The following is a 69151-nucleotide window of genomic DNA, read 5'->3' as shown; positions in this document are numbered from 1 at the left end:
TTTCGTATGGGCCTGCATAAAGGCTCCCCTGGGGAGTTCACTTGTACCCAAAGCATTCCTTTGGGGGCACTTTTGGATGGTCGAAAGGGGCTTGTAGCACGTTTTCTGTGGCCCGAGTTTTCAGTCTTCTGCCATGCTGGCTAGGGTTATATTAAGGGTTGCTCTAAAGAGAGAACACGGAGGGTCCAGTTGCATGTGGGGCTGCGTAAAGGCTCCCCTGGGGAGTTCAGTTGTACCCAAAGCCTTCCTTTGGGGGCACTTCTGGATGGGTGAATGGGGCTTGAAACGCTTTTTCTGGAGCCCGAGTTTTCAGTTTTCTGCCATGATGGCTAGTGTTATATTTAGGGTTGCTTGTAAACAGCGAACACGGGGGGTCCAGTTTCGTATGGGCCTGCATAAAGGCTCCCCTGGGGAGTTCACTTGTACCCAAAGCCTTCCTTTGGGGGCACTTTTGGATGGGCGAATGGGGCTTGTAGCACGTTTTCTGCGGCCCGAGCTTTCAGTCGACTGCCAGGCGTGCTAGGGATATATTTAGGCTTGCGGTGAAAGAGTGAACCCGGAGGGTCCAGTTGCATGTGGGGCTGCATAAAGGCTCCCCTGGGGAGTTCACTTGTACCCAAAGCCTTCCTCTGGGGGCACTTTTGAATGGGCGAATTAGGCTTTTAATGCATTTTCTGGGGCCCGAGTTTTCAGTCGACTGCTAGGCGGGCCAGGGCTATATTTAGGGTTGCTGTGAAAGAGTGAACCCGGAGGGTCCAGTTGCATGTGGGGCTGCGTTAAGGCTCCCCTGGGGAGTTCAGTTGTACCCAAAGCCTTCCTCTGGGGGCACTTTTGGATGGGCAAATTAGGCTTTTAACGCATTTTCTGGGGCCCGAGTTTTCAGTCGACTGCCAGGCGGGCCAGGGATATATTTAGGGTTGCTGTGAAACAGTGAACCCGGAGGGTCCAATTGCATGTGGGGCTGCATAAAGGCTCCCCTGGGGAGTTCACTTGTACCCAAAGCCTTCCTTTGGGGGCACTTCTGGATGGGCAAAAGGGGCTTGAAACGCTTTTTCTGTGGCCCGAGTTTTCAGTCTTCTGCCATGGTGGCTAGGGTTATATTTAGGGTTGCTGTAAAGAGCGAACACGGAGGGTCCAGTTGCATGTGGGGCTGCGTAAAGGCTCCCCTGGGGAGTTCAGTTGTACCCAAAGCCTTCCTTTGGGGGCACTTTTGGATGGGCGAATTAGGCTTTTAACGCATTTTCTGGGGCCCGAGTTTTCAGTCGACTGCCAGGCGGGCCAGGGATATATTTAGGGTTGCTGTGAAAGAGCAAATACGGAGGGTCCAGTTGCATGTGGGGCTGCGTTAAGGCTCCCCTGGGGAGTTCAGTTGTACCCAAAGCCTTCCTTTGGGGGCACTTCTGGATGGGTGAATGGGGCTTGAAACGCATTTTCTGGAGCCCGAGTTTTCAGTCTTCTGCCATGGTGGCTAGGGGTATATTTAGGGTTGCTCGTAAACAGTGAACAAGGAGGGTCCAGTTGCATGTGGGGCTGCATAAAGGCTCCCCTGGGGAGTTCACTTGTACCCAAAGCCTTCCTCTGGGGGCACTTTTGGATGGGCGAATTAGGCTTTTAACGCATTTTCTGGGGCCCGAGTTTTCAGTCTACTGCCAGGCGGGCCAGGGCTATATTTAGGGTTGCTGTGAAAGAGTGAACCCGGAGGGTCCAGTTCCATGTGGGGCTGCATAAAGGCTCCCCTGGGGAGTTCAGTTGTACCCAAAGCCTTCCTCTGGGGGCACTTTTGGATGGGCGAATTAGGCTTTTAATGCATTTTCTGGGGCCCGAGTTTTCAGTCGACTTCCAGGCGGGCCAGGGCTATATTTAGGGTTGCTGTGAAAGAGCGAATACGGAGGGTCCAGTTGCATGTGGGGCTGCGTTAAGGCTCCCCTGGGGAGTTCAGTTGTACCCAAAGCCTTCCTCTGGGGGCACTTTTGGATGGGCGAATTAGGCTTTTAACGCATTTTCTGGGGCCCGAGTTTTCAGTCGACTGCCAGGCGGGCCAGGGCTATATTTAGGGTTGCTGTGAAAGAGCAAATACGGAGGGTCCAGTTGCATGTGGGGCTGCGTTAAGGCTCCCCTGGGGAGTTCAGTTGTACCCAAAGCCTTCCTCTGGGGGCACTTTTGGATGGGCGAATTAGGCTTTTAACGCATTTTCTGGGGCCCGAGTTTTCAGTCGACTGCCAGGCGGGCCAGGGCTATATTTAGGGTTGCTGTGAAAGAGTGAACCCGGAGGGTCCAGTTCCATGTGGGGCTGCATAAAGGCTCCCCTGGGGAGTTCACCTGTACCCAAAGCCTTCCTCTGGGGGCACTTTTGGATGGGCGAATTAGGCTTTTAATGCATTTTCTGGGGCCCGAGTTTTCAGTCGACTTCCAGGCGGGCCAGGGCTATATTTAGGGTTGCTGTGAAAGAGCGAATACGGAGGGTCCAGTTGCATGTGGGGCTGCGTTAAGGCTCCCCTGGGGAGTTCAGTTGTACCCAAAGCCTTCCTCTGGGGGCACTTTTGGATGGGCGAATTAGGCTTTTAACGCATTTTCTGGGGCCCGAGTTTTCAGTCGACTGCCAGGCGGGCCAGGGCTATATTTAGGGTTGCTGTGAAAGAGCAAATACGGAGGGTCCAGTTGCATGTGGGGCTGCGTTAAGGCTCCCCTGGGGAGTTCAGTTGTACCCAAAGCCTTCCTCTGGGGGCACTTTTGGATGGGCGAATTAGGCTTTTAACGCATTTTCTGGGGCCCGAGTTTTCAGTCGACTGCCAGGCGGGCCAGGGCTATATTTAGGGTTGCTGTGAAACAGTGAACCCGGAGGGTCCAATTGCATGTGGGGATGCATAAAGGCTCCCCTGGGGAGTTCAGTTGTACCCAAAGCCTTCCTTTGGGGGCACTTCTGGATGGGCGAAAGGGGCTTGAAACGCATTTTCTGGGGCCCGAGTTTTCAGTCTTCTGCCATGCTGGCTAGGGTTATATTTAGGGTTGCTGTAAAGAGCGAACACGGAGGGTCCAGTTGCATGTGGGGCTGCGTAAAGGCTCCCCTGGGGAGTTCACTTGTACCCAAAGCCTTCCTTTTGGGGCACTTTTCGATGGGCGAATGGGGCTCGTAACACATTTTCTGTGGCCCGAGCTTTCAGTCGACTGCCAGGCGTGCTAGGGCTATATTTAGGGTTGCTGTAAAGAGCGAAAAAGGAGGGTCCAGTTGCATGTGGGGCTGCATAAAGGCTCCCCTGGGGAGTTCACTTGTACCCAAAGCCTTCCTTTGGGGGCACTTCTGGATGGGTGAATGGGGTTTGAAACGCACTTTCTGGAGCCCAAGTTTTCAGTCTTCTGCCATGGTGGCTAGGGGTATATTTAGGGTTGCTCGTAAACAGTGAACAAGGAGGGTCCAGTTGCATGTGGGGCTGCGTTAAGGCTCCCCTGGGGAGTTCACTTGTACCCAAAGCCTTCCTCTGGGGGCACTTTTGGATGGGCGAATTAGGCTTTTAACAGTTTTTCTGGGGCCTGAGTTTTCAGTCGACTGCCAGGCTGGCCAGGGCTATATTTAGTGTTGCTGTGAAAGAGCGAATACTGAGGGTCCAGTTCCATGTGGGGCTGCATAAAGGCTCCCCTGGGGAGTTCACTTGTACCCAAAGCCTTCCTCTGGGGGCACATTTGGATGGGCGAATTAGGCTTTTAATGCATTTTCTGGGGCCCGAGTTTTCAGTCGACTGCCAGGCGGGCCAGGGATATATTTAGGGTTGCTGTGAAACAGTGAACCCGGAGGGTCCAATTGCATGTGGGGCTGCATAAAGGCTCCCCTGGGGAGTTCACTTGTACCCAAAGCCTTCCTTTGGGGGCACTTCTGGATGGGCAAAAGGGGCTTGAAACGCTTTTTCTGTGGCCCGAGTTTTCAGTCTTCTGCCATGCTGGCTAGGGTTATATTTAGGGTTGCTGTAAAGAGAGAACACGGAGGGTCCAGTTGCATGTGGCGCTGCGTAAAGGCTCCCCTGGGGAGTTCAGTTGTACCCAAAGCCTTCCTTTGGGGGCACTTTTGGATGGGCGAATTAGGCTTTTAACGCATTTTCTGGGGCCCGAGTTTTCAGTCGACTGCCAGGCGGGCCAGGGATATATTTAGGGTTGCTGTGAAAGAGCAAATACGGAGGGTCCAGTTGCATGTGGGGCTGCGTTAAGGCTCCCCTGGGGAGTTCAGTTGTACCCAAAGCCTTCCTTTGGGGGCACTTCTGGATGGGTGAATGGGGCTTGAAACGCATTTTCTGGAGCCCGAGTTTTCAGTCTTCTGCCATGGTGGCTAGGGGTATATTTAGGGTTGCTCGTAAACAGTGAACAAGGAGGGTCCAGTTGCATGTGGGGCTGCATAAAGGCTCCCCTGGGGAGTTCACTTGTACCCAAAGCCTTCCTCTGGGGGCACTTTTGGATGGGCGAATTAGGCTTTTAACGCATTTTCTGGGGCCCGAGTTTTCAGTCTACTGCCAGGCGGGCCAGGGCTATATTTAGGGTTGCTGTGAAAGAGTGAACCCGGAGGGTCCAGTTCCATGTGGGGCTGTATAAAGGCTCCCCTGGGGAGTTCACCTGTACCCAAAGCCTTCCTCTGGGGGCACTTTTGGATGGGCGAATTAGGCTTTTAATGCATTTTCTGGGGCCCGAGTTTTCAGTCGACTTCCAGGCGGGCCAGGGCTATATTTAGGGTTGCTGTGAAAGAGCGAATACGGAGGGTCCAGTTGCATGTGGGGCTGCGTTAAGGCTCCCCTGGGGAGTTCAGTTGTACCCAAAGCCTTCCTCTGGGGGCACTTTTGGATGGGCGAATTAGGCTTTTAACGCATTTTCTGGGGCCCGAGTTTTCAGTCGACTGCCAGGCGGGCCAGGGCTATATTTAGGGTTGCTGTGAAAGAGCAAATACGGAGGGTCCAGTTGCATGTGGGGCTGCGTTAAGGCTCCCCTGGGGAGTTCAGTTGTACCCAAAGCCTTCCTCTGGGGGCACTTTTGGATGGGCGAATTAGGCTTTTAACGCATTTTCTGGGGCCCGAGTTTTCAGTCGACTGCCAGGCGGGCCAGGGCTATATTGAGGGTTGCTGTGAAACAGTGAACCCGGAGGGTCCAATTGCATGTGGGGATGCATAAAGGCTCCCCTGGGGAGTTCAGTTGTACCCAAAGCCTTCCTTTGGGGGCACTTCTGGATGGGTGAATGGGGCTTGAAACGCATTTTCTGGGCCCGAGTTTTCAAACGACTGCCAGGCGGGCCAGGGCTATATTTAGGCTTGCGGTGAAAGAGTGAACCCGGAGGGTCCAGTTGCATGTGGGGCTGCATAAAGGCTCCCCTGGGGAGTTCACTTGTACCCAAAGCCTTCCTTTGGGGGCACTTCTGGATGGGTGAATGGGGCTTGAAACGCATTTTCTGGAGCCCGAGTTTTCAGTCTTCTGCCATGGTGGCTAGGGGTATATTTAGGGTTGCTCGTAAACAGTGAACAAGGAGGGTCCAGTTGCATGTGGGGCTGCGTTAAGGCTCCCCTGGGGAGTTCACTTGTACCCAAAACCTTCCTCTGGGGGCATTTTTGGATGGGCGAATTAGGCTTTTAATGCATTTTCTGGGGCCCGAGTTTTCAATCGACTGCCAGGCGGGCCAGGGCTGTATTTAGGCTTGCGGTGAAAGACTGAACCCGGAGGGTCCAGTTGCATGTGGGGCTGCATAAAGGCTCCCCTGGGGAGTTCACTTGTACCCAAAGCCTTCCTTTGGGGGCACTTCTGGATGGGTGAATGGGGCTTGAAACGCTTTTTCTGTGGCCCGAGTTTTCAGTTTTCTGCCATGATGGCTAGGGTTATATTTAGGGTTGCTTGTAAACAGCGAACACCGGGGGTCCAGTTTCGTATGGGCCTGCATAAAGGCTCCCCTGGGGAGTTCAGTTGTACCCAAAGCCTTCCTTTGGGGGCACTTTTGGATGGTCGAAAGGGGCTTGTAACACATTTTCTGTGGCCCGAGTTTTCAGTCTTCTGCCATGCTGGCTAGGGTTATATTAAGGGTTGCTCTAAAGAGAGAACACGGAGGGTCCAGTTGCATGTGGGGCTGCGTAAAGGCTCCCCTGGGGAGTTCAGTTGTACCCAAAGCCTTCCTTTGGGGGCACTTCTGGATGGGCGAAAGGGGCTTGAAACGCTTTTTCTGTGGCCCGAGTTTTCAGTCTTCTGCCATGCTGGCTAGGGTTATATTTAGGGTTGCTGTAAAGAGCGAACACGGAGGGTCCAGTTGCATGTGGGGCTGCGTAAAGGCTCCCCTGGGGAGTTCAGTTGTACCCAAAGCCTTCCTTTTGGGGCACTTTTGGATGTGCGAATGGGGCTCGTAACACATTTTCTGTGGCCCGAGCTTTCAGTCGACTGCCAGGCGTGCTATGGCTATATTTAGGGTTGCTGTAAAGAGCGAACAAGGAGGGTCCAGTTGCATGTGGGGCTGCATAAAGGCTCCCCTGGGGAGTTCAGTTGTACCCAAAGCCTTCCTTTGGGGGCACTTCTGGATGGGTGAATGGGGTTTGAAACGCATTTTCTGGAGCCCGAGTTTTCAGTCTTCTGCCATGGTGGCTAGGGGTATATTTAGGGTTGCTCGTAAACAGTGAACAAGGAGGGTCCAGTTGCATGTGGGGCTGCGTTAAGGCTCCCCTGGGGAGTTCACTTGTACCCAAAGCCTTCCTCTGGGGGCACTTTTGGATGGGCGAATTAGGCTTTTAACGCATTTTCTGGGCCCGAGTTTTCAAACGACTGCCAGGCGGGCCAGGGCTGTATTTAGGCTTGCGGTGAAAGAGTGAACCCGGAGGGTCCAGTTGCATGTGGGGCTGCATAAAGGCTCCCCTGGGGAGTTCACTTGTACCCAAAGCCTTCCTTTGGGGGCACTTCTGGATGGGTGAATGGGGCTTGAAACGCTTTTTCTGTGGCCCGAGCTTTCAGTTTTCTGCCATGATGGCTAGTGTTATATTTAGGGTTGCTGTAAAGACCGAGCACGGAGGGTCGAGTTGCATGTGGGGCTGCGTAAAGGCTCCCCTGGGGAGTTCAGTTGTACCCAAAGCCTTCCTTTGGGGCCATTTCTGGATGGGTGAATTGGGCTTGAAACGCTTTTTCTGTGGCCCGAGTTTTCAGTCTTCTGCCATGCTGGCTAGGGTTATATTTAGGGTTGCTGTAAAGACCGAGCACGGAGGGTCCAGTTGCATGTGGGGCTGCGTAAAGGCTCCCCTGGAGAGTTCAGATGTACCCAAAGCCTTCCTTTGGAGGCACTTTTGGATGGGCGAATGGGGCTCGTAACACATTTTCTGTGGCCCGAGCTTTCAGTCGACTGGCAGTCGTGCTAGGGCTATATTTAGGCTTGCGGTGAAAGAGTGAACCCGGAGGGTCCAGTTGCATGTGGGGCTGCATAAAGGCTCCCCTGGGGAGTTCACTTGTACCCAAAGCCTTCCTTTGGGGGCACTTCTGGATGGGTGAATGGGGCTTGAAAGGCCTTTTCTGTGGCCCGAGTTTTCAGTTTTCTGCCATGATGGCTAGTGTTATATTTAGGGTTGCTTGTAAACAGCGAACACGGGGAGTCCAGTTGAGTATGGGCCTGCATAAAGGCTCCCCTGGGGAGTTCACTTGTACCCAAAGCCTTCCTTTGGGGGCACTTTTGGATGGTCGAATGGGGCTTGTAGCACGTATTCTGTGGCCCGAGTTTTCAGTATTCTGCCATGCTGGCTAGGGTTTTATTTAGGGTTGCTGTAAAGAGCGAACACGGAGGGTCCAGTTGAATGTGGGGCTGCGTAAAGGCTCCCCTGGGGAGTTCAGATGTACCCAAAGCCGTTCTTTGGGGGCACTTTTGGATGGGCGAATGGGGCTCGTAACGCATTTTCTGTGGCCCGAGCTTTCAGTCGACTGCCAGGCGGGCCAGGGCTATATTTAGGGTGGCTGTGAAAGAGCAAATACGGAGGGTCCAGTTGCATGTGGGGCTGCGTTAAGGCTCCCCTGGGGAGTTCACTTGTACCCAAAGCCTTCCTCTGGGGGCACTTTTGGATGGGCGAATTAGGCTTTTAACGCATTTTCTGGGGCCCGAGTTTTCAGTCGACTGCCAGGCGGGCCAGGGCTATATTTAGGGTTGCTGTGAAAGAGTGAACCCGGAGGGTCCAGTTGCATGTGGGGCTGCATAAAGGCTCCCCTGGGGAGTTCACTTGTACCCAAAGCCTTCCTTTGGGGGCACTTCTGGATGGGCGAAAGGGGCTTGAAACGCTTTTTCTGTGGCCCGAGTTTTCAGTCTTCTGCCATGCTGGCTAGGGTTATATTTAGGGTTGCTGTAAAGAGCGAACACGGAGGGTCCAGTTGCATGTGGGGCTGCGTAAAGGCTCCCCTGGGGAGTTCAGTTGTACCCAAAGCCTTCCTTTTGGGGCACTTTTGGATGGGCGAATGGGGCTCGTAACACATTTTCTGTGGCCCGAGCTTTCAGTCGACTTCCAGGTGTGCTATGGCTATATTTAGGGTTGCTGTAAAGAGCGAACAAGGAGGGTCCAGTTGCATGTGGGGCTGCATAAAGGCTCCCCTGGGGAGTTCACTTGTACCCAAAGCCTTCCATTGGGGGCACTTCTGGATGGGTGAATGGGGCTTGAAACGCTTTTTCTGTGGCCCGAGTTTTCAGTCTTCTGCCATGCTGGCTAGGGTTATATTTAGGGTTGCTCGTAAACAGTGAACAAGGAGGGTCCAGTTGCATGTGGGGCTGCGTTAAGGCTCCCCTGGGGAGTTCACTTGTACCCAAAGCCTTCCTCTGGGGGCACTTTTGGATGGGCGAATTAGGCTTTTAACAGTTTTTCTGGGGCCTGAGTTTTCAGTCGACTGCCAGGCGGGCCAGGGCTATATTTAGTGTTGCTGTGAAAGAGCGAATACTGAGGGTCCAGTTCCATGTGGGGCTGCATAAAGGCTCCCCTGGGGAGTTCACTTGTACCCAAAGCCTTCCTCTGGGGGCATTTTTGGAAGGACGAATTAGGCTTTTAACGCATTTTCTGGGCCCGAGTTTTCAAACGACTGCCAGGCGGGCCAGGGCTGTATTTAGGCTTGCGGTGAAAGAGTGAACCCGGAGGGTCCAGTTGCATGTGGGGCTGCATAAAGGCTCCCCTGGGGAGTTCACTTGTACCCAAAGCCTTCCTTTGGGGGCACTTCTGGATGGGTGAATGGGGCTTGAAACGCTTTTTCTGTGGCCAGAGTTTTCAGTTTTCTGCCATGATGGCTAGTGTTATATTTAGGGTTGCTGTAAAGACCGAGCACGGAGGGTCCAGTTGCATGTGGGGCTGCGTAAAGGCTCCCCTGGGGAGTTCAGATGTACCCAAAGCCTTCCTTTGGGGCCATTTCTGGATGGGTGAATGGGGCTTGAAACGCTTTTTCTGTGGCCCGAGTTTTCAGTCTTCTGCCATGCTGGCTAGGGTTATATTTAGGGTTGCTGTAAAGACCGAGCACGGAGGGTCCAGTTGCATGTGGGGCTGCGTAAAGGCTCCCCTGGGGAGTTCAGATGTACCCAAAGCCTTCCTTTGGAGGCACTTTTGGATGGGCGAATGGGGCTCATAACACATTTTCTGTGGCCCGAGCTTTCAGTCGACTGCCAGGCGTGCTAGGGATATATTTAGGCTTGCGGTGAAAGAGTGAACCCGGAGGGTCCAGTTGCATGTGGGGCTGCATAAAGGCTCCCCTGGGGAGTTCACTTGTACCCAAAGCCTTCCTTTGGGGGCACTTCTGGATGGGTGAATGGGGCTTGAAAGGCCTTTTCTGTGGCCCGAGTTTTCAGTTTTCTGCCATGATGGCTAGTGTTATATTTAGGGTTGCTTGTAAACAGCGAACACGGGGGGTCCAGTTGAGTATGGGCCTGCATAAAGGCTCCCCTGGGGAGTTCACTTGTACCCAAAGCCTTCCTTTGGGGGCACTTCTGGATGGGCGAAAGGGGCTTGAAACGCATTTTCTGTGGCCCGAGTTTTCAGTCTTCTGCCATGCTGGCTAGGGTTATATTTAGGGTTGCTGTAAAGAGCGAACACGGAGGGTCCAGTTGCATGTGGGGCTGCGTAAAGGCTCCCCTGGGGAGTTCACTTGTACCCAAAGCCTTCCTTTTGGAGCACTTTTGGATGGGCGAATGGGGCTCGTAACACATTTTCTGTGGCCCGAGCTTTCAGTCGACTTACAGGTGTGCTATGGCTATATTTAGGGTTGCTGTAAAGAGCGAACAAGGAGGGTCCAGTTGCATGTGGGGCTGCGTAAAGGCTCCCCTGGGGAGTTCACTTGTACCCAAAGCCTTCCTCTGGGGGCACTTTTGGATGGGCGAATTAGGCTTTTAACAGTTTTTCTGGGGCCTGAGTTTTCAGTCGACTGCCAGGCGGGCCAGGGTTATATTTAGGGTTGCTGTGAAAGAGCGAATACGGAGGGTCCAGTTGCATGTGGGGCTGCATAAAGGCTCCCCTGGGGAGTTCACTTGTACCCAAAGCCTTCCTTTGGGGGCACTTCTGGATGGGTGAATGGGGCTTGAAACGCTTTTTCTGTGGCCAGAGTTTTCAGTTTTCTGCCATGATGGCTAGTGTTATATTTAGGGTTGCTTGTAAACAGCGAACACGGGGGGTCCAGTTTCGTATGGGTCTGCCTAAAGGCTCCCCTGGGGAGTTCACTTGTACCCAAAGCCTTCCTTTGGGGGCACTTTTGGATGGGTGAATGGGGCTTGTAACACATTTTCTGTGGCCCGAGTTTTCAATCTTCTGCCATGCTGGCTAGGGTTATATTTAGGGTTGCTGTAAAGACCGAGCACGGAGAGTCCAGTTGCATGTGGGGCTGCGTAAAGGCTCCCCTGGGGAGTTCAGATGTACCCAAAGCCTTCCTTTGGGGCCATTTCTGGATGGGTGAATGGGGCTTGAAAGGCCTTTTCTGTGGCCCGAGTTTTCAGTCTTCTGCCATGCTGGCTAGGGTTATATTTAGGGTTGCTGTAAAGACCGAGCACAAAGGGTCCAGTTGCATGTGGGGCTGCATAAAGGCTCCCCTGGGGAGTTCACTTGTACCCAAAGCCTTCCTTTGGGGGCACTTTTGGATGGGCGAATGGGGCTCGTAACGCATTTTCTGTGGCCCGAGCTTTCAGTCGACTGCCAGGCGGGCCAGGGCTATATTTAGGGTGGCTGTGAAAGAGCAAATACGGAGGGTCCAGTTGCATGTGGGGCTGCGTTAAGGCTCCCCTGGGGAGTTCACTTGTACCCAAAGCCTTCCTCTGGGGGCACTTTTGGATGGGCGAATTAGGCTTTTAACGCATTTTCTGGGGCCCGAGTTTTCAGTCGACTGCCAGGCGGGCCAGGGCTATATTTAGGGTTGCTGTGAAACAGTGAACCCGGAGGGTCCAGTTGCATGTGGGGCTGCATAAAGGCTCCCCTGGGGAGTTCACTTGTACCCAAAGCCTTCCTTTGGGGGCACTTCTGGATGGGCGAAAGGGACTTGAAACGCTTTTTCTGTGGCCCGAGTTTTCAGTCTTCTGCCATGCTGGCTAGGGTTATATTTAGGGTTGCTGTAAAGAGCGAACACGGAGGGTCCAGTTGCATGTGGGGCTGCGTAAAGGCTCCCCTGGGGAGTTCAGTTGTACCCAAAGCCTTCCTTTTGGGGCACTTTTGGATGGGCGAATGGGGCTCGTAACACATTTTCTGTGGCCCGAGCTTTCAGTCGACTTCCAGGTGTGCTATGGCTATATTTAGGGTTGCTGTAAAGAGCGAACAAGGAGGGTCCAGTTGCATGTGGGGCTGCATAAAGGCTCCCCTGGGGAGTTCACTTGTACCCAAAGCCTTCCACTGGGGGCACTTCTGGATGGGTGAATGGGGCTTGAAACGCTTTTTCTGTGGCCCGAGTTTTCAGTCTTCTGCCATGCTGGCTAGGGTTATATTTAGGGTTGCTCGTAAACAGTGAACAAGGAGGGTCCAGTTGCATGTGGGGCTGCGTTAAGGCTCCCCTGGGGAGTTCACTTGTACCCAAAGCCTTCCTCTGGGGGCACTTTTGGATGGGCGAATTAGGCTTTTAACAGTTTTTCTGGGGCCTGAGTTTTCAGTCGACTGCCAGGCGGGCCAGGGCTATATTTAGTGTTGCTGTGAAAGAGCGAATACTGAGGGTCCAGTTCCATGTGGGGCTGCGTTAAGGCTCCCCTGGGGAGTTCACTTGTACCCAAAGCCTTCCTCTGGGGGCATTTTTGGAAGGACGAATTAGGCTTTTAACGCATTTTCTGGGCCCGAGTTTTCAAACGACTGCCAGGCGGGCCAGGGCTGTATTTAGGCTTGCGGTGAAAGAGTGAACCCGGAGGGTCCAGTTGCATGTGGGGCTGCATAAAGGCTCCCCTGGGGAGTTCACTTGTACCCAAAGCCTTCCTTTGGGGGCACTTCTGGATGGGTGAATGGGGCTTGAAACGCTTTTTCTGTGGCCAGAGTTTTCAGTTTTCTGCCATGATGGCTAGTGTTCTATTTAGGGTTGCTGTAAAGACCGAGCACAAAGGGTCCAGTTGCATGTGGGGCTGCGTAAAGGCTCCCCTGGGGAGTTCAGATGTACCCAAAGCCTTCCTTTGGGGCCATTTCTGGATGGGTGAATGGGGCTTGAAACGCTTTTTCTGTGGCCCGACTTTTCAGTCTTCTGCCATGCTGGCTAGGGTTATATTTAGGGTTGCTGTAAAGACCGAGCACGGAGGGTCCAGTTGCATGTGGGGCTGCGTAAAGGCTCCCCTGGGGAGTTCAGATGTACCCAAAGCCTTCCTTTGGAGGCACTTTTGGATGGGCGAATGGGGCTCGTAACACATTTTCTGTGGCCCGAGCTTTCAGTCGACTGCCAGGCGTGCTAGGGCTATATTTAGGCTTGCGGTGAAAGAGTGAACCCGGAGGGTCCACTTGCATGTGGGGCTGCATAAAGGCTCCCATGGGGAGTTCACTTGTACCCAAAGCCTTCCTTTGGGGGCACTTCTGGATGGGTGAATGGGGCTTGAAAGGCCTTTTCTGTGGCCCGAGTTTTCAGTCTTCTGCCATGCTGGCTAGGGTTATATTTAAGGTTGCTGTAAAGAGCGAACACGGAGGGTCCAGTTGCATGTGGGGCTGCGTAAAGGCTCCCCTGGGGAGTTCACTTGTACCCAAAGCCTTCCTTTGGGGGCACTTTTGGATGGGCGAATGGGGCTTGTAACACATTTTCTGTGGCCCGAGTTTTCAATCTTCTGCCATGCTGGCTAGGGTTATATTTAGGGTTGCTGTAAAGACCGAGCACGGAGAGTCCAGTTGCATGTGGGGCTGCGTAAAGGCTCCCCTGGGGAGTTCAGTTGTACCCAAAGCCTTCCTTTGGGGCCATTTCTGGATGGGTGAATGGGGCTTGAAACGCATTTTCTGTGGCCCGAGTTTTCAGTCTTCTGCCATGCTGGCTAGTGTTATATTTAGGGTTGCTGTAAAGACCGAGCACAAAGGGTCCAGTTGCATGTGGGGCTGCATAAAGGCTCCCCTGGGGAGTTCACTTGTACCCAAAGCCTTCCTTTGGGGCCATTTCTGGATGGGCGAATGGGGCTTGAAACGCTTTTTCTGTGGCCCGAGTTTTCAGTCTTCTGCCATGCTGGCTAGGGTTATATTTAGGGTTGCTGTAAAGACCGAGCACGGAGGGTCCAGTTGCATGTGGGGCTGCGTAAAGGCTCCCCTGGGGAGTTCAGATGTACCCAAAGCCTTCCTTTGGGGGCACTTTTGGATGGGCGAATGGGGCTCGTAACGCATTTTCTGTGGCCCGAGCTTTCAGTCGACTGCCAGGCGGGCCAGGGCTATATTTAGGGTGGCTGTGAAAGAGCAAATACGGAGGGTCCAGTTGCATGTGGGGCTGCGTTAAGGCTCCCCTGGGGAGTTCACTTGTACCCAAAGCCTTCCTCTGGGGGCACTTTTGGATGGGCGAATTAGGCTTTTAACGCATTTTCTGGGGCCCGAGTTTTCAGTCGACTGCCAGGCGGGCCAGGGCTATATTTAGGGTTGCTGTGAAACAGTGAACCCGGAGGGTCCAGTTGCATGTGGGGCTGCATAAAGGCTCCCCTGGGGACTTCACTTGTACCCAAAGCCTTCCTTTGGGGGCACTTCTGGATGGGCGAAAGGGGCTTGAAACGCTTTTTCTGTGGCCCGAGTTTTCAGTCTTCTGCCATGCTGGCTAGGGTTATATTTAGGGTTGCTGTAAAGAGCGAACACGGAGGGTCCAGTTGCATGTGGGGCTGCGTAAAGGCTCCCCTGGGGAGTTCAGTTGTACCCAAAGCCTTCCTTTTGGGGCACTTTTGGATGGGCGAATGGGGCTCGTAACACATTTTCTGTGGCCCGAGCTTTCAGTCGACTTCCAGGTGTGCTATGGCTATATTTAGGGTTGCTGTAAAGAGCGAACAAGGAGGGTCCAGTTGCATGTGGGGCTGCATAAAGGCTCCCCTGGGGAGTTCACTTGTACCCAAAGCCTTCCTTTGGGGGCACTTCTGGATGGGTGAATGGGGCTTGAAACGCTTTTTCTGTGGCCCGAGTTTTCAGTCTTCTGCCATGCTGGCTAGGGTTATATTTAGGGTTGCTCGTAAACAGTGAACAAGGAGGGTCCAGTTGCATGTGGGGCTGCGTTAAGGCTCCCCTGGGGAGTTCACTTGTACCCAAAGCCTTCCTCTGGGGGCACTTTTGGATGGGCGAATTAGGCTTTTAACAGTTTTTCTGGGGCCTGAGTTTTCAGTCGACTGCCAGGCGGGCCAGGGCTATATTTAGTGTTGCTGTGAAAGAGCGAATACTGAGGGTCCAGTTCCATGTGGGGCTGCATAAAGGCTCCCCTGGGGAGTTCACTTGTACCCAAAGCCTTCCTCTGGGGGCATTTTTGGAAGGACGAATTAGGCTTTTAACGCATTTTCTGGGCCCGAGTTTTCAAACGACTGCCAGGCGGGCCAGGGCTGTATTTAGGCTTGCGGTGAAAGAGTGAACCCGGAGGGTCCAGTTGCATGTGGGGCTGCATAAAGGCTCCCCTGGGGAGTTCACTTGTACCCAAAGCCTTCCTTTGGGGGCACTTCTGGATGGGTGAATGGGGCTTGAAACGCTTTTTCTGTGGCCAGAGTTTTCAGTTTTCTGCCATGATGGCTAGTGTTATATTTAGGGTTGCTGTAAAGACCGAGCACGGAGGGTCCAGTTGCATGTGGGGCTGCGTAAAGGCTCCCCTGGGGAGTTCAGATGTACCCAAAGCCTTCCTTTGGGGCCATTTCTGGATGGGTGAATGGGGCTTGAAACGCTTTTTCTGTGGCCCGAGTTTTCAGTCTTCTGCCATGCTGGCTAGGGTTATATTTAGGGTTGCTGTAAAGACCGAGCACGGAGGGTCCAGTTGCATGTGGGGCTGCGTAAAGGCTCCCCTGGGGAGTTCAGATGTACCCAAAGCCTTCCTTTGGAGGCACTTTTGGATGGGCGAATGGGGCTCGTAACACATTTTCTGTGGCCCGAGCTTTCAGTCGACTGGCAGGCGTGCTAGGGCTATATTTAGGCTTGCGGTGAAAGAGTGAACCCGGAGGGTCCAGTTGCATGTGGGGCTGCATAAAGGCTCCCCTGGGGAGTTCACTTGTACCCAAAGCCTTCCTTTGGGGGCACTTCTGGATGGGTGAATGGGGCTTGAAAGGCCTTTTCTGTGGCCCGAGTTTTCAGTTTTCTGCCATGATGGCTAGTGTTATATTTAGGGTTGCTTGTAAACAGCGAACACGGGGGGTCCAGTTGAGTATGGGCCTGCATAAAGGCTCCCCTGGGGAGTTCACTTGTACCCAAAGCCTTCCTTTGGGGGCACTTCTGGATGGGCGAAAGGGGCTTGAAACGCTTTTTCTGTGGCCCGAGTTTTCAGTCTTCTGCCATGCTGGCTAGGGTTATATTTAGGGTTGCTGTAAAGAGCGAACACGGAGGGTCCAGTTGCATGTGGGGCTGCGTAAAGGCTCCCCTGGGGAGTTCACTTGTACCCAAAGCCTTCCTTTTGGGGCACTTTTGAATGGGCGAATGGGGCTCGTAACACATTTTCTGTGACCCGAGCTTTCAGTCGACTTCCAGGTGTGCTATGGCTATATTTAGGGTTGCTGTAAAGAGCGAACAAGGAGGGTCCAGTTGCATGTGGGGCTGCGTAAAGGCTCCCCTGGGGAGTTCACTTGTACCCAAAGCCTTCCTCTGGGGGCACTTTTGGATGGGCGAATTAGGCTTTTAACAGTTTTTCTGGGGCCTGAGTTTTCAGTCGACTGCCAGGCGGGCCAGGGTTATATTTAGGTTTGCTGTGAAAGAGCGAATACGGAGGGTCCAGTTCCATGTGGGGCTGCATAAAGGCTCCCCTGGGGAGTTCACTTGTACCCAAAGCCTTCCTCTGGGGGCATTTTTGGAAGGGCGAATTAGGCTTTTAACGCATTTTCTGGGCCCGAGTTTTCAATCGACTGCCAGGCGGGCCAGGGCTATATTTAGGGTTGCTGTGAAAGAGTGAACCCGGAGGGTCCAGTTGCATGTGGGGCTGCATAAAGGCTCCCCTGGGGAGTTCACTTGTACCCAAAGCCTTCCTTTGGGGGCACTTCTGGATGGGTGAATGGGGCTTGAAACGCTTTTTCTGTGGCCAGAGTTTTCAGTTTTCTGCCATGATGGCTAGTGTTATATTTAGGGTTGCTTGTAAACAGCGAACACGGGGGGTCCAGTTTCGTATGGGCCTGCATAAAGGCTCCCCTGGGGAGTTCAGTTGTACCCAAAGCCTTCCTTTGGGGGCACTTTTGGATGGGCGAATGGGGCTTGAAACGCTTTTTCTGTGGCCCGAGTTTTCAATCTTCTGCCATGCTGGCTAGGGTTATATTTAGGGTTGCTGTAAAGACCGAGCACGGAGAGTCCAGTTGCATGTGGGGCTGCGTAAAGGCTCCCCTGGGGAGTTCAGATGTACCCAAAGCCTTCCTTTGGGGCCATTTCTGGATGGGCGAATGGGGCTCGTAACACATTTTCTGTGGCCCGAGCTTTCAGTCGACTGGCAGGCGTGCTAGGGCTATATTTAGGCTTGCGGTGAAAGAGTGAACCCGGAGGGTCCAGTTGCATGTGGTGCTGCATAAAGGCTCCCCTGGGGAGTTCAGTTGTACCCAAAGCCTTCCTTTGGGGGCACTTCTGGATGTGTGAATGGGGCTTGAAATGCCTTTTCTGTGGCCCGAGTTTTCAGTATTCTGCCATGATGGCTAGTGTTATATTTAGGGTTGCTTGTAAACAGCGAACACGGGGGGTCCAGTTGAGTATGGGCCTGCATAAAGGCTCCCCTGGGGAGTTCACTTGTACCCAAAGCCTTCCTTTGGGGGCACTTTTGGATGGGCGAATGGGGCTCGTAACGCATTTTCTGTGGCCCGAGCTTTAAGTCGACTGCCAGGCGGGCCAGGGCTATATTTAGGGTGGCTGTGAAAGAGCAAATACGGAGGGTCCAGTTGCATGTGGGGCTGCGTTAAGGCTCCCCTGGGGAGTTCAGTTGTACCCAAAGCCTTCCTCTGGGGGCACTTTTGGATGGGCGAATTAGGCTTTTAACGCATTTTCTGGGGCCCGAGTTTTCAGTCGACTGCCAGGCGGGCCAGGGCTATATTTAGGGTTGCTGTGAAACAGTGAACCCGGAGGGTCCAGTTGCATGTGGGGCTGCATAAAGGCTCCCCTGGGGAGTTCACTTGTACCCAAAGCCTTCCTTTGGGGGCAATTCTGGATGAGCGAAATGGGCTTGAAACGCTTTTTCTGTGGCCCGAGTTTTCAGTCTTCTGCCATGCTGGCTAGGGTTATATTTAGGGTTGCTGTAAGGAGCGAACACGGAGGGTCCAGTTGCATGTGGGGCTGCGTAAAGGCTCCCCTGGGGAGTTCACTTGTACCCAAAGCCTTCCTTTTGGGGCACTTTTGGATGGGCGAATGGGGCTCGTAACACATTTTCTGTGGCCCGAGCTTTCAGTCGACTTCCAGGCGTGCTATGGCTATATTTAGGGTTGCTGTAAAGAGCGAAAAAGGAGGGTCCAGTTGCATGTGGGGCTGCATAAAGGCTCCCCTGGGGAGTTCACTTGTACCCAAAGCCTTCCTTTGGGGGCACTTCTGGATGGGCGAATGGGGCTTGAAACTCTTTTTCTGTGGCCCGAGTTTTCAGTCTTCTGCCATGCTGGCTAGGGTTATATTTACGGTTGCTCGTAAACAGTGAACAAGGAGGGTCCAGTTGCATGTGGGGCTGCGTAAAGGCTCCCCTTGGGAGTTCAGTTGTACCCAAAGCCTTCTTCTGGGGGCACTTTTGGATGGGCGAATTAGGCTTTTAACAGTTTTTCTGGGGCCTGAGTTTTCAGTCGACTGCCAGGCGGGCCAGGGTTATATTTAGGGTTGCTGTGAAAGAGCGAATACGGAGGGTCCAGTTCCATGTGGGGCTGCATAAAGGCTCCCCTGGGGAGTTCAGTTGTACCCAAAGCCTTCCTCTGGGGGCATTTTTGGAAGGGCGAATTAGGCTTTTAACGCATTTTCTGGGCCCAAGTTTTCAATCGACTGCCAGGCGGGCCAGGGCTGTATTTAGGGTTGCGGTGAAAGAGTGAACCCGGAGGGTCCAGTTGCATGTGGGACGGCATAAAGGCTCCCCTGGGGAGTTCACTTATACCCAAAGCCTTCCTTTGGGGGCACTTCTGGATGGGTGAATGGGGCTTGAAACGCTTTTTCTGTGGCCAGAGTTTTCAGTTTTCTGCCATGATGGCTAGTGTTATATTTAGGGTTGCTTGTAAACAGCGAACACGGGAGGTCCAGTTTCGTATGGGCCTGCATAAAGGCTCCCCTGGGGAGTTCAGGTGTACCCAAAGCCTTCCTTTGGGGGCACTTTTGGATGGGCGAATGGGGCTTGTAGCACGTTTTCTGTGGCCCGAGTTTTCAGTCTTCTGCCATGCTGGCTAGGGTTATATTTAGGGTTGCTGTAAAGACCGAGCACGGAGGGTCCAGTTGCATGTGGGGTTGCGTAAAGGCTCCCCTGGGGAGTTCAGATGTACCCAAAGCCTTCCTTTGGGGGCACTTCTGGATGGGCGAAAGGGGCTTGAAACGCTTTTTCTGTGGCCCGAGTTTTCAGTCTTCTGCCATGCTGGCTAAGGTTATATTTATGGTTGCTGTAAAGACCGAGCACGGAGGGTCCAGTTGCATGTGGGGCTGCATAAAGGCTCCCCTGGGGAGTTCAGATGTACCCAAAGCCTTCCTTTGGGGGCACTTTTGGATGGGCGAATGGGGCTCGTAACGCATTTTCTGTGGCCCGAGCTTTCAGTCGACTGCCAGGCGGGCCAGGGCTATATTTAGGGTGGCTGTGAAAGAGCAAATACGGAGGGTCCAGTTGCATGTGGGGCTGCGTTAAAGCTCCCCTGGGGAGTTCAGTTGTACCCAAAGCCTTCCTCTGGGGGCACTTTTGGATGGACGAATTAGGCTTTAACGCATTTTCTGGGGCCCGAGTTTTCAGTCGACTGCCAGGCGGGCCAGCGCTATATTTAGGGTTGCTGTGAAACAGTGAACCCGGAGGGTCCAGTTGCATGTGGGGCTGCATAAAGGCTCCCCTGTAGAGTTCAGTTGTACCCAAAGCCTTCCTTTGGGGGCACTTCTGGATGGGCGAAAAGGGCTTGAAACGCTTTTTCTGTGGCCCGAGTTTTCAGTCTTCTGCCATGCTGGCTAGGGTTATATTTAGGGTTGCTGTAAGGAGCGAACACGGAGGGTCCAGTTGCATGTGGGGCTGCGTAAAGGCTCCCCTGGGGAGTTCACTTGTACCCAAAGCCTTCCTCTGGGGGCATTTTTGGAAGGGCGAATTAGGCTTTTAACGCATTTTCTGGGCCCGACTTTTCAATCGACTGCCAGGCGGGCCAGGGCTATATTTAGGGTTGCTGTGAAAGAGCGAATACGGAGGGTCCAGTTCCATGTGGGGCTGCATAAATGCTCCCCTGGGGAGTTCAGTTGTACCCAAAGCCTTCCTCTGGGGGCATTTTTGGATGGTCGAATGGGGCTTTTAACGCATTTTCTGTGGCCCGAGTTTTCAGTCGACAGCCAGGCGTGCTAGGGCTATATTTAGGCTTGCGGTGAAAGAGTGAACCCGGAGGGTCCAGTTGCATGTGGGGCTGCATAAAGGCTCCCCTGGGGAGTTCACTTGTACCCAAAGCCTTCCTTTGGGGGCACTTCTGGATGGGCGAAAGGGGCTTGAAACGCTTTTTCTGTGGCCCGAGTTTTCAGTCTTCTGCCATGCTGGCTAGGGGTATATTTAGGGTTGCTGTAAAGAGCGAACACGGAGAGTCCAGTTGCATGTGGGGCTGCGTAAAGGCTCCCCTGGGGAGTTCAGTTGTACCCAAAGCCTTCCTTTGGGGGCACATTTGGACGGGCGAATGGGGCTCGTAACATATTTTCTGTGGCCCAAGCTTTCAGTCGACTGCCAGGCGTGCTATGGCTATATTTAGGGTTGCTGTGAAAGAGTGAACCCGGAGGGTCCAGTTGCATGTGGGGCTGCATAAAGGCTCCCCTGGGGAGTTCAGTTGTACCCAAAACCTTCCTTTGGGAGCACTTTTGGATGGGCGAATGGGGCTCGTAACACATTTTCTGTGGCCCGAGATTTCAGTCGACTGCCAGGCGTGCTAGGGCTATATTTAGGCTTGCGGTGAAAGAGTGAACCCGGAGGGTCCAGTTGCATGTGGGGCTGCATAAAGGCTCCCCTGGGGAGTTCACTTGTACCCAAAGCCTTCCTTGGGGGCACTTCTGGATGGGTGAAATGGGCTTGAAAGGCCTTTTCTGTGGCCCGAGTTTTCAGTTTTCTGCCATGATGGCTAGTGTTATATTTAGGGTTGCTTGTAAACAGCGAACACGGGGGGTCCAGTTTCGTATGGGCCTGCATAAAGGCTCCCCTGGGGAGTTCACTTGTACCCAAAGCCTTCCTTTGGGGGCACTTTTGGATGGGCGAATGGGGCTTGTAGCACGTTTTCTGTGGCCCGAGTTTTCAGTCTTCTGCCATGCTGGCTAGGGTTATATTTAGGGTTGCTGTAAAGAGCGAACACGGAGGGTCCAGTTGAATGTGGGGCTGCGTAAAGGCTCCCCTGGGGAGTTCTCTTGTACCCAAAGCCTTCCTTTGGAGGCACTTTTGGATGGGCGAATGGGGCTCTTAACGCATTTTCTGTGGCCCGAGCTTTCAGTCGACTGCCAGGCGTGCCAGGGCTATATTTAGGCTTGCGGTGAAAGAGTGAACCCGGAGGGTCCAGTTGCATGTGGGGCTGCATAAAGGCTCCCCTGGGGAGGTCAGTTGTACCCAAAGCCTTCCTTTGGGGGCACTTCTGGATGGGTGAATGGGGCTTGAAACGCATTTTCTGGAGCCCGAGTTTTCAGTCTTCTGCCAAGGTGGCTAGGGGTATATTTAGGGTTGCTCGTAAACAGTGAACAAGGAGGGTCCAGTTGCATGTGGGGCTGCATAAAGGCTCCCCTGGGGAGTTCACTTGTACCCAAAGCCTTCCTTTGGGGGACCTTCTGGATGGGTGAATGGGGCTTGAAACGCTTTTTCTGTGGCCAGAGTTTTCAGTTTTCTGCCATGCTGGCTAGGGTTATATTTAGGGTTGCTTGTAAACAGCGAACACGGAGGGTCCAGTTGCGTATGGGCCTGCATAAAGGCTCCCCTGGGGAGTTCAGTTGTACCCAAAGCCTTCCTTTTGGGGCACTTCTGGATGGGCGAAAGGGGCTTGTAGCACGTTTTCTGGGGCCCGAGTTTTCAGTCGTCTGCCATTCGGGCCAGGGTTATATTTAGGGTTGCTGTGAAAGAGCGAATACGGATGGTCCAGTTGCATGTGGGGCTGCATAAAGGCTCCCCTGGGGAGTTCACTTGTACCCAAAGCCTTCCTTTGGGGGCACTTTTGGATGGGCGAATGGGGCTTGTAGCACGTTTTCTGCGGCCCGAGCTTTCAGTCGACTGCCAGGCGTGCTAGGGATATATTTAGGCTTGCGGTGAAAGAGTGAACCCGGAGGGTCCAGTTGCATGTGGGGCTGCATAAAGGCTCCCCTGGGGAGTTCAGTTGTACCCAAAGCCTTCCTTTGGGGGCACTTTTGGATGGTCGAGTGGGGCTTGTAACACGTTTTCTGTGGCCCGAGTTTTCAGTCTTCTGCCATGCTGGCTAGGGTTTTATTTAGGGTTGCTGTAAAGAGCGAACACGGAGGGTCCAGTTGAATGTGGGGCTGCGTAAAGGCTCCCCTGGGGAGTTCAGATGTACCCAAAGCCTTCCTTTGGGGGCACTTTTGGATGGGCGAATGGGGCTCGTAACGCATTTTCTGTGGCCCGAGCTTTCAGTCGACTGCCAGGCGGGCCAGGGCTATATTTAGGGTGGCTGTGAAAGAGCAAATACGGAGGGTCCAGTTGCATGTGGGGCTGCGTTAAAGCTCCCCTGGGGAGTTCAGTTGTACCCAAAGCCTTCCTCTGGGGGCACTTTTGGATGGACGAATTAGGCTTTAACGCATTTTCTGGGGCCCGAGTTTTCAGTCGACTGCCAGGCGGGCCAGCGCTATATTTAGGGTTGCTGTGAAACAGTGAACCCGGAGGGTCCAGTTGCATGTGGGGCTGCATAAAGGCTCCCCTGTAGAGTTCAGTTGTACCCAAAGCCTTCCTTTGGGGGCACTTCTGGATGGGCGAAAAGGGCTTGAAACGCTTTTTCTGTGGCCCGAGTTTTCAGTCTTCTGCCATGCTGGCTAGGGTTATATTTAGGGTTGCTGTAAGGAGCGAACACGGAGGGTCCAGTTGCATGTGGGGCTGCGTAAAGGCTCCCCTGGGGAGTTCACTTGTACCCAAAGCCTTCCTTTTGGGGCACTTTTGGATGGGCGAATGGGGCTCGTAACACATTTTCTGTGGCCCGAGCTTTCAGTCGACTTCCAGGCGTGCTATGGCTATATTTAGGGTTGCTGTAAAGAGCGAACAAGGAGGGTCCAGTTGCATGTGGGGCTGCATAAAGGCTCCCCTGGGGAGTTCAGTTGTACCCAAAGCCTTCCTCTGGGGGCATTTTTGGAAGGGCGAATTAGGCTTTTAACGCATTTTCTGGGCCCGAGTTTTCAATCGACTGCCAGGCGGGCCAGGGCTATATTTAGGGTTGCTGTGAAAGAGCGAATACGGAGGGTCCAGTTCCATGTGGGGCTGCATAAATGCTCCCCTGGGGAGTTCAGTTGTACCCAAAGCCTTCCTCTGGGGGCATTTTTGGATGGTCGAATGGGGCTTTTAACGCATTTTCTGTGGCCCGAGCTTTCAGTCGACAGCCAGGCGTGCTAGGGCTATATTTAGGCTTGCGGTGAAAGAGTGAACCCGGAGGGTCCAGTTGCATGTGGGGCTGCATAAAGGCTCCCCTGGGGAGTTCACTTGTACCCAAAGCCTTCCTTTGGGGGCACTTCTGGATGGGCGAAAGGGGCTTGAAACGCTTTTTCTGTGGCCCGAGTTTTCAGTCTTCTGCCATGCTGGCTAGGGGTATATTTAAGGTTGCTGTAAAGAGCGAACACGGAGAGTCCAGTTCCATGTGGGGCTGCGTAAAGGCTCCCCTGGGGAGTTCAGTTGTACCCAAAGCCTTCCTTTGGGGGCACATTTGGACGGGCGAATGGGGCTCGTAACATATTTTCTGTGGCCCGAGCTTTCAGTCGACTGCCAGGCGTGCTATGGCTATATTTAGGGTTGCTGTGAAAGAGTGAACCCGGAGGGTCCAGTTGCATGTGGGGCTGCATAAAGGCTCCCCTGGGGAGTTCAGTTGTACCCAAAACCTTCCTTTGGGAGCACTTTTGGATGGGCGAATGGGGCTCGTAACACATTTTCTGTGGCCCGAGCTTTCAGTCGACTGCCAGGCGTGCTAGGGCTATATTTAGGCTTGCGGTGAAAGAGTGAACCCGGAGGGTCCAGTTGCATGTGGGGCTGCATAAAGGCTCCCCTGGGGAGTTCACTTGTACCCAAAGCCTTCCTTGGGGGCACTTCTGGATGGGTGAAATGGGCTTGAAAGGCCTTTTCTGTGGCCCGAGTTTTCAGTTTTCTGCCATGATGGCTAGTGTTATATTTAGGGTTGCTTGTAAACAGCGAACACGGGGGGTCCAGTTTCGTATGGGCCTGCATAAAGGCTCCCCTGGGGAGTTCACTTGTACCCAAAGCCTTCCTTTGGGGGCACTTTTGGATGGGCGAATGGGGCTTGTAGCACGTTTTCTGTGGCCCGAGTTTTCAGTCTTCTGCCATGCTGGCTAGGGTTATATTTAGGGTTGCTGTAAAGAGCGAACACGGAGGGTCCAGTTGAATGTGGGGCTGCGTAAAGGCTCCCCTGGGGAGTTCTCTTGTACCCAAAGCCTTCCTTTGGAGGCACTTTTGGATGGGCGAATGGGGCTCGTAACGCATTTTCTGTGGCCCGAGCTTTCAGTCGACTGCCAGGCGTGCCAGGGCTATATTTAGGCTTGCGGTGAAAGAGTGAACCCGGAGGGTCCAGTTGCATGTGGGGCTGCATAAAGGCTCCCCTGGGGAGGTCAGTTGTACCCAAAGCCTTCCTTTGGGGGCACTTCTGGATGGGTGAATGGGGCTTGAAACGCATTTTCTGGAGCCCGAGTTTTCAGTCTTCTGCCAAGGTGGCTAGGGGTATATTTAGGGTTGCTCGTAAACAGTGAACAAGGAGGGTCCAGTTGCATGTGGGGCTGCATAAAGGCTCCCCTGGGGAGTTCACTTGTTCCCAAAGCCTTCCTTTGGGGGACCTTCTGGATGGGTGAATGGGGCTTGAAACGCTTTTTCTGTGGCCAGAGTTTTCAGTTTTCTGCCATGCTGGCTAGGGTTATATTTAGGGTTGCTTGTAAACAGCGAACACGGAGGGTCCAGTTGCGTATGGGCCTGCATAAAGGCTCCCCTGGGGAGTTCAGTTGTACCCAAAGCCTTCCTTTTGGGGCACTTCTGGATGGGCGAAAGGGGCTTGTAGCACGTTTTCTGGGGCCCGAGTTTTCAGTCGTCTGCCATTCGGGCCAGGGTTATATTTAGGGTTGCTGTGAAAGAGCGAATACGGATGGTCCAGTTGCATGTGGGGCTGCATAAAGGCTCCCCTGGGGAGTTCACTTGTACCCAAAGCCTTCCTTTGGGGGCACTTCTGGATGGGCGAAAGGGGCTTGAAACGCTTTTTCTATGGCCCGAATTTTCAGTCGACTGCCAGGTGTGCTAGGGCTATATTTAGGCTTGTGGTGAAAGAGTGAACCCGGAGGGTCCAGTTGCATGTGGGGCTGCATAAAGGCTCCCCTGGGGAGTTCACTTGTACCCAAAGCCTTCCTTTGGGGGCACTTCTGGATGGGCGAATGGGGCTTGAAACGCATTTTCTGGAGCCCGAGTTTTCAGTCTTCTGCCATGGTGGCTAGGGGTATATTTAGGGTTGCTCGTAAACAGTGAACAAAGAGGGTCCAGTTGCATGTAGGGCTGCGTAAAGGCTCCCCTGGGGAGTTCAGTTGTACCCAAAGCCTTCCTCTGGGGGCACTTTTGGATGGGCGAATTAGGCTTTTAACGCATTTTCTGGGGCCTGAGTTTTCAGTCGACTGCCATGCGGGCCAGGGATATATTTAGGGTTGCTGTGAAAGAGCGAATACGGAGGGTCCAGTTGCATGTGGGGCTGCGTAAAGGCTCCCCTGGGGAGTTCAGGTTATATTTAGGGTTGCTGTGAAAGAGCGAATACGTAGGGTCCAGTTGCATGTGGGGCTGCATAAAGGCTCCCCTGGGGAGTTCACTTGTACCCAAAGCCTTCCTTTGGGGGCACTTCTGGATGGGCGAAAGGGGCTTGAAACGCTTTTTCTGTGGCCCGAGTTTTCAGTCTTCTGCCATGCTGGCTAGGGTTATATTTAGGGTTGCTGTCAAGAGCGAACACGGAGGGTCCAGTTGCATGTGGGGCTGCATAAAGGCTCCCCTGGGGAGTTCACTTGTACCCAAAGCCTTCCTTTGGGGGCACTTTTGGATGGGCGAATGGGGCTCGTAACACATTTTCTGTGGCTCGAACTTTCAGTCGACTGCCAGGCGTTCTAGGGCTATATTTAGGCTTGCGGTGAAAGAGTGAACCCGGAGGGTCCAGTTGCATGTGGGGCTGCATAAAGGCTCCCCTGGGGAGTTCACTTGTACCCAAAGCCTTCCTTTGGGGGCACTTCTGGATGGGCGAAAGGGGCTTGAAACTCTTTTTCTGTGGCCCGAGTTTTCAGTTTTCTGCCATGATGGCTAGTGTTATATTTAGGGTTGCTTGTAAACAGCGAACAAGGGGGGTCCAGTTGCGTATGGGCCTGCATAAAGGCTCCCCTGGGGAGTTCAGTTGTACCCAAAGCCTTCCCTTGGGGGCACTTTTGGAAGGTCGAATGGGGCTTATAGCACGTTTTCTGGGGCCCGATTTTTCAGTCGTCTGTGTGGTGTAAATTCCTGAAGTAACTAGGAAAATAAAACTAACATTCACACTTTTAAGGAAAAGGTACAGCATTGAAGAGGCTTTCAGGGTAGGGCATAACTGCATTATCTGAGCGTTCCCTCGGCTCCCAACCTTAGATGCTATCGCGCTGGGGAAACTTGGTGTGCTAGCTCTAAGGAACACCACAGAGCGTGGAGTGGAGTGGAGACACCACGGCTAGGCTCTGTAATCAGGTGGGGCCTCGATTGTTCTTGTGCACAAAGCTGCACTTTTTGCCACCCTAAGCCAAAGACCTGTCATGTTTTGACAAATGCTGTACCCTAGTGTACTTTTTGCTCATTATAATATCATTATAATACCAAAACACACCTCCATCCCAAAAGCTACCCGCCTCCAAGGTGCGACCACCCCTCACTGAGCATGCGCTCTGAATTTCTCGGAGCCTATTACTTTAAACGGAGATGGGAAAACTTTACACCAATCATAACTAAGATATGCTTGACTAGAGCCACTCAAGCTCCACCTAAAAGATAGAAAATAATATAAATTGGCCCAAGAGAGAGGGGATGTTAGGGAAGATACCATCGTCAGGGGAGATACCATCCCGAGGACATACAACATCCTTAGGACCTCCTGACTCCTGGGATCAGTCGACGGGCTGAGCCTCTCTTCCCCCCCCATTGGGACGCCTTTGGGTGAGATCTGAATATTTGCTTATAAATCTCTATATAGAGTCTTTGATCCTTTCAACGCGTTTATTTCTAGGCTGTGCACCCATAACACCTATAACACCTGTAACACCTGTAACATCTATACCATCTATAACATCTATAACATCTGTAACACCTATAACACCTATAACATCTGCAACACCTATAACACCTGTCACATCTATAACACCTATAACGCCTGTGTATTTCATGCATATTAGCTTGCTTTTGCAGACAGTCACTATCGCCGGCAATCCAAAAGAACCTGATATTCTGTTGCTGTAATAAACCATACTTGATTGCATTGTGATAGCTTTCATTAATGCGACTTGGGTGAGGGTGATTATCCGTGATAATTCAGTGTTCTGAATCTAACCAGACCCCCAGACGGTTAATGCATTGTTGGTGAATGTCTGAACGGACCCCCAGGTGGTTAATACGTTTTTGGTGAATGTCTGAGTGGACCCCCAGGCGGTTATTACGTTTTTGGTGAATGTCCAAACGGACCCCCAGTTTTGGTGAATGTCCGACTGGTTCAGTACTCTGAATCCAAACGGGCCCGTGACGGTTAATCAGCTACACCCCTTTAACGCGACAGTCTGCCAGGCGGGCCAGGGCTATATTTAGGGTTGCTGTGAAAGAGTGAACCCGGAGGGTCCAGTTGCATGTGGGGCTGCATAAATACTCCCCTAGGGAGTTCAGATGTACCCTAAGCCTTCCTTTGGGGGCACTTTTGGATGGGAGAATGGGGCTTGAAACGCATTTTCTGGAGCCCGAGTTTTCAGTCTTCTGCCATGGTGGCTTGGGGTATATTTAGGGTTGTTCGTAAACAGTGAACAAGGAGGGTCCAGTTGTATGTGGGGCTGCATAAAGGCTCCCCTGGGGAGTGCAGATGTACCCGAAGCCTTCCTTTGGGGGCACTTCTGAATGGGCGAAAGGGGCTTGAAACGCTTTTTCTGTGGCTCGAACTTTCAGTCGACTGCCAGGCGTGCTAGGGCTATATTTAGGCTTGCGGTGAAAGAGTGAACCCGGAGGGTCCAGTTGCATGTGGGGCTGCATAAAGGCTCCCCTGGGGAGTTCACTTGTACCCAAAGCCTTCCTTTGGGGGCACTTCTGGATGGGTGAAAGGGGCTTGAAACGCTTATTCTGTGGCCCGAATTTTCAGTCTTCTGCCATGCTGGCTAGGGTTATATTTAGGGTTGCTGTAAAGAGCGAATACGGAGAGTCCAGTTGCATGTGGGGCTGCATAAAGGCTCCCCTGGGGAGTCCAGTTGTACCCAAAGCCTTCCTCTGGGGGCGCTTTTGGATGGGCGAATTAGGCTTTTAATGCATTTTCTGGGGCCCGAGTTTTCAGTCGACTGCCAGGCGGGCCAGGGCTATATTTAGGGTTGCTGTGAAAGAGCGAATACGGAGGGTCCAGTTGCATGTGGGGCTGCGTTAAGGCTCCCCTGGGGAGTCCAGTTGTACCCAAAGCCTTCCTTTGGGGGCACTTCTGGATGGGCGAAATGGGCTTGAAACGCTTTTTCTGTGGCCCGAGTTTTCAGTCTTCTGCCATGCTGGCTAGGCTTATATTTAGGGTTGCTGTAAAGAGCGAACACGGAGGGTCCAGTTGCATGTGGGGCTGCGTAAAGGCTCCCCTGGGGAGTTCAGATGTACCCAAAGCCTTCCTTTGGGGGCACTTTTGGATGGGCGAATGGGGCTCGTAACACATTTTCTGTGGCTCGAACTTTCAGTCGACTGCCAGGCGTGCTAGGGCTATATTTAGGCTTGTGGTGAAAGAGTGAACCCGGAGGATCCAATTGCATGTGGGGCTGCATAAAGGCTCCCCTGGGGAGTTCAGTTGTACCCAAAGCCTTCCTTTGGGGGACTTCTGGATGGGCGAAAGGGGCTTGAAACGCTTTTTTTTTTGCCCGAGTTTTCAGTCTTCTGCCATGCTGGCTAGGGGTATATTTAGGGTTGCTCGTAAGCAGCGAACAAGGAGGGTCCAGTTGCATGTGGGGCTGCGTAAAGACTCCCCGGGGGAGTCCAGTTGTACCCAAAGCCTTCCTTTGGGGGCACTTTTGGATGGTACAAGGGGAATCGCAATGCGTTTTCTGAGGCCCGCTTTTTCAGTCTTCTGCAATTGCGCCGAGGTCTATATTTACGCTTGCGGTGAAAGAGTGAACCCGGAGGGTCCAGTTGCATGTGGGGCTGCATAAAGGCTCCCCTGGGGAGTTCACTTGTACCCAAAGCCTTCCTTTGGGGGCACTTCTGGATGGGTGAATGGGGCTTGAAACGCTTTTTCTGTGGCCAGAGTTTTCAGTATTCTGCCATGCTGGCTAGTGTTATATTTAGGGTTGCTTGTAAACAGAGAACACGGGGGGTCCATTTGCGTATGGGCCTCCATAAAGGCTCCCCTGGGGAGTTCAGTTGTACCCAAAGCCTTCGTTTGGGGGCACTTTTGGAAGGTCGAATGGGGCTTGTAGCACGTTTTCTGGGGCCCGATTTTTCAGTCGTCTTCCATGCGGGCCAGGGCTATATTTAGGGTTGCTGTGAAAGAGCGAATACGGAGGGTCCAGTTGCATGTGGGGCTGCGTTAAGGCTCCCCTGGGGAGTCCAGTTGTACCCAAAGCCTTCCTCTGGGGGCACTTCTGGATGGGCGAAAGGGGCTTGAAACGCTTTTTCTGTGGCCCGAGTTTTCAGTCTTCTGCCATGCTGGCTAGGGTTATATTTAGGGTTGCTGTAAAGAGCGAACAAGGAGGGTCCAGTTGCATGTGGGGCTGCATAAAGGCTCCCCTGTGGAGTTCAGATGTACCCAAATCCTTCTTTTGGGGGCACTTTTGGATGGGCGAATGGGGCTCGTAACACATTTTCTGTGGCCCGAGCTTTTAGTCGAATGCCAGGCGTGCTAGGGTTATATTTAGGCTTGCGGTGAAAGAGTGAACCCGGAGGGTCCAGTTGCATGTGGGGCTGCATAAAGGCTCCCCTGGGGAGTTCACTTGTACCCAAAGCCTTCCTCTGGGGGCACTTCTGGATGGGTGAATGGGGCTTGAAATGCATTTTCTAGAGCCCGAGTTTTCAGTCGTCTGCAATGGTGGCTAGGGCTATATTTAGGGTTGCTCGTAAACAGTGAACAAGGAGGGTCCAGTTGCATGTGGGGCTGCATAAAGGCCTCCCTGGGGAGTTCACTTGTACCCAAAGCCTTCCTCTGGGGGCACATTTGGATGGGCGAATAGAGCTTTTAATGCATTTTCTGGGGCCCGAGTTTTCAGTCGACTGCCAGGCGGGCCAGGGCTATACTTAGGGTTGCTGTGAAAGAGCGAACACGGAGGGTCCAGTTGCATGTGGGGCTGCGTTAAGTCTCCCCTGGGGAGTCCAGTTGTACCCAAAGCCTTCCTTTGGGGGCACTTTGGGATGGTCCAAGGGGAATCGCAATGCGTTTTCTGAGGCCCGCTTTTTCAGTCTTCTCCCATTTTACCAAGGGTTATATTTAGGCTTGCAGTGAAAGAGTGAACCCGGAGGGTCCAGTTGCATGTGGGGCTGCATAAAGGCTCCCCTGGGGAGTTCACTTGTACCCAAAGCCTTCCTTTGGGGGCACTTCTGGATGGGTGAATGGGGCTTGAAATGCATTTTCTAGAGCCCGAGTTTTCAGTCTTCTGCCATGGTGGCTAGGGCTATATTTAGGGTTGCTCGTAAACAGTGAACAAGGAGGGTCCAGTTGCATGTGGGGCTGCGTAAAGGCTCGCCTGGGGAGTTCCGTTCTACCCAAAGCCTTCCTCTGGGGGCACTTTTGGATGGGCGAATTAGGCTTTTAATGCATTTTCTGGGGCCCGAGTTTTCAGTCGACTGCCAGGCGGGCCAGGGCTATATTTAGGGTTGCTGTGAAAGAGCGAATACGGAGGGTCCAGTTGCATGTGGGGCTGCGTTAAGGCTCCCCTGGGGAGTCCAGTTGTACCCAAAGCCTTCCTTTGGGGGCACTTTTGGATGGTCCAAGGGGAATCGCAATGCGTTTTCTGAGGCCCGCTTTTTCAGTCTTCTCCCTTTGCGCCGAGGGCTATATTTAGGCTTGCGGTGAAAGAGTGAACCCGGAGGGTCCAGTTGCATGTGGGGCTGCATAAATGCTCCCCTGGGGAGTTCAGATGTACCCAAAGCCTTCCTTTGGGGGCACTTCTGGATGGGTGAATGGGGCTTGAAACGCATTTTCTGGAGCCCGAGTTTTCAGTCTTCTGCCATGGTGGCAAGGGGTATATTTAGGGTTGCTCGTAAACAGTGAACAAGGCGTGTCCAGTTGTATGTGGGGCTGCATAAAGGCTCCCCTGGGGAGTTCACTTGTACCCAAAGCCTTCCTTTGGGGGCACTTCTGGATGGGTGAATGGGGCTTGAAACGCATTTTCTGGAGCCCGAGTTTTCAGTCTTCTGCCATGGTGGCTAGGGGTATATTTAGGGTTGCTCGTAAACAGTGAACAAGGCGTGTCCAGTTGTATGTGGGGCTGCATAAAGGCTCCCCTGGGGAGTTCACTTGTACCCAAAGCCTTCCTTTAGGGGCACTTTTGGATGGGCGAATGGGGCTCGTAACACATTTTCTGTGGCTCGAACTTTCAGTCGACTGCCAGGCGTGCTAGGGCTATATTTAGGCTTGTGGTGAAAGAGTGAACCCGGAGGGTCCAGTTGCATGTGGGGCTGCATAAAGGCTCCCCTGGGGAGTTCACTTGTACCCAAAGCCTTCCTTTGGGGGCACTTCTGGATGGGCGAAAGGGGCTTTTAACACTTTTTCTGTGGCCCGAGTTTTCAGTCTTCTGCCATGCTGGCTAGGGTTATATTTAGGGTTGCTGTAAAGAGCGAACACGGAGGGTCCAGTTGCATGTGGGGCTGCGTAAAGGCTCCCCTGGGGAGTTCAGATGTACCCAAAGCCTTCCTTTGGGGGCACTTTTGGATGGGCGAATGGGGCTCGTAACACATTTTCTGTGGCCCGAGCTTTCAGTCGACTGCCAGGCGTGCTAGGGTTATATTTAGGCTTCCGGGGAAAGACTGAACCCGGAGGGTCCAGTTGCATGTGGGGCTGCATGAAGGCTCCCCTGGGGAGTTCACTTGTACCCAAAGCCTTCCTTTGGGGGCACTTCTGGATGGGTGAATGGGGCTTGAAACGCATTTTCTGGAGCCCGAGTTTTCAGTCTTCTGCCACGGTGGCTAGGGGTATATTTAGGGTTTCTGTAAAGAGCGAACACGGAGGGTCCAGTTGCATGTGGGGCTGCATAAAGGCTCCCCTGGGGAGTTCAGTTGTACCCAAAGCCTTCCTCTAGGGGCACTTTTGGATGGTCGAATTAGGCTTTTAATGCATTTTCTGGGGCCCGAGTTTTCAGTCGACTGCCAGGCGGACCAGGATTATATTTAGGGTTGCTGTGAAAGAGCGAATATGGAGGGTCCAGTTGCATGTGGGGCTGCATAAAGGCCTCCCTGGGGAGTTCACTTGTACCCAAAGCCTTCATTAGGGGCACTTCTTGATGGGCGAAAGGGGCTTGAAACGCTTTTTCTGTGGCCCGAGTTTTCAGTCGACTGCCAGGTGTGCCAGGGCTATATTTAGGGTTGCTGTGAAAGAGCGAATACGGAGGGTCCAGTTGCATGTGGGGCTGCGTAAAGGCTCCCCTGGGGAGTTCACTTGTACCCAAAGCCTTCCTCTGGGGGCACTTTTGGAGGGGCGAATTAGGCTTTTAATGCATTTTCTGGGGCCCGAGTTTTCAGTCGACTGCCAGGCGGGCCAGGGCTATATTTAGGGTTTGCTGTGAAAGAGCGAATACGGAGGGTCCAGTTGCATGTGGGGCTGCGTTAAGGCTCCCCTGGGGAGTCCAGTTGTACCCAAAGCCTTCCTTTGGGGGCACTTTGGGGTGGTCCAAGGGGAATCGCAATGCGTTTTCTGAGGCCCGCTTTTTCAGTTTTCTCCCATTGTGCCGAGGGCTATATTTAGGCTTGTGGTGAAAGAGTGAACCCGGAGGGTCCAGTTGCATGTGGGGCTGCATAAAGGCTCCCCTGGGGAGTTCACTTGTACCCAAAGCCTTCCTTTGGGGGCACTTCTGGATGGGTGAATGGGGCTTGAAACGCTTTTTCTGTGGCCCGAGTTTTCAATCGACTGCCACGCGGGCCAGGGTTATATTTAGGGTTGCTGTGAAAGAGGGAATACGGAGGGTCCAGTTGCATGTGGGGCTGCGTTAAGGCTCCCCTGGGGAGTCCAGTTGTACCCAAAGCCTTCCTTTGGGGGCACGTTTGGATGGTCCAAGAGGAATCGCAATGCGTTTTCTTAGGCCCGCTATTTCAGTCTTCTCCCATTGCGCCGAGGGATATATTTAGGCTTGCGGTGAAAGAGTGAACCCGGAGGGTCCAGTTGCATGTGGGGCTGCATAAAGGCTCCCCTGGGGAGTTCACTTGTACCCAAAGCCTTCCTTTGGGGGCACTTCTGGATGGGTGAATGGGGCTTGAAACGCATTTTCTGGAGCCCGAGTTTTCAGTCTTCTGCCATGGTGGCTAGGGGTATATTCAGGGTTGCTCGTAAACAGTGAACAAGGAGGGTCCAGTTGCATGTGGGGCTGCGTTAAGGCTCCCCTGGGGAGTTCAGTTGTACCCAAAGCAAAAAGTGCTCTGGGGGTACTTTTGGATGGGCGAATTAGGCTTTTAATGCATTTTTTGGGGCCCGAGTTTTCAGTCGACTGCCAGGCGGGCCAGGGCTATATTTAGGATTGCGGTTTTAATATTTAGGGGCTGCATAAAGCCTCCCCTGGGGAGTTCACTTGTACCCAAAGCCTTCCTTTGGGGGCACCTCTGGATGGGTGAAAGGGGGTGAAACTCTTTTTCTGTGGCCCGAGTTTTCAGTTTTCTGCCATGCTGGCTAGTGTTATATTTAGGGTTGCTTGTAAACACCGAACACGGGGGGTCCAGTTTCGTATGGGCCTGCATAAAGGCTCCCCTGGGGAGTTCACTTGTACCCAAAGCCTTCCTCTGGGGGCCCTTTTGGATGGGCGAATTAGGCTTTAAATGCATTTTCTGGGGCCCGAGTTTTCAGTCGACTGCCAGGCGGGCCAGGGTTATATTTAGGGTTGCTGTGAAAGAGCGAATACGGAGGGTCCAGTTGCATGTGGGGCTGCAAAAAGGCTCCCCTGGGGAGTTCAGTTGTACCCAAAGCCTTTATGTGGGGGCACTTTTGGATGGGCGAATTAGGCTTTTAATGCATTTTCTGGGGCCCGAGTTTTCAGTCGACTGACAGGCGGGCCAGGGTTATATATAGGGTTGCTGTGAAATAGCGAATACGGAGGGTCCAGTTGCATGTGGGGCTGCGTTAAGACTCCCCTGGGGAGTCCAGTTGTACCCAAAGCCTTCCTTTGGGAGCACTTTTGGATGGTCCAAGGGGAATCGCAATGCGTTTTCTGAGGCCCGCTTTTTCAGTCTTCTCCCATTGCGCCGAGGGCTATATTTAGGCTTGCGGTGAGAGAGTGAACCCGGAGGGTCCAGTTGCATGTGGGGCTGCGTTAAGGCTCCCCTGTGAGTTCACTTGTACCCAAAGCCTTCCTCTGGGGGCACTTTTGGATGGTCGAATGGGGCTTGTAGCACATTTTCTGGGGCCCGATTTTTCAGTCGTCTGCCATGCGGGCCAGTGTTATATTTAGGGTTGCTGTGAAAGAGCGAATACGGAGGGTCCAGTTGCATGTGGGGCTGCGTAAAGGATCCCCTGGGGAGTTCACTTGTACCCAAAGCCTTCCTCTGGGGGCACTTTTGGATGGGCGAATTAGGCTTTTAACGCATTATCTGGGGCCCGAGTTTTCTGTCGACTGACAGGCGGGCCAGGGCTATATTTAGGGTTGCTGTGAAAGAGCGAATACGGAGGTTCCAGTTGGATGTGGGGCTGCGTTAAGGCTCCCCTGGGGAGTCCAGTTGTACCCAAAGCCTTCCTCGGGGGGCACTTTTGGATGGGCGAATTAGGCTTTTAACGCATTTTCTGGGTCCCGAGTTTTCAGTCGACTGCCAGGCGGGCCAGGGCTATATTTAGGGTTGCTGTGAAAGAGCGAATACGGAGGGTCCAGTTGCATGTGGGGCTGCTTTAAGGCTCCCCTGGGGAGTCCAGTTGTACCCAAAGCCTTCCTTTGGGGGCACTTTCGGGTGGTCCAAGGGGAATCGCAATGCGTTTTCTGAGGCCCGTTTTTCAGTCTTCTCCCTTTGCGCCGAGGGCTATATTTAGGCTTGCGGGGAAAGAGTGAACCCGGAGGGTCCAGTTGCATGTGGGGCTGCATAAAGGCTCCCCTGGGGAGTGCAGTTGTACCCAAAGCCTTCCTTTGGGGGCACTTCGGTTCTGTCTTGGGCGAATCGGGGAAGGAGATCCCACGACACAGTGGTCCTGCCACGAGCTGCATGCGTAGCAGCCGTGTCGTGAAACAAGAGGCTGTCATCCTCTGGCTCGGGGGCTGGTTGTCCCCGAGACGAAAGCTTCTGTCCTGTCCGGAGCGGCGGCCGTCCTTCCCGAACAGCCACGCTCCGGTCCCGGGCGATGTGTGTGCTAGCCGCACTAGGACCCCGTCGAACCTCTGTCGGCTCCGCTATTTCGATCGCAGGAAACGTGTGTCCCTCTACGGGCTGCGTGGGTCCGGCTTCCCGAGCCCCTAGGCTCCGGTCCTGCGCGACGTGTGTGCTAGCCGCACCGGGGTCCGGGTCCCGCCTTGGGCGGCTGGACTAAAGTGATCGCAAGACACGGTTGTCCGGCCACAAGCGCTGTGGCTGCCAGCCGTGTCGAGAAGTGGAGGCTGTCGTTCAGCGGCTCGGAGTTACACAGTGCCGGGGACCGGGGATTCAGACAGTCCAGAGCGACAGGCGTCCGGATATGGACCCTGGGCTTCGGTCCTGGGCGACTTGTGTGCTAGCCGCACTAGGTTCCGGGTTCTGTCTTGAGCGGCTCGGGGAAGGAGATCCCACGACACAGTGGTCCGGCCACGAGCTGCATGCGTAGCAGCCGTGTCGTGAAACAAGAGTCTGTCATCCTCTGGCTCGGGGGCTGGTTGTCCCCGAGACGAAAGCTTCTGTCCTGTCCGGAGCGGCGGCCGTCCTTCCCGAACAGCGACGCTCCGGTCCCGGGCGATGTGTGTGCTAGCCGCACTAGGACCCGGTCGAACCTCTGTCGGCACCGCTGTTTCGATCGCAGGAAACGTGTATCCCTCTACGGGCTGCGTGCGTCCGGCTTCCCGAGCCCCTAGGCTCCGGTCCTGCGCGACGTGTGTGCTAGCCGCACCGGGGTCCGTGTCCCGCCTTGGGCGGCTCGACTAAAATGATCGCAAGATACGGGTGACCCGCCACAAGCGGTGTGGGTGCCAGCCTTGCCGCGAAGCGTGTGGCTGTCCTCCGCCGGCTCGTGGGCTGGCAGTCGCGGGGACATGGGGTTCTGTCCTCCACGGAGCGGCAGCCGTCCGTCCCGAACAACCACGCTCCTATCCTGGGCGACGTGTGTGCTAGCCGCACTGAGGTCCGGGTTCTGTCTTGAGCGGCTCGGGGAAGGAGATCCCACGACACAGTGGTCCGGCCACGAGCTGCATGCGTAGCAGCCGTGTCGTGAAACAAGAGGCTGTCATCCTCTGGCTCGGGGGCTGGTTGTCCCCGAGACGAAAGCTTCTGTCCTGTCCGGAGCGGCGGCCGTCCTTCCCGAACAGCCACGCTCCGGTCCTGGGCGAAGTGTGCGCTAGCTGCACTAGGACCCGGTCGAACCTCTGTCGGCTCTGCTATTTCGATCGCAGGAAACGTGTGTGCCTCTACGGGCTGCGTGGGTCCGGCTTCCCGAACCCTTAGGCTCCGGTCCTGAGCGACGTGTGTTCTAGCCGCGCCGGGGTCCGGGTCCCGCCTTGGGCGGCTCGACGAAAGTGATCGCAAGACACGGGTAACCGGCCACAAGCGGTGTGGGTGCCAGCCTTGCCGCGAAGAAGGAGGCAGTGTTCCGTTCTCTCGGCAACTATCCGTCCCGGAGCGGCAGCCGTCCGTCCCGAACAACCACGCTCCTATCCTGGGCGACGTGTGTGCTAGCCGCACTGGGGTCCGGGTTCTGTCTTGGGCGAATCGGGGAAGGAGATCCCACGACACAGTAGTCCGGCCACGAGCTGCATGCGTAGCAGCCGTGTCGTGAAACAAGAGGCTGTCATCCTCTGGCTCGGGGGCTGGCTGTCCCCGAGACCTAAGCTTCTGTCCTGTCCGGAGCGGCGGCCGTCCTTCCCGAACAGCCACGCTCCGGTCCTGGGCGAAGTGTGCGCTAGCTGCACAAGGACCCGGTCGAACCTCTGTCGGCTCCGCTATTTCGATCGCAGGAAACGTGTGTCCCTCTACGGGCTGCGTGGGTCCGGCTTCCCGAGCCCCTAGGCTCCGGTGTTGCGCGACGTGTGTGCTAGCCGCACCGGGGTCCGGGTCCCGCCTTGGGCGGCTCGACGAAAGTGATCGCAAGACACGGTTGTGCGGCCACAAGCGGTGTGGCTGCCAGCGTTGCCGCGAAGCAGGAAGCTGTGTTCCGTTCTCTCGGCAACTATCCGTCCCGGAGCGGCAGCCGTCCGTCCCGAACAACCACGCTCCTATCCTGGGCGACGTGTGTGCTAGCCGCACTGAGGTCCGGGTTCTGTCTTGGGCGGCTCGACGAAAGTGATCGCAAGACACGGTTGTGCGGCCACAAGCGGTTTGGGTGCCAGCCTTGCCGCGAAGCGTGTGGCTGTCCTCCGCCGGCTCGTGGGCTGGCAGTCGCGGGGACATGGGGTTCTGTCCTCCACGGAGCGGCAGCCGTCCGTCCCGAACAACCACGCTCCTATCCTGGGCGACGTGTGTGCTAGCCGCACTGGGGTCCGGGTTCTGTCTTGGGCGGCTCGACGAAAGTGATCGCAAGACACGGTTGTGCGGCCACAAGCGGTGTGGATGCCAGCCTTGCCGCGAAGAAGGAGGCAGTGTTCCGTTCTCTCGGCAACTATCCGTCCCGGAGCGGCAGCCGTCCGTCCCGAACAACCACGCTCCTATCCTGGGCGACGTGTGTGCTAGCCGCACTGAGGTCCGGGTTCTGTCTTGAGCGGATCGGGGAAGGAGATCCCACGACACAGTGGTCCGGCCACGAGCTGCATGCGTAGCAGCCGTGTCGTGAAACAAGAGGCTGTCATCCTCTGGCTCGGGGGCTGGTTGTCCCCGAGAGGAAAGCTTCTGTCCTGTCCGGAGCGGCGGCCGTCCTTCCCGAACAGCCACGCTCCGGTCCTGGGCGAAGTGTGCGCTAGCTGCACTAGGACCCGGTCGAACCTCTGTCGGCTCTGCTTTTTCGATCGCAGGAAACGTGTGTCCCTCTACGGGCTGCGTGGGTCCGGCTTCCCGAGCCCCTAGGCTCCGGTGTTGCGCGACGTGTGTGCTAGCCGCACCGGGGTCCGGGTCCCGCCTTGGGCGTCTCGACGAAAGTGATCGCAAGACACGGTTGTGCGGCCACAAGCGGTGTGGCTGCCAGCGTTGCCGCGAAGCAGGAAGCTGTGTTCCGTTCTCTCGGCAACTATCCGTCCCGGAGCGGCAGCCGTCCGTCCCGAATAACCACGCTCCTATCCTGGGCGACGTGTGTGCTAGCCGCACCGGGGTCCGGGTCCCGCCTTGGGCGGCTCGACGAAAGTGATCGCAAGACACGGCTAACCGACCACAAGCGGTGTGGGTGCCAGCCTTGACGCGAAGAAGGAGGCTGTGTTCCGTTCTCTCGGCAACTATCCGTCCCGGAGCGGCAGCCGTCCGTCCCGAACAACCACGCTCCTATCCTGGGCGACGTGTGTGCTAGCCGCACTGGGGTCCGGGTTCTGTCTTGGGCGAATCGGGGAAGGAGATCCCACGACACAGTGGTCCGGCCACGAGCTGCATGCGTAGCAGCCGTGTCGTGAAACAAGAGGCTGTCATCCTCTGGCTCGGGGGCTGGCTGTCCCCGAGACGAAAGCTTCTGTCCTGTCCGGAGCGGCGGCCGTCCTTCCCGAACAGCCACGCTCCGGTCCCGGGCGATGTGTGTGCTAGCCGCACTAGGACCCGGTCGAACCTCTGTCGGCTCCGCTATTTCGATCGCAGGAAACGTGTGTCCCTCTACGGGCTGCGTGCGTCCGGCTTCCCGAGCCCCTAGGCTCCGGTCCTGCGCGACGTGTGTTCTAGCCGCACCGGGGTCCGGGTCCCGCCTTGGGCGGCTCGAATAAAATGATCGCAAGATACGGGTGACCGGCGACAAGCGGTGTGCCTGCCAGCCTTGCCGCGAAGCGTGTGGCTGTCCTCCGCCGGCTCGTGGGCTGGCAGTCGCGGGGACATGGGGTTCTGTCCTCTACGGAGCGGCAGCCGTCCGTCCCGAACAACCACGCTCATATCCTGGGCGACGTGTGTGCTAGCCGCACTGAGGTCCGGGTTCTGTCTTGGGCGAATCGGGGAAGGAGATCCCACGACACAGTGGTCCGGCCACGAGCTGCATGCGTAGCAGCCGTGTCGTGAAACAAGAGGCTGTCATCCTCTGGCTCGGGGGCTGGCTGTCCCCGAGACGAAAGCTTCTGTCCTGTCCGGAGCGGCGGCCGTCCTTCCCGAACAGCCACGCTCCGGTCCCGGGCGATGTGTGTGCTATCCGCACTAGGACCCGGTCGAACCTCTGTGGGCTCCGCTATTTCGATCGCAGGAAACGTGTGTCCCTCTACGGGCTGCGTGGGTCCGGCTTCCCGAGCCCCTAGGCTCCGGTCCTGCGCGACGTGTGTGCTAGGCGCACCGGGGTCCGGGTCCCGTCTCGGGCGGACTGGGGACAACGATCCCAAGACACGGTTGTCCGGCCACGAGCGGCATGATAGCCAGACTTGCCGTTAAGCGTCAGGCTTTCGTTCACCGGCTAGGAGTTACGCCGTCCCTGGGACCGGGGATTCAGACATTCCAGAGCGGCAGGCGGACGGATGTGGACCCTGGGCTTCGGTCGTGGGCGACGTGTGTGCTAGCCGCACCGGGGTCCGGGTCCCGCCTTGGGCGGCTCGACGAAAGTGATCGCAAGACACGGTTGTGCGGCCACAAGCGGTGTGGCTGCCAGCGTTGCCGCGAAGCAGGAAGCTGTGTTCCGTTCTCTCGGCAACTATCCGTCCCGGAGCGGCAGCCGTCCGTCCCGAACAACCACGCTCCTATCCTGGGCGACGTGTGTGCTAGCCGCACCGGGGTCCGGGTCCCGCCTTGGGCGGCTCGACGAAAGTGATCGCAAGACACGGCTAACCGACCACAAGCGGTGTGGGTGCCAGCCTTGACGCGAAGAAGGAGGCTGTGTTCCGTTCTCTCGGCAACTATTCGTCCCGGAGAGGCCGCCGTCTTTCCCTAACGCCAAGACTCCGGTCCTGGGAGACGTGTATGCTAGCCGCGCAAGGGTAAGAATCCCGATTCGGGCGGACTGGGGACAACGATCCCATGACACGATTGTCCGGCCACGAGCGGCATGGGAGCCAGACTTGCCGCGAAGCGTGCGGCTGTCCACCGCCGGCTCGTGGGCTGGCAGTCGCGGGGCCAAGGGGTTTTGTCCTCTACGGAGCGGCAGCCGTCCGTCCCGAACAACCACGCTCCTATCCTGGGCGACGTGTGTGCTAGCCGCACTGAGGTCCGGGTTCTGTCTTGAGCGGCTCGGGGAAGGAGATCCCACGACACAGTGGTCCGGCCACGAGCTGCATGCGTAGCAGCCGTGTCGTGAAACAAGAGGCTGTCATCCTCTGGCTCGGGGGCTGGTTGTCCCCGAGAGGAAAGCTTCTGTCCTGTCCGGAGCGGCGGCCGTCCTTCCCGAACAGCCACGCTCCGGTCCTGGGCGAAGTGTGCGCTAGCTGCACTAGGACCCGGTCGAACCTCTGTCGGCTCTGCTATTTCGATCGCAGGAAACGTGTGTCCCTCTACGGGCTGCGTGGGTCCGGCTTCCCGAACCCTTAGGCTCCGGTCCTGAGCGACGTGTGTTCTAGCCGCGCCGGGGTCCGGGTCCCGCCTTGGGCGGTTCGACGAAAGTGATCGCAAGACACGGGTAACCGGCCACAAGCGGTGTGGGTGCCAGCCTTGCCGCGAAGAAGGAGGCAGTGTTCCGTTCTCTCGGCAACTATCCGTCCCGGAGCGGCAGCCGTCCGTCCCGAACAACCACGCTCCTATCCTGGGCGACTTGTGTGCTAGCCGCACTGGGGTCCGGGTTCTGTCTTGGGCGAATCGGGGAAGGAGATCCCACGACACAGTGGTCCGGCCACGAGCTGCATGCGTAGCAGCCGTGTCGTGAAACAAGAGGCTGTCATCCTCTGGCTCGGGGGCTGGTTGTCCCCGAGAGGAAAGCTTCTGTCCTGTCCGGAGCGGCGGCCGTCCTTCCCGAACAGCCACGCTCCGGTCCTGGGCGAAGTGTGTGCTAGCCGCACTAGGACCCGGTCGAACCTCTGTCGGCTCCGCTATTTCGATCGCAGGAAACGTGTGTCCCTCTCCGGGCTGCGTGGGTCCGGCTTCCCGAACCCCTAGGCTCCGGTCCTGCGCGACGTGTGTTCTAGCCGCGCCGGGGTCCGGGTCCCGCCTTGGGCGGTTCGACGAAAGTGATCGCAAGACACGGTTGTCCGGCCACAAGCGCTGTGGCTGCCAGCCGTGTCGAGAAGTGGAGGCTGTCGTTCAGCGGCTCGGAGTTACACAGTGCCGGGGACCGGGAATTCAGACAGTCCAGAGCGACATGCGTCCGGATATGGACCCTGGGCTTCGGTCCTGGGCGACTTGTGTGCTAGCCGCACTAGGTTCCGGGTTCTGTCTTGAGCGGCTCGGGGAAGGAGATCCCACGACACAGTGGTCCGGCCACGAGCTGCATGCGTAGCAGCCGTGTCGTGAAACAAGAGTCTGTCATCCTCTGGCTCGGGGGCTGGTTGTCCCCGAGACGAAAGCTTCTGTCCTGTCCGGAGCGGCGGCCGTCCTTCCCGAACAGCCACGCTCCGGTCCCGGGCGATGTGTGTGCTATCCGCACTAGGACCCGGTCGAACCTCTGTCGGCTCCGCTATTTCGATCGCAGGAAACGTGTATCCCTCTACGGGCTGCGTGGGTCCGGCTTCCCGAACCCTTAGGCTCCGGTCCTGCGCGACGTGTGTTCTAGCCGCGCCGGGGTCCGGGTCCCGCCTTGGGCGGCTCGACGAAAGTGATCGCAAGACACGGGTAACCGGCCACAAGCGGTGTGGGTGCCAGCCTTGCCGCGAAGCGTGTGGCTGTCCTCTGCCGGCTCGTGGGCTGGCAGTCGCGAGGACATGGGGTTCTGTCCTCTACGGAGCGGCAGCCGTCCGTCCCGAACAACCACGCTCCTATCCTGCGCGACGTGTGTGCTAGCCGCACCGGGGTCCGGGTCCCGCCTTGGGCGGCTCGACGAAAGTGATCGCAAGACACGGCTAACCGACCACAAGCGGTGTGGGTGCCAGCCTTGACGCGAAGAAGGAGGCTGTGTTCCGTTCTCTCGGCAACTATCCGTCCCGGAGCGGCAGCCGTCCGTCCCGAACAACCACGCTCCTATCCTGGGCGACGTGTGTGCTAGCCGCACTGTGGTCCGGGTTCTGTCTTGGGCGAATCGGGGAAGGAGATCCCACGACACAGTGGTCCGGCCACGAGCTGCATGCGTAGCAGCCGTGTCGTGAAACAAGAGGCTGTCATCCTCTGGCTCGGGGGCTGGCTGTCCCCGAGACGAAAGCTTCTGTCCTGCCCGGAGCGGCGGCCGTCCTTCCCGAACAGCCACGCTCCGGTCCCGGGCGATGTGTGTGCTAGCCGCACTAGGACCCGGTCGAACCTCTGTCGGCTCCGCTATTTCGATCGCAGGAAACGTGTGTCCCTCTACGGGCTGCGTGCGTCCGGCTTCCCGAGCCCCTAGGCTCCGGTCCTGCGCGACGTGTGTTCTAGCCGCGCCGGGGTCCGGGTCCCGCCTTGGGCGGCTCAACTAAAATGATCGCAAGATACGGGTGACCCGCCACAAGCGGTGTGCCTGCCAGCCTTGCCGCGAAGCGTGTGGCTGTCCTCCGCCGACTCGTGGGCTGGCAGTCGCGGGGACAAGGGGTTCTGTCCTCTACGGAGCGGCAGCCGTCCGTCCCGAACAACCACGCTCCTATCCTGGGCGACTTGTGTGCTAGCCGCACTGAGGTCCGGGTTCTGTCTTGAGCGGCTCGGGGAAGGAGATCCCACGACACAGTGGTCCGGCCACGAGCTGCATGCGTAGCAGCCGTGTCGTGAAACAAGAGGCTGTCATCCTCTGGCTCGGGGGCTGGTTGTCCCCGAGAGGAAAGCTTCTGTCCTGTCCGGAGCGGCGGCCGTCCTTCCCGAACAGCCACGCTCCGGTCCTGGGCGAAGTGTGCGCTAGCTGCACTAGGACCCGGTCGAACCTCTGTCGGCTCTGCTATTTCGATCGCAGGAAACGTGTGTCCCTCTACGGGCTGCGTGGGTCCGGCTTCCCGAACCCTTAGGCTCCGGTCCTGAGCGACGTGTGTTCTAGCCGCGCCGGGGTCCGGGTCCCGCCTTGGGCGGCTCGACGAAAGTGATCGCAAGACACGGGTAACCGACCACAAGCGGTGTGGGTGCCAGCCTTGCCGCGAAGAAGGAGGCAGTGTTCCGTTCTCTCGGCAACTATCCGTCCCGGAGCGGCAGCCGTCCGTCCCGAACAACCACGCTCCTATCCTGGGCGACTTGTGTGCTAGCCGCACTGGGGTCCGGGTTCTGTCTTGGGCGAATCGGGGAAGGAGATCCCACGACACAGTGGTCCGGCCACGAGCTGCATGCGTAGCAGCCGTGTCGTGAAACAAGAGGCTGTCATCCTCTGGCTCGGGGGCTGGTTGTCCCCGAGAGGAAAGCTTCTGTCCTGTCCGGAGCGGCGGCCGTCCTTCCCGAACAGCCACGCTCCGGTCCTGGGCGAAGTGTGTGCTAGCCGCACTAGGACCCGGTCGAACCTCTGTCGGCTCCGCTATTTCGATCGCAGGAAACGTGTGTCCCTCTCCGGGCTGCGTGGGTCCGGCTTCCCGAACCCCTAGGCTCCGGTCCTGCGCGACGTGTGTTCTAGCCGCGCCGGGGTCCGGGTCCCGCCTTGGGCGGCTCGACGAAAGTGATCGCAAGACAGGAATGAACGGCCACAAGCGCTGTGGCTGCCAGCCGTGTCGAGAAGTGGAGGCTGTCGTTCAGCGGCTCGGAGTTACACAGTGCCGGGGACCGGGAATTCAGACAGTCCAGAGCGACAGGCGTCCGGATATGGACCCTGGGCTTCGGTCCTGGGCGACTTGTGTGCTAGCCGCACTAGGTTCCGGGTTCTGTCTTGAGCGGCTCGGGGAAGGAGATCCCACGACACAGTGGTCCGGCCACGAGCTGCATGCGTAGCAGCCGTGTCGTGAAACAAGAGGCTGTCATCCTCTGGCTCGGGGGCTGGTTGTCCCCGAGACGAAAGCTTCTGTCCTGTCCGGAGCGGCGGCCGTCCTTCCCGAACAGCCACGCTCCGGTCCCGGGCGATGTGTGTGCTATCCGCACTAGGACCCGGTCGAACCTCTGTCGGCTCCGCTATTTCGATCGCAGGAAACGTGTATCCCTCTACGGGCTGCGTGGGTCCGGCTTCCCGAACCCTTAGGCTCCGGTCCTGCGCGACGTGTGTTCTAGCCGCGCCGGGGTCCGGGTCCCGCCTTGGGCGGCTCGACGAAAGTGATCGCAAGACACGGGTAACCGGCCACAAGCGGTGTGGGTGCCAGCCTTGCCGCGAAGCGTGTGGCTGTCCTCCGCCGGCTCGTGGGCTGGCAGTCGCGGGGACATGGGGTTCTGTCCTCTACGGAGCGGCAGCCGTCCGTCCCGAACAACCACGCTCCTATCCTGGGCGACGTGTGTGCTAGCCGCACCGGGGTCCGGGTCCCGCCTTGGGCGGCTCGACGAAAGTGATCGCAAGACACGGCTAACCGACCACAAGCGGTGTGGGTGCCAGCCTTGACGCGAAGAAGGAGGCTGTGTTCCGTTCTCTCGGCAACTATCCGTCCCGGAGCGGCAGCCGTCCGTCCCGAACAACCACGCTCCTATCCTGGGCGACGTGTGTGCTAGCCGCACTGAGGTCCGGGTTCTGTCTTGAGCGGCTCGGGGAAGGAGATCCCACGACACAGTGGTCCGGCCACGAGCTGCATGCGTAGCAGCCGTGTCGTGAAACAAGAGGCTGTCATCCTCTGGCTCGGGGGCTGGTTGTCCCCGAGAGGAAAGCTTCTGTCCTGTCCGGAGCGGCGGCCGTCCTTCCCGAACAGCCACGCTCCGGTCCTGGGCGAAGTGTGCGCTAGCTGCACTAGGACCCGGTCGAACCTCTGTCGGCTCTGCTATTTCGATCGCAGGAAACGTGTGTCCCTCTACGGGCTGCGTGGGTCCGGCTTCCCGAACCCTTAGGCTCCGGTCCTGAGCGACGTGTGTTCTAGCCGCGCCGGGGTCCGGGTCCCGCCTTGGGCGGCTCGACGAAAGTGATCGCAAGACACGGGTAACCGGCCACAAGCGGTGTGGGTGCCAGCCTTGCCGCGAAGAAGGAGGCAGTGTTCCGTTCTCTCGGCAACTATCCGTCCCGGAGCGGCAGCCGTCCGTCCCGAACAACCACGCTCCTATCCTGGGCGACTTGTGTGCTAGCCGCACTGGGGTCCGGGTTCTGTCTTGGGCGAATCGGGGAAGGAGATCCCACGACACAGTGGTCCGGCCACGAGCTGCATGCGTAGCAGCCGTGTCGTGAAACAAGAGGCTGTCATCCTCTGGCTCGGGGGCTGGCTGTCCCCGAGACGAAAGCTTCTGTCCTGCCCGGAGCGGCGGCCGTCCTTCCCGAACAGCCACGCTCCGGTCCCGGGCGATGTGTGTGCTAGCCGCACTAGGACCCGGTCGAACCTCTGTCGGCTCCGCTATTTCGATCGCAGGAAACGTGTGTCCCTCTCCGGGCTGCGTGGGTCCGGCTTCCCGAACCCCTAGGCTCCGGTCCTGCGCGACGTGTGTTCTAGCCGCGCCGGGGTCCGGGTCCCGCCTTGGGCGGTTCGACGAAAGTGATCGCAAGACACGGTTGTCCGGCCACAAGCGCTGTGGCTGCCAGCCGTGTCGAGAAGTGGAGGCTGTCGTTCAGCGGCTCGGAGTTACACAGTGCCGGGGACCGGGAATTCAGACAGTCCAGAGCGACAGGCGTCCGGATATGGACCCTGGGCTTCGGTCCTGGGCGACTTGTGTGCTAGCCGCACTAGGTTCCGGGTTCTGTCTTGAGCGGCTCGGGGAAGGAGATCCCACGACACAGTGGTCCGGCCACGAGCTGCATGCGTAGCAGCCGTGTCGTGAAACAAGAGGCTGTCATCCTCTGGCTCGGGGGCTGGTTGTCCCCGAGACGAAAGCTTCTGTCCTGTCCGGAGCGGCGGCCGTCCTTCCCGACCAGCCACGCTCCGGTCCCGGGCGATGTGTGTGCTATCCGCACTAGGACCCGGTCGAACCTCTGTCGGCTCCGCTATTTCGATCGCAGGAAACGTGTATCCCTCTACGGGCTGCGTGGGTCCGGCTTCCCGAACCCTTAGGCTCCGGTCCTGCGCGACGTGTGTTCTAGCCGCGCCGGGGTCCGGGTCCCGCCTTGGGCGGCTCGACGAAAGTGATCGCAAGACACGGGTAACCGGCCACAAGCGGTGTGGGTGCCAGCCTTGCCGCGAAGCGTGTGGCTGTCCTCCGCCGGCTCGTGGGCTGGCAGTCGCGGGGACATGGGGTTCTGTCCTCTACGGAGCGGCAGCCGTCCGTCCCGAACAACCACGCTCCTATCCTGGGCGACGTGTGTGCTAGCCGCACCGGGGTCCGGGTCCCGCCTTGGGCGGCTCGACGAAAGTGATCGCAAGACACGGCTAACCGACCACAAGCGGTGTGGGTGCCAGCCTTGACGCGAAGAAGGAGGCTGTGTTCCGTTCTCTCGGCAACTATCCGTCCCGGAGCGGCAGCCGTCCGTCCCGAACAACCACGCTCCTATCCTGGGCGACGTGTGTGCTAGCCGCACTGAGGTCCGGGTTCTGTCTTGAGCGGCTCGGGGAAGGAGATCCCACGACACAGTGGTCCGGCCACGAGCTGCATGCGTAGCAGCCGTGTCGTGAAACAAGAGGCTGTCATCCTCTGGCTCGGGGGCTGGTTGTCCCCGAGAGGAAAGCTTCTGTCCTGTCCGGAGCGGCGGCCGTCCTTCCCGAACAGCCACGCTCCGGTCCTGGGCGAAGTGTGCGCTAGCTGCACTAGGACCCGGTCGAACCTCTGTCGGCTCTGCTATTTCGATCGCAGGAAACGTGTGTCCCTCTACGGGCTGCGTGGGTCCGGCTTCCCGAACCCTTAGGCTCCGGTCCTGAGCGACGTGTGTTCTAGCCGCGCCGGGGTCCGGGTCCCGCCTTGGGCGGCTCGACGAAAGTGATCGCAAGACACGGGTAACCGGCCACAAGCGGTGTGGGTGCCAGCCTTGCCGCGAAGAAGGAGGCAGTGTTCCGTTCTCTCGGCAACTATCCGTCCCGGAGCGGCAGCCGTCCGTCCCGAACAACCACGCTCCTATCCTGGGCGACTTGTGTGCTAGCCGCACTGGGGTCCGGGTTCTGTCTTGGGCGAATCGGGGAAGGAGATCCCACGACACAGTGGTCCGGCCACGAGCTGCATGCGTAGCAGCCGTGTCGTGAAACAAGAGGCTGTCATCCTCTGGCTCGGGGGCTGGCTGTCCCCGAGACGAAAGCTTCTGTCCTGCCCGGAGCGGCGGCCGTCCTTCCCGAACAGCCACGCTCCGGTCCCGGGCGATGTGTGTGCTAGCCGCACTAGGACCCGGTCGAACCTCTGTCGGCTCCGCTATTTCGATCGCAGGAAACGTGTGTCCCTCTCCGGGCTGCGTGGGTCCGGCTTCCCGAACCCCTAGGCTCCGGTCCTGCGCGACGTGTGTTCTAGCCGCGCCGGGGTCCGGGTCCCGCCTTGGGCGGTTCGACGAAAGTGATCGCAAGACACGGTTGTCCGGCCACAAGCGCTGTGGCTGCCAGCCGTGTCGAGAAGTGGAGGCTGTCGTTCAGCGGCTCGGAGTTACACAGTGCCGGGGACCGGGAATTCAGACAGTCCAGAGCGACAGGCGTCCGGATATGGACCCTGGGCTTCGGTCCTGGGCGACTTGTGTGCTAGCCGCACTAGGTTCCGGGTTCTGTCTTGAGCGGCTCGGGGAAGGAGATCCCACGACACAGTGGTCCGGCCACGAGCTGCATGCGTAGCAGCCGTGTCGTGAAACAAGAGGCTGTCATCCTCTGGCTCGGGGGCTGGTTGTCCCCGAGACGAAAGCTTCTGTCCTGTCCGGAGCGGCGGCCGTCCTTCCCGAACAGCGACGCTCCGGTCCCGGGCGATGTGTGTGCTATCCGCACTAGGACCCGGTCGAACCTCTGTCGGCTCCGCTATTTCGATCGCAGGAAACGTGTATCCCTCTACGGGCTGCGTGGGTCCGGCTTCCCGAACCCTTAGGCTCCGGTCCTGCGCGACGTGTGTTCTAGCCGCGCCGGGGTCCGGGTCCCGCCTTGGGCGGCTCGACGAAAGTGATCGCAAGACACGGGTAACCGGCCACAAGCGGTGTGGGTGCCAGCCTTGCCGCGAAGCGTGTGGCTGTCCTCCGCCGGCTCGTGGGCTGGCAGTCGCGGGGACATGGGGTTCTGTCCTCTACGGAGCGGCAGCAGTCCGTCCCGAACAACCACGCTCCTATCCTGGGCGACGTGTGTGCTAGCCGCACTGAGGTCCGGGTTCTGTCTTGAGCGGCTCGGGGAAGGAGATCCCACGACACAGTGGTCCGGCCACGAGCTGCATGCGTAGCAGCCGTGTCGTGAAACAAGAGGCTGTCATCCTCTGGCTCGGGGGCTGGTTGTCCCCGAGAGGAAAGCTTCTGTCCTGTCCGGAGCGGCGGCCGTCCTTCCCGAACAGCCACGCTCCGGTCCTGGGCGAAGTGTGCGCTAGCTGCACTAGGACCCGGTCGAACCTCTGTCGGCTCTGCTATTTCGATCGCAGGAAACGTGTGTCCCTCTACGGGCTGCGTGGGTCCGGCTTCCCGAACCCTTAGGCTCCGGTCCTGAGCGACGTGTGTTCTAGCCGCGCCGGGGTCCGGGTCCCGCCTTGGGCGGCTCGACGAAAGTGATCGCAAGACACGGGTAACCGGCCACAAGCGGTGTGGGTGCCAGCCTTGCCGCGAAGAAGGAGGCAGTGTTCCGTTCTCTCGGCAACTATCCGTCCCGGAGCGGCAGCCGTCCGTCCCGAACAACCACGCTCCTATCCTGGGCGACTTGTGTGCTAGCCGCACTGGGGTCCGGGTTCTGTCTTGGGCGAATCGGGGAAGGAGATCCCACGACACAGTGGTCCGGCCACGAGCTGCATGCGTAGCAGCCGTGTCGTGAAACAAGAGGCTGTCATCCTCTGGCTCGGGGGCTGGCTGTCCCCGAGACGAAAGCTTCTGTCCTGTCCGGAGCGGCGGCCGTCCTTCCCGAACAGCCACGCTCCGGTCCCGGGCGATGTGTGTGCTAGCCGCACTAGGACCCGGTCGAACCTCTGTCGGCTCCGCTATTTCGATCGCAGGAAACGTGTGTCCCTCTCCGGGCTGCGTGGGTCCGGCTTCCCGAACCCCTAGGCTCCGGTCCTGCGCGACGTGTGTTCTAGCCGCGCCGGGGTCCGGGTCCCGCCTTGGGCGGTTCGACGAAAGTGATCGCAAGACACGGTTGTCCGGCCACAAGCGCTGTGGCTGCCAGCCGTGTCGAGAAGTGGAGGCTGTCGTTCAGCGGCTCGGAGTTACACAGTGCCGGGGACCGGGAATTCAGACAGTCCAGAGCGACAGGCGTCCGGATATGGACCCTGGGCTTCGGTCCTGGGCGACTTGTGTGCTAGCCGCACTAGGTTCCGGGTTCTGTCTTGAGCGGCTCGGGGAAGGAGATCCCACGACACAGTGGTCCGGCCACGAGCTGCATGCGTAGCAGCCGTGTCGTGAAACAAGAGGCTGTCATCCTCTGGCTCGGGGGCTGGTTGTCCCCGAGACGAAAGCTTCTGTCCTGTCCGGAGCGGCGGCCGTCCTTCCCGAACAGCCACGCTCCGGTCCCGGGCGATGTGTGTGCTATCCGCACTAGGACCCGGTCGAACCTCTGTCGGCTCCGCTATTTCGATCGCAGGAAACGTGTATCCCTCTACGGGCTGCGTGGGTCCGGCTTCCCGAACCCTTAGGCTCCGGTCCTGCGCGACGTGTGTTCTAGCCGCGCCGGGGTCCGGGTCCCGCCTTGGGCGGCTCGACGAAAGTGATCGCAAGACACGGGTAACCGGCCACAAGCGGTGTGGGTGCCAGCCTTGCCGCGAAGCGTGTGGCTGTCCTCCGCCGGCTCGTGGGCTGGCAGTCGCGGGGACATGGGGTTCTGTCCTCTACGGAGCGGCAGCAGTCCGTCCCGAACAACCACGCTCCTATCCTGGGCGACGTGTGTGCTAGCCGCACTGAGGTCCGGGTTCTGTCTTGAGCGGCTCGGGGAAGGAGATCCCACGACACAGTGGTCCGGCCACGAGCTGCATGCGTAGCAGCCGTATCGTGAAACAAGAGGCTGTCATCCTCTGGCTCGGGGGCTGGTTGTCCCCGAGAGGAAAGCTTCTGTCCTGTCCGGAGCGGCGGCCGTCCTTCCCGAACAGCCACGCTCCGGTCCTGGGCGAAGTGTGCGCTAGCTGCACTAGGACCCGGTCGAACCTCTGTCGGCTCTGCTATTTCGATCGCAGGAAACGTGTGTCCCTCTACGGGCTGCGTGGGTCCGGCTTCCCGAACCCTTAGGCTCCGGTCCTGAGCGACGTGTGTTCTAGCCGCGCCGGGGTCCGGGTCCCGCCTTGGGCGGCTCGACGAAAGTGATCGCAAGACACGGGTAACCGGCCACAAGCGGTGTGGGTGCCAGCCTTGCCGCGAAGAAGGAGGCAGTGTTCCGTTCTCTCGGCAACTATCCGTCCCGGAGCGGCAGCCGTCCGTCCCGAACAACCACGCTCCTATCCTGGGCGACTTGTGTGCTAGCCGCACTGGGGTCCGGGTTCTGTCTTGGGCGAATCGGGGAAGGAGATCCCACGACACAGTGGTCCGGCCACGAGCTGCATGCGTAGCAGCCGTGTCGTGAAACAAGAGGCTGTCATCCTCTGGCTCGGGGGCTGGTTGTCCCCGAGAGGAAAGCTTCTGTCCTGTCCGGAGCGGCGGCCGTCCTTCCCGAACAGCCACGCTCCGGTCCTGGGCGAAGTGTGTGCTAGCCGCACTAGGACCCGGTCGAACCTCTGTCGGCTCCGCTATTTCGATCGCAGGAAACGTGTGTCCCTCTCCGGGCTGCGTGGGTCCGGCTTCCCGAACCCCTAGGCTCCGGTCCTGCGCGACGTGTGTTCTAGCCGCGCCGGGGTCCGGGTCCCGCCTTGGGCGGTTCGACGAAAGTGATCGCAAGACACGGTTGTCCGGCCACAAGCGCTGTGGCTGCCAGCCGTGTCGAGAAGTGGAGGCTGTCGTTCAGCGGCTCGGAGTTACACAGTGCCGGGGACCGGGAATTCAGACAGTCCAGAGCGACAGGCGTCCGGATATGGACCCTGGGCTTCGGTCCTGGGCGACTTGTGTGCTAGCCGCACTAGGTTCCGGGTTCTGTCTTGAGCGGCTCGGGGAAGGAGATCCCACGACACAGTGGTCCGGCCACGAGCTGCATGCGTAGCAGCCGTGTCGTGAAACAAGAGGCTGTCATCCTCTGGCTCGGGGGCTGGTTGTCCCCGAGAGGAAAGCTTCTGTCCTGTCCGGAGCGGCGGCCGTCCTTCCCGAACAGCCACGCTCCGGTCCCGGGCGATGTGTGTGCTATCCGCACTAGGACCCGGTCGAACCTCTGTCGGCTCCGCTATTTCGATCGCAGGAAACGTGTATCCCTCTACGGGCTGCGTGGGTCCGGCTTCCCGAACCCTTAGGCTCCGGTCCTGCGCGACGTGTGTTCTAGCCGCGCCGGGGTCCGGGTCCCGCCTTGGGCGGCTCGACGAAAGTGATCGCAAGACACGGGTAACCGGCCACAAGCGGTGTGGGTGCCAGCCTTGCCGCGAAGCGTGTGGCTGTCCTCCGCCGGCTCGTGGGCTGGCAGTCGCGGGGACATGGGGTTCTGTCCTCTACGGAGCGGCAGCCGTCCGTCCCGAACAACCACGCTCCTATCCTGGGCGACGTGTGTGCTAGCCGCACCGGGGTCCGGGTCCCGCCTTGGGCGGCTCGACGAAAGTGATCGCAAGACACGGCTAACCGACCACAAGCGGTGTGGGTGCCAGCCTTGACGCGAAGAAGGAGGCTGTGTTCCGTTCTCTCGGCAACTATCCGTCCCGGAGCGGCAGCCGTCCGTCCCGAACAACCACGCTCCTATCCTGGGCGACGTGTGTGCTAGCCGCACTGTGGTCCGGGTTCTGTCTTGGGCGAATCGGGGAAGGAGATCCCACGACACAGTGGTCCGGCCACGAGCTGCATGCGTAGTAGGCGTGTCGTGAAACAAGAGGCTGTCATCCTCTGGCTCGGGGGCTGGTTGTCCCCGAGAGGAAAGCTTCTGTCCTGTCCGGAGCGGCGGCCGTCCTTCCCGAACAGCCACGCTCCGGTCCTGGGCGAAGTGTGTGCTAGCCGCACTAGGACCCGGTCGAACCTCTGTCGGCTCCGCTATTTCGATCGCAGGAAACGTGTGTCCCTCTCCGGGCTGCGTGGGTCCGGCTTCCCGAACCCCTAGGCTCCGGTCCTGCGCGACGTGTGTTCTAGCCGCGCCGGGGTCCGGGTCCCGCCTTGGGCGGTTCGACGAAAGTGATCGCAAGACACGGTTGTCCGGCCACAAGCGCTGTGGCTGCCAGCCGTGTCGAGAAGTGGAGGCTGTCGTTCAGCGGCTCGGAGTTACACAGTGCCGGGGACCGGGAATTCAGACAGTCCAGAGCGACAGGCGTCCGGATATGGACCCTGGGCTTCGGTCCTGGGCGACTTGTGTGCTAGCCGCACTAGGTTCCGGGTTCTGTCTTGAGCGGCTCGGGGAAGGAGATCCCACGACACAGTGGTCCGGCCACGAGCTGCATGCGTAGCAGCCGTGTCGTGAAACAAGAGGCTGTCATCCTCTGGCTCGGGGGCTGGTTGTCCCCGAGAGGAAAGCTTCTGTCCTGTCCGGAGCGGCGGCCGTCCTTCCCGAACAGCCACGCTCCGGTCCCGGGCGATGTGTGTGCTATCCGCACTAGGACCCGGTCGAACCTCTGTCGGCTCCGCTATTTCGATCGCAGGAAACGTGTATCCCTCTACGGGCTGCGTGGGTCCGGCTTCCCGAACCCTTAGGCTCCGGTCCTGCGCGACGTGTGTTCTAGCCGCGCCGGGGTCCGGGTCCCGCCTTGGGCGGCTCGACGAAAGTGATCGCAAGACACGGGTAACCGGCCACAAGCGGTGTGGGTGCCAGCCTTGCCGCGAAGCGTGTGGCTGTCCTCCGCCGGCTCGTGGGCTGGCAGTCGCGGGGACATGGGGTTCTGTCCTCTACGGAGCGGCAGCCGTCCGTCCCGAACAACCACGCTCCTATCCTGGGCGACGTGTGTGCTAGCCGCACTGAGGTCCGGGTTCTGTCTTGAGCGGCTCGGGGAAGGAGATCCCACGACACAGTGGTCCGGCCACGAGCTGCATGCGTAGCAGCCGTGTCGTGAAACAAGAGGCTGTCATCCTCTGGCTCGGGGGCTGGTTGTCCCCGAGAGGAAAGCTTCTGTCCTGTCCGGAGCGGCGGCCGTCCTTCCCGAACAGCCACGCTCCGGTCCTGGGCGAAGTGTGCGCTAGCTGCACTAGGACCCGGTCGAACCTCTGTCGGCTCTGCTATTTCGATCGCAGGAAACGTGTGTCCCTCTCCGGGCTGCGTGGGTCCGGCTTCCCGAACCCTTAGGCTCCGGTCCTGAGCGACGTGTGTTCTAGCCGCGCCGGGGTCCGGGTCCCGCCTTGGGCGGCTCGACGAAAGTGATCGCAAGACACGGGTAACCGGCCACAAGCGGTGTGGGTGCCAGCCTTGCCGCGAAGAAGGAGGCAGTGTTCCGTTCTCTCGGCAACTATCCGTCCCGGAGCGGCAGCCGTCCGTCCCGAACAACCACGCTCCTATCCTGGGCGACTTGTGTGCTAGCCGCACTGGGGTCCGGGTTCTGTCTTGGGCGAATCGGGGAAGGAGATCCCACGACACAGTGGTCCGGCCACGAGCTGCATGCGTAGCAGCCGTGTCGTGAAACAAGAGGCTGTCATCCTCTGGCTCGGGGGCTGGTTGTCCCCGAGAGGAAAGCTTCTGTCCTGTCCGGAGCGGCGGCCGTCCTTCCCGAACAGCCACGCTCCGGTCCTGGGCGAAGTGTGTGCTAGCCGCACTAGGACCCGGTCGAACCTCTGTCGGCTCCGCTATTTCGATCGCAGGAAACGTGTGTCCCTCTCCGGGCTGCGTGGGTCCGGCTTCCCGAACCCCTAGGCTCCGGTCCTGCGCGACGTGTGTTCTAGCCGCGCCGGGGTCCGGGTCCCGCCTTGGGCGGTTCGACGAAAGTGATCGCAAGACACGGTTGTCCGGCCACAAGCGCTGTGGCTGCCAGCCGTGTCGAGAAGTGGAGGCTGTCGTTCAGCGGCTCGGAGTTACACAGTGCCGGGGACCGGGAATTCAGACAGTCCAGAGCGACAGGCGTCCGGATATGGACCCTGGGCTTCGGTCCTGGGCGACTTGTGTGCTAGCCGCACTAGGTTCCGGGTTCTGTCTTGAGCGGCTCGGGGAAGGAGATCCCACGACACAGTGGTCCGGCCACGAGCTGCATGCGTAGCAGCCGTGTCGTGAAACAAGAGGCTGTCATCCTCTGGCTCGGGGGCTGGTTGTCCCCGAGAGGAAAGCTTCTGTCCTGTCCGGAGCGGCGGCCGTCCTTCCCGAACAGCCACGCTCCGGTCCCGGGCGATGTGTGTGCTATCCGCACTAGGACCCGGTCGAACCTCTGTCGGCTCCGCTATTTCGATCGCAGGAAACGTGTATCCCTCTACGGGCTGCGTGGGTCCGGCTTCCCGAACCCTTAGGCTCCGGTCCTGCGCGACGTGTGTTCTAGCCGCGCCGGGGTCCGGGTCCCGCCTTGGGCGGCTCGACGAAAGTGATCGCAAGACACGGGTAACCGGCCACAAGCGGTGTGGGTGCCAGCCTTGCCGCGAAGCGTGTGGCTGTCCTCCGCCGGCTCGTGGGCTGGCAGTCGCGGGGACATGGGGTTCTGTCCTCTACGGAGCGGCAGCCGTCCGTCCCGAACAACCACGCTCCTATCCTGGGCGACGTGTGTGCTAGCCGCACTGAGGTCCGGGTTCTGTCTTGAGCGGCTCGGGGAAGGAGATCCCACGACACAGTGCTCCGGCCACGAGCTGCATGCGTAGCAGCCGTGTCGTGAAACAAGAGGCTGTCATCCTCTGGCTCGGGGGCTGGCTGTCCCCGAGAGGAAAGCTTCTGTCCTGTCCGGAGCGGCGGCCGTCCTTCCCGAACAGCCACGCTCCGGTCCCGGGCGATGTGTGTGCTAGCCGCACTAGGACCCGGTCGAACCTCTGTCGGCTCCGCTATTTCGATCGCAGGAAACGTGTGTCCCTCTACGGGCTGCGTGCGTCCGGCTTCCCGAGCCCCTAGGCTCCGGTCCTGCGCGACGTGTTTTCTAGCCGCGCCGGGGTCCGGGTCCCGCCTTGGGCGGCTCGACTAAAATGATCGCAAGATACGGGTGACCCGCCACAAGCGGTGTGCCTGCCAGCCTTGCCGCGAAGCGTGTGGCTGTCCTCCGCCGACTCGTGGGCTGGCAGTCGCGGGGACAAGGGGTTCTGTCCTCTACGGAGCGGCAGCCGTCCGTCCCGAACAACCACGCTCCTATCCTGGGCGACGTGTGTGCTAGCCGCACTGAGGTCCGGGTTCTGTCTTGAGCGGCTCGGGGAAGGAGATCCCACGACACAGTGGTCCGGCCACGAGCTGCATGCGTAGCAGCCGTGTCGTGAAACAAGAGGCTGTCATCCTCTGGCTCGGGGGCTGGTTGTCCCCGAGAGGAAAGCTTCTGTCCTGTCCGGAGCGGCGGCCGTCCTTCCCGAACAGCCACGCTCCGGTCCTGGGCGAAGTGTGCGCTAGCTGCACTAGGACCCGGTCGAACCTCTGTCGGCTCTGCTATTTCGATCGCAGGAAACGTGTGTCCCTCTACGGGCTGCGTGGGTCCGGCTTCCCGAACCCTTAGGCTCCGGTCCTGAGCGACGTGTGTTCTAGCCGCGCCGGGGTCCGGGTCCCGCCTTGGGCGGCTCGACGAAAGTGATCGCAAGACACGGGTAACCGGCCACAAGCGGTGTGGGTGCCAGCCTTGCCGCGAAGAAGGAGGCAGTGTTCCGTTCTCTCGGCAACTATCCGTCCCGGAGCGGCAGCCGTCCGTCCCGAACAACCACGCTCCTATCCTGGGCGACTTGTGTGCTAGCCGCACTAGGTTCCGGGTTCTGTCTTGAGCGGCTCGGGGAAGGAGATCCCACGACACAGTGGTCCGGCCACGAGCTGCATGCGTAGCAGCCGTGTCGTGAAACAAGAGGCTGTCATCCTCTGGCTCGGGGGCTGGTTGTCCCCGAGAGGAAAGCTTCTGTCCTGTCCGGAGCGGCGGCCGTCCTTCCCGAACAGCCACGCTCCGGTCCCGGGCGATGTGTGTGCTATCCGCACTAGGACCCGGTCGAACCTCTGTCGGCTCCGCTATTTCGATCGCAGGAAACGTGTATCCCTCTACGGGCTGCGTGGGTCCGGCTTCCCGAACCCTTAGGCTCCGGTCCTGCGCGACGTGTGTTCTAGCCGCGCCGGGGTCCGGGTCCCGCCTTGGGCGGCTCGACGAAAGTGATCGCAAGACACGGCTAACCGACCACAAGCGGTGTGGGTGCCAGCCTTGCCGCGAAGCGTGTGGCTGTCCTCCGCCGGCTCGTGGGCTGGCAGTCGCGGGGACATGGGGTTCTGTCCTCTACGGAGCGGCAGCAGTCCGTCCCGAACAACCACGCTCCTATCCTGGGCGACGTGTGTGCTAGCCGCACTGAGGTCCGGGTTCTGTCTTGAGCGGCTCGGGGAAGGAGATCCCACGACACAGTGGTCCGGCCACGAGCTGCATGCGTAGCAGCCGTGTCGTGAAACAAGAGGCTGTCATCCTCTGGCTCGGGGGCTGGTTGTCCCCGAGAGGAAAGCTTCTGTCCTGTCCGGAGCGGCGGCCGTCCTTCCCGAACAGCCACGCTCCGGTCCTGGGCGAAGTGTGCGCTAGCTGCACTAGGACCCGGTCGAACCTCTGTCGGCTCTGCTATTTCGATCGCAGGAAACGTGTGTCCCTCTACGGGCTGCGTGGGTCCGGCTTCCCGAACCCTTAGGCTCCGGTCCTGAGCGACGTGTGTTCTAGCCGCGCCGGGGTCCGGGTCCCGCCTTGGGCGGCTCGACGAAAGTGATCGCAAGACACGGGTAACCGGCCACAAGCGGTGTGGGTGCCAGCCTTGCCGCGAAGAAGGAGGCAGTGTTCCGTTCTCTCGGCAACTATCCGTCCCGGAGCGGCAGCCGTCCGTCCCGAACAACCACGCTCCTATCCTGGGCGACTTGTGTGCTAGCCGCACTGGGGTCCGGGTTCTGTCTTGGGCGAATCGGGGAAGGAGATCCCACGACACAGTGCTCCGGCCACGAGCTGCATGCGTAGCAGCCGTGTCGTGAAACAAGAGGCTGTCATCCTCTGGCTCGGGGGCTGGTTGTCCCCGAGAGGAAAGCTTCTGTCCTGTCCGGAGCGGCGGCCGTCCTTCCCGAACAGCCACGCTCCGGTCCTGGGCGAAGTGTGTGCTAGCCGCACTAGGACCCGGTCGAACCTCTGTCGGCTCCGCTATTTCGATCGCAGGAAACGTGTATCCCTCTACGGGCTGCGTGGGTCCGGCTTCCCGAACCCCTAGGCTCCGGTCCTGCGCGACGTGTGTTCTAGCCGCGCCGGGGTCCGGGTCCCGCCTTGGGCGGTTCGACGAAAGTGATCGCAAGACACGGTTGTCCGGCCACAAGCGCTGTGGCTGCCAGCCGTGTCGAGAAGTGGAGGCTGTCGTTCAGCGGCTCGGAGTTACACAGTGCCGGGGACCGGGAATTCAGACAGTCCAGAGCGACAGGCGTCCGGATATGGACCCTGGGCTTCGGTCCTGGGCGACTTGTGTGCTAGCCGCACTAGGTTCCGGGTTCTGTCTTGAGCGGCTCGGGGAAGGAGATCCCACGACACAGTGGTCCGGCCACGAGCTGCATGCGTAGCAGCCGTGTCGTGAAACAAGAGGCTGTCATCCTCTGGCTCGGGGGCTGGTTGTCCCCGAGAGGAAAGCTTCTGTCCTGTCCGGAGCGGCGGCCGTCCTTCCCGAACAGCCACGCTCCGGTCCCGGGCGATGTGTGTGCTATCCGCACTAGGACCCGGTCGAACCTCTGTCGGCTCCGCTATTTCGATCGCAGGAAACGTGTATCCCTCTACGGGCTGCGTGGGTCCGGCTTCCCGAACCCTTAGGCTCCGGTCCTGCGCGACGTGTGTTCTAGCCGCGCCGGGGTCCGGGTCCCGCCTTGGGCGGCTCGACGAAAGTGATCGCAAGACACGGGTAACCGGCCACAAGCGGTGTGGGTGCCAGCCTTGCCGCGAAGCGTGTGGCTGTCCTCCGCCGGCTCGTGGGCTGGCAGTCGCGGGGACATGGGGTTCTGTCCTCTACGGAGCGGCAGCCGTCCGTCCCGAACAACCACGCTCCTATCCTGGGCGACGTGTGTGCTAGCCGCACTGAGGTCCGGGTTCTGTCTTGAGCGGCTCGGGGAAGGAGATCCCACGACACAGTGCTCCGGCCACGAGCTGCATGCGTAGCAGCCGTGTCGTGAAACAAGAGGCTGTCATCCTCTGGCTCGGGGGCTGGCTGTCCCCGAGAGGAAAGCTTCTGTCCTGTCCGGAGCGGCGGCCGTCCTTCCCGAACAGCCACGCTCCGGTCCCGGGCGATGTGTGTGCTAGCCGCACTAGGACCCGGTCGAACCTCTGTCGGCTCCGCTATTTCGATCGCAGGAAACGTGTGTCCCTCTACGGGCTGCGTGCGTCCGGCTTCCCGAGCCCCTAGGCTCCGGTCCTGCGCGACGTGTTTTCTAGCCGCGCCGGGGTCCGGGTCCCGCCTTGGGCGGCTCGACTAAAATGATCGCAAGATACGGGTGACCCGCCACAAGCGGTGTGCCTGCCAGCCTTGCCGCGAAGCGTGTGGCTGTCCTCCGCCGACTCGTGGGCTGGCAGTCGCGGGGACAAGGGGTTCTGTCCTCTACGGAGCGGCAGCCGTCCGTCCCGAACAACCACGCTCCTATCCTGGGCGACGTGTGTGCTAGCCGCACTGAGGTCCGGGTTCTGTCTTGAGCGGCTCGGGGAAGGAGATCCCACGACACAGTGGTCCGGCCACGAGCTGCATGCGTAGCAGCCGTGTCGTGAAACAAGAGGCTGTCATCCTCTGGCTCGGGGGCTGGTTGTCCCCGAGAGGAAAGCTTCTGTCCTGTCCGGAGCGGCGGCCGTCCTTCCCGAACAGCCACGCTCCGGTCCTGGGCGAAGTGTGCGCTAGCTGCACTAGGACCCGGTCGAACCTCTGTCGGCTCTGCTATTTCGATCGCAGGAAACGTGTGTCCCTCTACGGGCTGCGTGGGTCCGGCTTCCCGAACCCTTAGGCTCCGGTCCTGAGCGACGTGTGTTCTAGCCGCGCCGGGGTCCGGGTCCCGCCTTGGGCGGCTCGACGAAAGTGATCGCAAGACACGGGTAACCGACCACAAGCGGTGTGGGTGCCAGCCTTGCCGCGAAGAAGGAGGCAGTGTTCCGTTCTCTCGGCAACTATCCGTCCCGGAGCGGCAGCCGTCCGTCCCGAACAACCACGCTCCTATCCTGGGCGACTTGTGTGCTAGCCGCACTAGGTTCCGGGTTCTGTCTTGAGCGGCTCGGGGAAGGAGATCCCACGACACAGTGGTCCGGCCACGAGCTGCATGCGTAGCAGCCGTGTCGTGAAACAAGAGGCTGTCATCCTCTGGCTCGGGGGCTGGTTGTCCCCGAGAGGAAAGCTTCTGTCCTGTCCGGAGCGGCGGCCGTCCTTCCCGAACAGCCACGCTCCGGTCCCGGGCGATGTGTGTGCTATCCGCACTAGGACCCGGTCGAACCTCTGTCGGCTCCGCTATTTCGATCGCAGGAAACGTGTATCCCTCTACGGGCTGCGTGGGTCCGGCTTCCCGAACCCTTAGGCTCCGGTCCTGCGCGACGTGTGTTCTAGCCGCGCCGGGGTCCGGGTCCCGCCTTGGGCGGCTCGACGAAAGTGATCGCAAGACACGGGTAACCGGCCACAAGCGGTGTGGGTGCCAGCCTTGCCGCGAAGCGTGTGTCTGTCCTCCGCCGGCTCGTGGGCTGGCAGTCGCGGGGACATGGGGTTCTGTCCTCTACGGAGCGGCAGCCGTCCGTCCCGAACAACCACGCTCCTATCCTGGGCGACGTGTGTGCTAGCCGCACCGGGGTCCGGGTCCCGCCTTGGGCGGCTCGACGAAAGTGATCGCAAGACACGGCTAACCGACCACAAGCGGTGTGGGTGCCAGCCTTGACGCGAAGAAGGAGGCTATGTTCCGTTCTCTCGGCAACTATCCGTCCCGGAGCGGCAGCCGTCCGTCCCGAACAACCACGCTCCTATCCTGGGCGACGTGTGTGCTAGCCGCACTGTGGTCCGGGTTCTGTCTTGGGCGAATCGGGGAAGGAGATCCCACGACACAGTGCTCCGGCCACGAGCTGCATGCGTAGCAGCCGTGTCGTGAAACAAGAGGCTGTCATCCTCTGGCTCGGGGGCTGGTTGTCCCCGAGACGAAAGCTTCTGTCCTGCCCGGAGCGGCGGCCGTCCTTCCCGAACAGCCACGCTCCGGTCCCGGGCGATGTGTGTGCTATCCGCACTAGGACCCGGTCGAACCTCTGTCGGCTCCGCTATTTCGATCGCAGGAAACGTGTGTCCCTCTCCGGGCTGTGTGCGTCCGGCTTCCCGAGCCCCTAGTCTCCGGTCCTGCGCGACGTGTGTTCTAGCCGCGCCGGGGTCCGGGTCCCGCCTTGGGCGGCTCGACGAAAGTGATCGCAAGATACGGGTAACCGGCCACAAGCGGTGTGGGTGCCAGCCTTGCCGCGAAGCGTGTGGCTGTCCTCCGCCGGCTCGTGGGCTGGCAGTCGCGGGGACATGGGGTTCTGTCCTCTACGGAGCGGCAGCCGTCCGTCCCGAACAACCACGCTCCTATCCTGGGCGACGTGTGTGCTAGCCGCACTGAGGTCCGGGTTCTGTCTTGAGCGGCTAGGGGAAGGAGATCCCACGACACAGTGGTCCGGCCACGAGCTGCATGCGTAGCAGCCGTGTCGTGAAACAAGAGTCTGTCATCCTCTGGCTCGGGGGCTGGCTGTCCCCGACACGAAAGCTTCTGTCCTGTCCGGAGCGGCGGCCGTCCTTCCCGAACAGCCACGCTCCGGTCCTGGGCGAAGTGTGTGCTAGATGCACTAGGACCCGGTCGAACCTCTGTCGGCTCCGCTATTTCGATCGCAGGAAACGTGTGTCCCTCTCCGGGCTGCGTGGGTCCGGCTTCCCGAACCCCTAGGCTCCGGTCCTGCGCGACGTGTGTGCTAGGCGCACCGGGGTCCGGGTCCCGTCTCGGGCGGACTGGGGACAACGATCCCAAGACACGGTTGTCCGGCCACGAGCGGCATGATAGCCAGACTTGCCGTTAAGCGTCAGGCTTTCGTTCACCGGCTAGGAGTTACGCCGTCCCTGGGACCGGGGATTCAGACATTCCAGAGCGGCAGGCGGACGGATGTGGACCCTGGGCTTCGGTCGTGTGCGACGTGTGTGCTAGCCGCACAGGGGTCCGGGTCCCGCCTTGGGCGGCTCGACGAAAGTGATCGCAAGACACGGTTGTGCGGCCACAAGCGGTGTGGCTGCCAGCGTTGCCGCGAAGCAGGAAGCTGTGTTCCGTTCTCTCGGCAACTATCCGTCCCGGAGCGGCAGCCGTCCGTCCCGAACAACCACGCTCCTATCCTGGGCGACGTGTGTGCTAGCCGCACCGGGGTCCGGGTCCCGCCTTGGGCGGCTCGACGAAAGTGATCGCAAGACACGGCTAACCGACCACAAGCGGTGTGGGTGCCAGCCTTGACGCGAAGAAGGAGGCTGTGTTCCGTTCTCTCGGCAACTATCCTTCCCTTAGCGGCAGCCGTCCGTCCCGAACAACCACGCTCCTATCCTGGGCGACGTGTGTGCTAGCCGCACTGTGGTCCGGGTTCTGTCTTGGGCGAATCGGGGAAGGAGATGCCACGACACAGTGCTCCGGCCACGAGCTGCATGCGTAGCAGCCGTGTCGTGAAACAAGAGGCTGTCATCCTCTGGCTCGGGGGCTGGTTGTCCCCGAGAGGAAAGCTTCTGTCCTGTCCGGAGCGGCGGCCGTCCTTCCCGAACAGCCACGCTCCGGTCCCGGGCGATGTGTGTGCTAGCCGCACTAGGACCCGGTCGAACCTCTGTCGGCTCCGCTATTTCGATCGCAGGAAACGTGTGTCCCTCTACAGGCTGCGTGGGTCCGGCTTCCCGAGCCCCTAGGCTCCGGTCCTGCGCGACGTGTGTGCTAGGCGCACCGGGGTCCGGGTCCCGTCTCGGGCGGACTGGGGACAGCGATCCCAAGACACGGTTGTCCGGCCACGAGTGGTATGATAGCCAGACTTACCGCGAAGCGTCAGGCTTTCGTTCACCGGCTAGGAGTTACGCCGTCCCTGGGACCGGGGATTCAGACATTCCAGAGCGGCAGGCGGACGGATGTGGACCCTGGGCTTCGGTCCCGGGCGATGTGTGTGCTAGCCGCACTAGGACCCGGTCGAACCTCTGTCGGCTCCGCTATTTCGATCGCAGGAAACGTGTGTCCCTCTACGGGCTGCGTGGGTCCGGCTTCCCGAACCCTTAGGCTCCGGTCCTGCGCGACGTGTGTTCTAGCCGCGCCGGGGTCCGGGTCCCGCCTTGGGCGGCTCGACGAAAGTGATCGCAAGACACGGGTAACCGGCCACAAGCGGTGTGGGTGCCAGCCTTGACGCGAAGAAGGAGGTTGTGTTCCGTTCTCTCGGCAACTATCCGTCCCGGAGCGGCAGCCGTCCGTCCCGAACAACTACGCTCCTATCCTGGGCGACGTGTGTGCTAGCCGCACTGGGGTCCGGGTTCTGTCTTGGGCGAATCGGGGAAGGAGATCCCACGACACAGTAGTCCGGCCACGAGCTGCATGCGTCCCTTGGGCGGGACGCCTTGGGCGGCTCGACTGAAATGATCGCAAGATACGGTTGTGCGGCCACTAGCGGTGTGCCTGCCAGCCTTGCCGCGAAGCGTGTGGCTGTCCTCCGCCGACTCGTGGGCTGGCAGTCGCGGGGACAAGGGGTTCTGTCCTCTACGGAGCGGCAGCCGTCCGTCCCGAACAACCACGCTCCTATCCTGGGCGACGTGTGTGCTAGCCGCACCGGGGTCCGGGTCCCGCCTTGGGCGGCTCGACGAAAGTGATCGCAAGACACGGCTAACCGACCACAAGCGGTGTGGGTGCCAGCCTTGACGCGAAGAAGGAGGCTGTGTTCCGTTCTCTCGGCAACTATCCGTCCCGGAGCGGCAGCCGTCCGTCCCGAACAACCACGCTCCTATCCTGGGCGACGTGTGTGCTAGCCGCACTGTGGTCCGGGTTCTGTCTTGGGCGAATCGGGGAAGGAGATCCCACGACACAGTGCTCCGGCCACGAGCTGCATGCGTAGCAGCCGTGTCGTGAAACAAGAGGCTGTCATCCTCTGGCTCGGGGGCTGGTTGTCCCCGAGACGAAAGCTTCTGTCCTGCCCGGAGCGGCGGCCGTCCTTCCCGAACAGCCACGCTCCGGTCCCGGGCGATGTGTGTGCTATCCGCACTAGGACCCGGTCGAACCTCTGTCGGCTCCGCTATTTCGATCGCAGGAAACGTGTATCCCTCTACGGGCTGCGTGGGTCCGGCTTCCCGAACCCTTAGGCTCCGGTCCTGCGCGACGTGTGTTCTAGCCGCGCCGGGGTCCGGGTCCCGCCTTGGGCGGCTCGACGAAAGTGATCGCAAGACACGGGTAACCGGCCACAAGCGGTGTGGGTGCCAGCCTTGCCGCGAAGCGTGTGGCTGTCCTCCGCCGGCTCGTGGGCTGGCAGTCGCGGGGACATGGGGTTCTGTCCTCTACGGAGCGGCAGCCGTCCGTCCCGAACAACCACGCTCCTATCCTGGGCGACGTGTGTGCTAGCCGCACTGAGGTCCGGGTTCTGTCTTGAGCGGCTCGGGGAAGGAGATCCCACGACACAGTGCTCCGGCCACGAGCTGCATGCGTAGCAGCCGTGTCGTGAAACAAGAGGCTGTCATCCTCTGGCTCGGGGGCTGGCTGTCCCCGAGAGGAAAGCTTCTGTCCTGTCCGGAGCGGCGGCCGTCCTTCCCGAACAGCCACGCTCCGGTCCCGGGCGATGTGTGTGCTATCCGCACTAGGACCCGGTCGAACCTCTGTCGGCTCCGCTATTTCGATCGCAGGAAACGTGTGTCCCTCTACGGGCTGCGTGCGTCCGGCTTCCCGAGCCCCTAGGCTCCGGTCCTGCGCGACGTGTTTTCTAGCCGCGCCGGGGTCCGGGTCCCGCCTTGGGCGGCTCGACTAAAATGATCGCAAGATACGGGTGACCCGCCACAAGCGGTGTGCCTGCCAGCCTTGCCGCGAAGCGTGTGGCTGTCCTCCGCCGACTCGTGGGCTGGCAGTCGCGGGGACAAGGGGTTCTGTCCTCTACGGAGCGGCAGCCGTCCGTCCCGAACAACCACGCTCCTATCCTGGGCGACGTGTGTGCTAGCCGCACTGAGGTCCGGGTTCTGTCTTGAGCGGCTAGGGGAAGGAGATCCCACGACACAGTGGTCCGGCCACGAGCTGCATGCGTAGCAGCCGTGTCGTGAAACAAGAGTCTGTCATCCTCTGGCTCGGGGGCTGGCTGTCCCCGACACGAAAGCTTCTGTCCTGTCCGGAGCGGCGGCCGTCCTTCCCGAACAGCCACGCTCCGGTCCTGGGCGAAGTGTGTGCTAGATGCACTAGGACCCGGTCGAACCTCTGTCGGCTCCGCTATTTCGATCGCAGGAAACGTGTGTCCCTCTCCGGGCTGCGTGGGTCCGGCTTCCCGAACCCCTAGGCTCCGGTCCTGCGCGACGTGTGTGCTAGGCGCACCGGGGTCCGGGTCCCGTCTCGGGCGGACTGGGGACAACGATCCCAAGACACGGTTGTCCGGCCACGAGCGGCATGATAGCCAGACTTGCCGTTAAGCGTCAGGCTTTCGTTCACCGGCTAGGAGTTACGCCGTCCCTGGGACCGGGGATTCAGACATTCCAGAGCGGCAGGCGGACGGATGTGGACCCTGGGCTTCGGTCGTGTGCGACGTGTGTGCTAGCCGCACAGGGGTCCGGGTCCCGCCTTGGGCGGCTCGACGAAAGTGATCGCAAGACACGGTTGTGCGGCCACAAGCGGTGTGGCTGCCAGCGTTGCCGCGAAGCAGGAAGCTGTGTTCCGTTCTCTCGGCAACTATCCGTCCCGGAGCGGCAGCCGTCCGTCCCGAACAACCACGCTCCTATCCTGGGCGACGTGTGTGCTAGCCGCACCGGGGTCCGGGTCCCGCCTTGGGCGGCTCGACGAAAGTGATCGCAAGACACGGCTAACCGACCACAAGCGGTGTGGGTGCCAGCCTTGACGCGAAGAAGGAGGCTGTGTTCCGTTCTCTCGGCAACTATCCTTCCCTTAGCGGCAGCCGTCCGTCCCGAACAACCACGCTCCTATCCTGGGCGACGTGTGTGCTAGCCGCACTGTGGTCCGGGTTCTGTCTTGGGCGAATCGGGGAAGGAGATGCCACGACACAGTGCTCCGGCCACGAGCTGCATGCGTAGCAGCCGTGTCGTGAAACAAGAGGCTGTCATCCTCTGGCTCGGGGGCTGGTTGTCCCCGAGAGGAAAGCTTCTGTCCTGTCCGGAGCGGCGGCCGTCCTTCCCGAACAGCCACGCTCCGGTCCCGGGCGATGTGTGTGCTAGCCGCACTAGGACCCGGTCGAACCTCTGTCGGCTCCGCTATTTCGATCGCAGGAAACGTGTGTCCCTCTACAGGCTGCGTGGGTCCGGCTTCCCGAGCCCCTAGGCTCCGGTCCTGCGCGACGTGTGTGCTAGGCGCACCGGGGTCCGGGTCCCGTCTCGGGCGGACTGGGGACAGCGATCCCAAGACACGGTTGTCCGGCCACGAGTGGTATGATAGCCAGACTTACCGCGAAGCGTCAGGCTTTCGTTCACCGGCTAGGAGTTACGCCGTCCCTGGGACCGGGGATTCAGACATTCCAGAGCGGCAGGCGGACGGATGTGGACCCTGGGCTTCGGTCCCGGGCGATGTGTGTGCTAGCCGCACTAGGACCCGGTCGAACCTCTGTCGGCTCCGCTATTTCGATCGCAGGAAACGTGTGTCCCTCTACGGGCTGCGTGGGTCCGGCTTCCCGAACCCTTAGGCTCCGGTCCTGCGCGACGTGTGTTCTAGCCGCGCCGGGGTCCGGGTCCCGCCTTGGGCGGCTCGACGAAAGTGATCGCAAGACACGGGTAACCGGCCACAAGCGGTGTGGGTGCCAGCCTTGACGCGAAGAAGGAGGTTGTGTTCCGTTCTCTCGGCAACTATCCGTCCCGGAGCGGCAGCCGTCCGTCCCGAACAACTACGCTCCTATCCTGGGCGACGTGTGTGCTAGCCGCACTGGGGTCCGGGTTCTGTCTTGGGCGAATCGGGGAAGGAGATCCCACGACACAGTAGTCCGGCCACGAGCTGCATGCGTCCCTTGGGCGGGACGCCTTGGGCGGCTCGACTGAAATGATCGCAAGATACGGTTGTGCGGCCACTAGCGGTGTGCCTGCCAGCCTTGCCGCGAAGCGTGTGGCTGTCCTCCGCCGACTCGTGGGCTGGCAGTCGCGGGGACAAGGGGTTCTGTCCTCTACGGAGCGGCAGCCGTCCGTCCCGAACAACCACGCTCCTATCCTGGGCGACGTGTGTGCTAGCCGCACCGGGGTCCGGGTCCCGCCTTGGGCGGCTCGACGAAAGTGATCGCAAGACACGGCTAACCGACCACAAGCGGTGTGGGTGCCAGCCTTGACGCGAAGAAGGAGGCTGTGTTCCGTTCTCTCGGCAACTATCCGTCCCGGAGCGGCAGCCGTCCGTCCCGAACAACCACGCTCCTATCCTGGGCGTCGTGTGTGCTAGCCGCACTGTGGTCCGGGTTCTGTCTTGGGCGAATCGGGGAAGGAGATGCCACGACACAGTGCTCCGGCCACGAGCTGCATGCGTAGCAGCCGTGTCGTGAAACAAGAGGCTGTCATCCTCTGGCTCGGGGGCTGGTTGTCCCCGAGACGAAAGCTTCTGTCCTGCCCGGAGCGGCGGCCGTCCTTCCCGAACAGCCACGCTCCGGTCCTGGGCGAAGTGTGCGCTAGCTGCACTAGGACCCGGTCGAACCTCTGTCGGCTCTGCTATTTCGATCGCAGGAAACGTGTGTCCCTCTCCGGGCTGCGTGGGTCCGGCTTCCCGAGCCCCTAGGCTCCGGTCCTGCGCGACGTGTGTTCTAGCCGCGCCGGGGTCCGGGTCCCGCCTTGGGCGGCTCGACTAAAATGATCGCAAGATACGGTTGTGCGGCCACAAGCGGTGTGCCAGCCAGCCTTGCCGCGAAGCGTGTGGCTGTCCTCCGCCGACTCGTGGGCTGGCAGTCGCGGGGACAAGGGGTTCTGTCCTCTCCGGAGCGGCGGCCGTCCTTCCCGAACAGCCACGCTCCGGTCCTGGGCGAAGTGTGCGCTAGCTGCACTAGGACCCGGTCGAACCTCTGTCGGCTCTGCTATTTCGATCGCAGGAAACGTGTGTCCCTCTACGGGCTGCGTGGGTCCGGCTTCCCGAACACTTAGGCTCCGGTCCTGAGCGACGTGTGTTCTAGCCGCGCCGGGGTCCGGGTCCCGCCTTCGGCGGTTCGACGAAAGTGATCGCAAGACACGGTTGTCCGGCCACAAGCGCTGTGGCTGCCAGCCGTGTCGAGAAGTGGAGGCTGTCGTTCAGCGGCTCGGAGTTACACAGTGCCGGGGACCGGGAATTCAGACAGTCCAGAGCGACAGGCGTCCGGATATGGACTCTGGGCTTCGTCCTGGGCGACTTGTGTGCTAGCCGCACTAGGTTCCGGGTTCTATCTTGAGCGGCTCGGGGAAGGAGATCCCACGACACAGTGGTCCGGCCACGAGCTGCATGCGTAGCAGCCGTGTCGTGAAACAAGAGGCTGTCATCCTCTGGCTCGGGGGCTGGTTGTCCCCGAGAGGAAAGCTTCTGTCCTGTCCGGAGCGGCGGCCGTCCTTCCCGACCAGCCACGCTCCGGTCCCGGGCGATGTGTGTGCTATCCGCACTAGGACCCGGTCGAACCTCTGTCGGCTCCGCTATTTCGATCGCAGGAAACGTGTATCCCTCTACGGGCTGCGTGGGTCCGGCTTCCCGAACCCTTAGGCTCCGGTCCTGCGCGACGTGTGTTCTAGCCGCGCCGGGGTCCGGGTCCCGCCTTGGGCGGCTCGACGAAAGTGATCGCAAGACACGGGTAACCGGCCACAAGCGGTGTGGGTGCCAGCCTTGCCGCGAAGCGTGTGGCTGTCCTCCGCCGGCTCGTGGGCTGGCAGTCGCGGGGACATGGGGTTCTGTCCTCTACGGAGCGGCAGCCGTCCGTCCCGAACAACCACGCTCCTATCCTGGGCGACGTGTGTGCTAGCCGCACCGGGGTCCGGGTCCCGCCTTGGGCGGCTCGACGAAAGTGATCGCAAGACACGGCTAACCGACCACAAGCGGTGTGGGTGCCAGCCTTGACGCGAAGAAGGAGGCTGTGTTCCGTTCTCTCGGCAACTATCCGTCCCGGAGCGGCAGCCGTCCGTCCCGAACAACCACGCTCCTATCCTGGGCGACGTGTGTGCTAGCCGCACTGGGGTCCGGGTTCTGTCTTGGGCGAATCGGGGAAGGAGATGCCACGACACAGTGCTCCGGCCACGAGCTGCATGCGTAGCAGC

Source organism: Anas platyrhynchos, chromosome 14 (genome assembly GCF_047663525.1).
Source record: "Anas platyrhynchos isolate ZD024472 breed Pekin duck chromosome 14, IASCAAS_PekinDuck_T2T, whole genome shotgun sequence".
Classification (NCBI taxonomy): Eukaryota; Metazoa; Chordata; class Aves; order Anseriformes; family Anatidae; genus Anas; species Anas platyrhynchos.
Note: the sequence above shows the minus strand (reverse complement) of the source record.